This window comes from Equus caballus, chromosome 15, assembly GCF_041296265.1.
Source record: "Equus caballus isolate H_3958 breed thoroughbred chromosome 15, TB-T2T, whole genome shotgun sequence".
In the NCBI taxonomy this organism is placed as follows: Eukaryota; Metazoa; Chordata; class Mammalia; order Perissodactyla; family Equidae; genus Equus; species Equus caballus.
Window position 1 is genome coordinate 100,949,278 of NC_091698.1, and position 72,089 is coordinate 101,021,366.

Consider the following 72,089-nt stretch of genomic DNA (forward strand, 5'->3'; position numbering starts at 1 on the left):
AGCTGGGGCAGGGTATGACGAACCTCTGTCTTGATTTTGCTGCCTTTATCCAAACCTGCAAACTCTACATTGAAAGGGTGAATTTTGCTGTATGTAAATTATAGCTTAGTTATAAAAATAGAAATAAATATCTCGTGATTACTCCTTCTTGAGATACAAAACCAGAGCTGGCCATCACTGGCCTCATTATCGCGTAAAGTCCCTGTTGAGTTCCCATGAAGGGTGGAATCATCAGTTGTTCTGTGTCTCATGCCCCCGAACCTGGGCACCTTTGCAATCTCAGTCTTAACGGAAGAGAATAAGATTTAGAGTTGGTTAAAAACACCAAATCCTGTGATCTACAGTCTTAGTCCATCCTAGAAAGGAGAATTTTTTTTTTTTTGTCTAAACAAACTATTTGAGTTGCTTAGGATTAGTAGACTGGAAATGTTTTGCAGGACATTACTTCCCCATATTTAATCACATAATTATATGTATTTTAATGGAAAGCTAATTTGTAATTTCTAAACAGTCAACACCCTGCTGAGGAAGGGCTCTGGGAATACTGGAGCAGGTTTCCTTGACATAGTGCACTTCTCCCACGGTGTCTCAGAGCTCTTTCCAGAGCTGTCACAATCCCAATAGAGGAGCACAAAGCTGTGCGATGTTCATCCCTAACTTCTCACTCTTTTTAGAAAGATCAGAGTAAAGGAAGACCAACAATATCTGAACTTTTCAGACATGTTGGATCTTTATTGCTTACTAAAAGTGAAAGCTTGTGGAAAAAGAAAACGTGTGCACACAGCTTCCAAATGCTCCAGTGCTAGGAGACCCGATCTAACACTGGATGTTCCCAGCATCATTTTCCAAGGCAATATTGTTTTGCTTTCCATTGGCATTTGCTTCCTTGCCCGTGTTGAGGGCTTTCCTTCCTTAAGACCTTCTCACGTCATATCAGTGAGGCTTCAGATAGGAAAACAGACACACTGTAAATATTCCGGGAGTAAAGGGGCTTAACATGGGCTCACGTGAATATTGGGAGGACTGTGAGAGAGAGGATCAGGAGAGCTCCAGCCAGAAGATGAGAACAGACACTGAGACCTCAGCCGGAAGCATCGAAGGTGGAAAGACCTAACCGCTCACCGGGAAGTGCTGACTGCCAACAGCGCCTGAGAAAGCTCCCGCCAACTGCCTTAGTCTGCAGCAGCCGGGCAGGTGTCTCCTGAACGCCTGTGGGGAAGCCTCTGTGAATCCCGCCTCTGCTCCCAGGTGTGGTGGAGCCCCCTCCAGAGAACGGTGGAGCTGGTGCCTCTTCTGCTTCCAGATCTTTGTGGGTTTCTCTTGTTGGCAAACTCTATCCTGGACTGGTCAGGACAAGGGATGCTGGGAGACAGCATCATTCCTAACTTCTCCTCCCGTTGCAGAGTGGGTACGGTGGGCAATGCCTTGCAACACATCTGATCCATCACATACATGCTGGTCCGTCCTCCTGGAACACTGTTCCTCTCACTCCTATCCTTCAGATCTCAACATAAGTGTCACAGACTTAGTGCACCTTCCTGGACGACCCAGTCTCAAGCCTGTCCTTCCTAGTTAATCTCTCGTTAACCTCTTATTTTTTCCTCATAGAGCTTATTACAATTTGTGAGCATGCATTTACAGGTTTGATTGTTTATTGTCTGTCTCCACCCTAGAAGGTCCATTTCCATGAGGGCGGGTCCCAGATCTGCTCTGGCGGCTGCTGTGTGTCTCACTTCCAGTACAGCAGTTGTAAACAAACATGTGCTGATTACAATTCTGAATTTAAAATTTTTTTCTGAGATACTCTGGAGGCATTCTGCATTATTTACAAGATGTACGTACCCTCTAAAAAGTAAGGGATGATGAACTATAAACATCAGTTATTTGCAGGGCAGTTCTAGATACTGTGGGAGGGGAGCTGCAGACATTAAAAGAATGCCCTTCATGTCTGGCTTTTAAATGATTTAGTCTCGCACACGTTGGTTCCAACATGACCACAAACTTCACCCAAGAAAACCTTTTACTTGTTTCCTACTTAAGTTTGATATGGCCTCGCTGTCTCTCAGAAAAATATGATCCTTTTTATTTATGTAATTCATGCAATGGTCCAGAGTAGAAGAGCTTCTATTAGCTTCCAAGGTTGGAAACAGGATATATGAGCTGAGAAATTTGGAACTGGTCTGTGAAGCCAGGGTTTCTGACCAACACAAATACTATTGCCCAGAAAAAGAAAAATGCTTATAAAAAGCAGCCCCGTGGCGCCAGCTTGCTTGGTCTTGAAGCTACATATGACTATTTCAAACTTCATTTCAGTCAAGTTTAGTTAGTTCTTTTCTTGGGGAGAAAATAAAAGTGTGTGAATCTCCTCTTTGGTTTTGGATAACACAGAAACACTGAGACTTCAAGATTGTTTTTCCTGTTGGGGGTGGGGAGATTAAAAAAAAAATCGTCTTCATTTTGGATGTGGGATCGCAGCGTCTACCCACCAGGTTAGATGTGTATCTAGTTAAGAGGGGGATTTTAATTAAAGAACATAAAATTTAAATGGTTTGGAAAATGTCAACATGGTTTCCTATTTTGAGCCCAACACAGATGATAGAACAAGAGGGTATAAATGAAAATTAAAGAAAAACAAATTCAGAACAGATGTCAGGAAGTGTTTCTTTTTTTTTTTTTTTCCACGCAGAGAATCATAAATGTGTGGAATAGCTTACCAGGCAAGATAGTTAAGGCAAAAAGAGGGAGGTCATTAAATAAACAATTAGATTGCAAATAGATTGCAAAAAAATTAGAAGTGGTGAACCAAATGGTCTATCTCTTCGCTGGTGTTTGGATGTTTGTGGAGAAAATGAAATCTTTGGACATCCCCCAAGCTGGAAATGTGGAGACCCATGCAAAGGGAGCTCGCAGAGATTTCACTGTCTGTATTTCTATGCTTCACATGTGAGCTTGTTGAGTGTCATCTTGGAGATTTTCATGTTGGAATTCTTCCACTCAAACACATGTGCTTCAGGAGAAACACGAAGTGCAAAAACATTAAGTTCCAAGTAACAAGAGGCATGGCAACTAATGAATAGACCCTGAAATGGTGGATGGATGTGGACAAGGAGCTACCTCTCCTGCCTGTCTTAAATAATCAGGCTTAATCTTAACATTTCAGCTAATTACACTTGTGATAGTTCATGCTGAAGTGAGGAACAGATTGACAAATGTCCACTGTGGTAGATGCCTTACTGTAGGGTTAGCAGGCATCTGTCCATACAGCACTTGCCCTGTATTTAATGATTTTGTCTTGTGTCCGATACTGACTTTGTGGGGAAGTCCTAAATGTCCCATATCCAGCTTTTACCAATAAATTACAAAAATCAGCAATTATTTTTCCACCACAGTAATTGGGGCTTCGATCACATAAGTGGCAACCCTAGGTGACAGTCATACCCCCCCACGCAAAGTTCTGCACACTCCCCATCGTCTCTCCTACAGGTCTGGCTGAGGGAAAACCAAACGAAGGGACTGAGAAGAATTAAAAGTACCTTTTCTTTCATATTCAAGAGAGGACAAAATTGTTCTTTGGCTTAAATCCCAAGTTGTGAACAAGTGACCACTGTTAATTAGAGATAACCTCCCATCGCTACAAATGCTCTGAAAATCATCCAGCTTGTAACTGCCAAACTCCTGTGGTGGGTCACACTCCTAAAAATTGGCAAATCGGGGCTGGCCTGGTGGCACAGCGGTTAAGTTCGCACATTCTGCTTCTCGGCGGCCCTGGCTTCGCTGGTTCGAATCCCGGGTGTGGACATGGCACTGCATGGCAAACCATGCTGTGGTAGGCATCCCACATATAAAGCAGAGGAAGATGAGCACGGATGTTAGTTCAGGGCCAGTCTTCCTCAGCAAAAAGAGGAGGATTGGCAGTAGTTAGCTCAAGGCTAATCTTCCTCAAAAAAAAAAAAAAAAAAAAAATTGGCGAGTTGGCGACAGCCCTGAGCTTCGCAAAGTCAGCCAACCAAAGACAGCCCCGCAACTGCAGACAGCAGCCAGTCAGCAAATGCTTCACTCCAGGGAGCTTGCTTCTGAAAGTCTGCCTTACTCCAGGGACCACAGTGACACAGTTGAAAGTTCTCAATGGCTACACAGGTCCGCTTCTCAAAGTCCACCAACCCTCGTGGGCCAGGCTTCCCCAAACCTTCCATAAGACCAGCTCTGACTTTGTTTGGGAGGCTGTGCACGACTCTCCCTTACCAGCAAACTGGGAAGTTCACTGCTTTCACATCAGATACAGAGTTTAATTTATGGCTTAATGATTCCTTCAAGCCCTGTTTAGTTACTTATGAGAGACAGACACACTGATGTGGCACTGAGATGCTCAAATTCAATCTTTTCAATTCCTGTGGTGGTTGCTAATATCCTTCTTTTTTTTTTTCCATTAACACTTTCTTTTTTTGGAGCAGTTTTGTGTTCATAGCAAAATTGAGGGGAAGGTCCAGAGATCTCCATATATCCCCTGCCACCAGACATGCACAGCCTCGCCCATTATCCACATCCCTCGTCAGAGTGATGCATTTGTGACAACTGAGGAACCTACATCAACACACCAAAATCATCCAAAGTCCGTAGTTTACGTTCAAGTTCACTCTTGGTGCTGTGCCTTCTCTGGGTTTGGACAAATGGTTGATGACATGTATCTACCATTATGGTATCAAACAGAGTGTTTTCACTGCCCTGAAAGTTCTCCGTGTTCTGCCTGTTCATCCGTACACCAGGTCCCAACCCCAGGCAACCACTGATCTTTTTACTGCCTCCATAATTTTGCTTTTTCCAGAATGTCATAAAGTTGGAATCGTTCAGTGTGTAACCTTCTCAGATTGGCTTCTTTCACTTAGTAATATGCCTTTAAGTTTCCTCCATGTGTTTTCATGGTTTGATAGCTCATTTCCTTTTAGCACTGGGTGCTGTTCCATTGTCTGGATGCACCACGGTTGATTTATCCATTCACCCACTGAAAGACAACTTGGTTGCTTCCAAGTTTTGGCAATTTTGAATAAAGCTACTATAAACATCTGGGTGCAAATTTTTGTGTGGACATAAGTTTTCAACTCTTTTGGGTAAATACGAAAAAACACAACTGCTGGATTGTAGGGTAAGAGTGTTTAGTTTTGCAAGAAACCGCCATACTGTCTTCCAAAGTGGCTGTACCATTTTGCACTCCCGTCCACAATGAATAAGAGTTCCCCTTGCTTCGCATCCTTACTGGAATTTGGTGTTGTCAGTGTTCCGGATTTGGGCCATTCCAGTAGGTGTGTAGTAGTGTCTTATTGTTGTTTAATTTGCATTTCCTTGATGACATATGATGTGGAGCATCTTTCCATATACTTATTCGCCATCTGTGTATTATCTTTGGTGAAGTGTCTGTTCAGCCCTTGGAACATTTTTAAATTAGATTGTTTGTTTTCTTATTGTTGAGTTTTAAGTGTCTTTGTGTATTTTGGATAACAGTCCTTTATCAGATGTGTGTTTTTGAAATATTTTCTCCCAGTCTGTGGCTTTCTTTCTCATTCTTTTGATATTGTCTTTCACAGATCAGGAATTTTAAATTTTAATGAAGTCCAAATTATTGATTACTTCTTTCACGGATCATACTTTCGGTGTTGTATGTAAGAAGGCATCACCATACTCAAGGTCATCTTGGTTTACCCCTATGTTATTTTCTAGGAGTTTTATGGTTTTTCAATTTACATTTGGACCTGTGATCTATTTTGAGTCAATTTTTGTGACGATTGTTAGGTCTGTGTCTAGATTTTTTTTTTTTTGCATGTCGATGTCTAGTTGTCCCAGCACCATCTGTTGAAAAGGTTCTCTTTGCTCCATTGTATTGCCTTTGCTCCTTTGTCAAAGATCTGTTGACTATAGTTATGTGGGCCTATTTCTGGGCTCTCCATTTTGTTCCATTGATCCATTTGTCTATTTTTTCACCAATACAGCATTGTCTCAATTATTGTAGCTTTATAATTGGGATTGAAATCAAGTAGCATCAGTCTTCCAACTTTGTTCTTCTCCTTCAATACTGTCTTGATGATTACAGGTCTTTTGCATCTCTATATAAACTTTAAAATAAATTTGTTGATATTCACAAAATAACTTGCTGGGATTGTGATTGGAATTGCATTGACGCTATATATCAAATTGGGAAGAACTGACATCTTGACAATATTGAGTCTTTCTATCTACGAACATGGAATATCTCTCCATTTATATATTTCTTCTTTGATCTTGTTCATCAGAGTTTTGTAGTTTTCCTCACAAGTTTTAGATGCTTACAAGTTTTAGATCTTGTACATATCTCGTTGGACTTCTGCCTAAGTATTTCTTTTTTTTGGGAATGTTAACGGCATTATGTTTTTAATTTCAAATTCCACTTGTTCATTTTTGGTATTAAGGAAAGTGATTGACTTGTGTATGTTAACCATGTATTCTGCAATCTTTCTATAATGGCTCGTTAGTTCCAAGAATTTTTGTTGATTTTTTTGGATTTTCTGCATAAACAGTGGTGTCATCCATGAAAAATGATAGTTTTATTGCTTCCTTTCTAATCTGTATACTTTTTATTTCCACTTCTTTTCCTATTGCATTAGTAAGAATTTCCAGGACAATGTTGAAAAGGAGTAGTGAGGGGGGAAATCCTTGCCTTGTACCTGATGTTAGTGGGAAAGCTTCAAGTTTCTCAGCATTGAGTATGATATTAGATGTAGGTTTTTTGTAAATATTTTTTATAAAGTTCAGGAAATTTCCCTCTATTTCTAGTTTACCAAGAGCTTTTATTATGGAGTGTTGGATTTTAAACACTCATCAAATGTTTTTTCTGCATCTATTGACACCATGTGTTTTTCTCTTTTAGTCTGTTGATGTAATGAATCACATTGACTCTTGAATGTTGAACCAGGCTTGCATAACTGGAAGAAATCCCACTTGATTTTGGTGTAAAATTCTTTCTCTGCATTGTCAGGTTCAATTTATTAATATTTTGTTGAGTATTTTTGCATCTATATTCATGAGAGATATTGATTTATAGTTTTCTTGTAATGTCTTTGTCTGGTTTTGGCATCAGGGTAATGCTGGCCTCATAGAATGAGTTAGGAAGTCTATTATCTACCTTTTATTTGTGTATATCTGAACTCTAAAATGTCAAAGTGCAAATGCAAATTTCATGATGAATTTTCTGAACAGTGGATATTGTCAAACAAGAAAAATGTCCTTCTGCAGATCTTTATGCGGTATACCATTGTTCATTCAATATCAAAAATGGTGGAAAGTAAGATATAAGCCAGCAAGTACCAATAGCTAAGCATAGAGATGTCTGACTTCCTCAACTAGTATCAAAGAAAATGATGAATAACAAACTTTTTATTTAAGGAAAATTTGGATAAGCAAGATAAAAGAATGGCAGAAGAACTCTTAGTGGCTTTCCACACGGTATATCATCATCAATCTTTCAGCTTCAATGACTATTTGAATGTACTTCTACCACAAGTACTTCCTGATCCCCAAATTGCAAACAAAATGGTAAGTGCCAGGTCAAAATCTACTTCAATAATAAAACATATAATAGTTCCATTTACTATTACAGAGATTATCAAAGATCTAAATGCCTCATCTTTTTATGGCAAACCACAGGTGCAAGTAATCACAAAGCAGAAAAATTTTCCCTTGACTTATGCAACATTTTTTCTCATGTAAGAGTTCCTCATAAGGCTTCCAGATGAGACTTCAGAAACAATAGTAAACGTTTGCAGAGACTCATGCTTAGTGTTGAACAGGAAGGGAATACAAACTGATGATTTTGTTTTCTGGTCAATGAACAATATTTTAAAAAGTTAATCAAGAGATTCAGTATAATCCTGAAGAATAAAAAAAAGAGCAAACAAGTTATGCTGTGAAGGATGGTGTAATGTGCTTGAGCAAATCAGACTTGAAGAGCAATTCTCAGAGTGTCAGTATATGCTCAGCGTACTGGTTCATAATGCTGATGGCGAGCATGATTTTCAATGGACAAAACATGAAATAAGTTGGATGTGAACACTGTAGGAACTGTGTGCAATGTAAATGGACAGAGACTTTGACTGAAACGAATTGGATGTGGAAGCTCTTAGGTGCAAGTCATTGAGGCAGAGGAGGCAGGTGCTTGCGCAGGCAAGAGTGGGTGGTGGTATGGAATGCTCATCGTGGTTGACAGGTGACCCAGGGGTTCTACTGGCTGAGGAGTGCCTTTTGAGGTGGACAGTCTCAGCATTCTAGACTGAAACCCTAAGTCCAGAATTCTGAGGGTTCTATTTGAAACTTTTATCTAAGCAGCCTAATTAGGAGAGAACAGGCTACAGTTGGAGATATGTAGGCAGCAGGTTGAGTTACTACTATGAATCCTGCCCCTAGTGATGGTGGAAACAGCAAGTCCCATGCAGTTTGAGAAATAGGAGAAGAGCAGGGACAGCAGAGTCTCTACTAGGTACAATCTTGGAGACTTCTGTGAAGAAGTATAAGACAGAAATATTCTCCTAGTGCAATTCCGAGTGTGAGAATATTTTTTTCTGTACCCAAATCAGCACGTCCACCAACCCCTGAAGTGATACCAGACTTGGTGTGAGGCGAAGTAGAAAGGACTCCTTTGCATAAGCACAGATGCAGGAGAATCATCCATCTTCAGTAAATTGGTCTTATATTTCTATTCCACCATTTCCAGCATGAATTCAGCACCACCATTTGGGGCAGCTCCTGGTTTCAGGATCAGTATTATAGAATTACAGGCTTTCCAGGAAAATACAACACGTAAAAGAAAGTTGTAAAGGATCGAGCCTGCTACTCTGGTATTTAAAGACGATTAACTTCATCCAGAGATCTTTATAAGCCAGCCAGAAACAATTAGGGAGTGAAAGATCTAAATAAGACGAAGGTAATTGTTCTTCCTGCTCATACCTTCCAAGTATCTCAGGCATTTCTCAGAGGCTGCATTTTTAAGTTTCGAGACTTGGTTTTTAGGGGAATGTTTTAAACATTGATTCTCACGTTATCATTCTCCTAATGCAGTCTGCCAGGATGTTCCATTCAGCTGCCGCAATCTGCTCTTCCCAGTTTTGTAAAGGGAAACTATTCTCGAATGAAGCTCTCTCTCTTTCTCTCCCTCTCTTTTTTTTGCATCAATATATTTCACAAAGGAATAAAGGTGTCAAATTTCAGGGTTTTTTTAACCTAAAAAATATGGGCATTTCCTAAAACCTGTCTTTAGATGATCAAACTCAAGTTGCTTATTTATATATTTTCTCCTCTTCCTTGGGTATCATTTTGCCTCATCACATATTGTCTATTAATTTATTTAAATATATAAGGCACTTACTATGTGCAAGAAAATAGGCACTATGCCAAACACTGGGATCAGAGATCTCAAAGAGATATGTTCTCTGTTGTCATGGAGCTTGTGGTCAAGGGGAGAAATGTTTATTTTGTATATTCCTCTAAGAAAACTAGTTCAGTTAGAGAGGAATCCAAAAGAGCAATTTAAGTCAAGAGCGTGCACAAGTTCACTTTGAACTTCTTTCACCTGAATTCATCAAGATTGAGCAAGAGAAGCTTTTGAAACAGATCTGAACTCCGTCTGGCACTTATTAGCCACGTGCTCATAATCACTTATTTAAATTCTTACAGCCCAAGTGTTTGCAGCGAAAGGTTAGTCACCTTGCTATATTGTTGTAGGAGATAAGAGAGAGGGCCTATTGACGATTACCAGGGTAGGTGATTGATAAATGTTAGTGATCTTTTCTCCTCCCATCTTCCCCAAGAATGCCAATACACCCGACTTTATTTGTCCTGCCAGTACAACTATTTTACTTTGCTGCTAAATGGATAAATACCTTCAAAATATCAATAATTACTGAATCAAAATAGGAAGGCAGGAAATATGTCATTGGAATATTTTAGGAATTAGAGTATGAATTATTGTCAAGGTGCAGTTATATGATTAAGAAAATATTTGATCTATTGCCTTTTCTGCCATTAGCAAGCTTTGATCTAGTTTGTAACAGAGTATATGCACAGAAAGCTTTTCCTACCCATGAAGATTTCTCCGTTTACCAGTTTCTCCATTCAATACATTCACAGAATGACTATGTTGATTTATTTAACAACTATGTGCAACAGGATATGGAATAGGACTTTACTAGTCTAGACTTGACTGGTGCTCAAAGAGAGAAGAGGTAACTAATCTGCCACATTCAAAAGGGAGGTGCAGGGTTTCTCCTTGTTGGGCTGAATAACACAGACCAACTGTCAGGAAAGCTCATCCTTCCACTCCAAGTAGCCCGAGAAGTGAGAAGGCAGAGGAGGAAGCAGAGGGCAGCACAAGATGACCTGTCTCCCCAGGGGCACTGCAGTGGTGTGGGGTTCCCCTGGGCTCGGCGGGTGCTGAGGACAGTAGCCAACCTGGAGCTGCTTTGAGGACACTAAGACGAAGGGAGTGCCCAGCGTGATGAGGCTGCGGGATAGGCTGTGGGTGCAGGAGCCGGCCATGGGAGGGACGGCACTGGAAGCGAGTCGAAAAGCTCTCCGCACGTGTCTGGGAAGCATGCACTGTTCACGTTCCACAAGCCTTCTGAGGAGCCCACATATTTGCATCCAAGGAGAAGCCCAGCATCTGGACATCTATCACTCGAAGGGCCCAGGAATCGTATTATAACAAAACCGATCGAATAAGAGTTTTGTATATTTTCGCCAATCTCCCTCTCCCTCACTAGCCACTGCAGTGGGAGCAGGTAACTAAACGAGGCAGAACAGACGGCGTCTCTTCTGCACCGGAGGCCCCTGCGCCAGGGGTCAGGCCTGAGCTGGGAATGGGGAGGAGGTTTGAATCACACGGAAGGGGCTTTAACATGTCTTAAAGGAAGTCTTATTTTCTCAGTGAGAAGCTCATGGTAGAAACTAGTCAGAAATTAATGTTAAAGTGAAAAGAAGGATGATGCTTCACAGCATATTGGAAGGCAGTAATTGGAGAAAAATCAAGCTCTTTGCTTATTGCGCCCACCCAACTTCAAACCCCTCAATACAATACTAAGACCTTCACTGAATGCTGGTTATTGGCCCTGAGGGACCCACTCTGCAGATGCTCCCAGAGCTGAGAAAATGGGCCTGACTCAGGGGAGGAAACTCATGCTCCTAACGGAGTTCACATACGCATTCCCGTTATGCTTCCATCACTTAATATCTCTCACTCTACTGTAGCTTTCTGCAAACAGAGTCAGACTTTGTTTTATTTTCCTCATCCTTCCCAACAGCCCGGAACTACTCTTGTAAGATGTGAGTAATCAGAGCTACATAATTAGAGACACTTCTTACTCGAGGGATGAAGGAAAACCCCCAGGATGTCTCCCTACGTCTTCCAATCACCTTCCCCACGGAGGCTGGGGTGTTCACTGAAGGCGCTCTGGGGCTACCTGCTGATATTTGCAGTTCAAGAGACCCATTCCCGCCAGTGCAGTGACCGTACAGATGTACGCAGTATACTCAGTGATTTGCAAGTAAACAATAAGACAGAGGAAAGGATCGGCCCCAGAGGTGGTAGAATCCTGGCAGAAAGACCGACAAAACCACAGTTTCTACAACCTTACTGCCTTGGGCCTTCACTCAACCCTGAATTCTTTTGAGTGAGGGGCTCAGGGTACACCGAGAGGATACTAACAGCTTCAGGCTCTAGGAGCAAAAAATCTAGGCTAATGATCACGTATTTTTGTTAATGATTCACCAATATACTTTATAAGGGAGTAATAAGGAGGACAAAAATATATCTGATAATAAAATAGAAGAGAGAGAAGACAATTTCCCATTCCGCTTTCATCAGCACAGTAGTGAGTAGGTACAAACTGAATAAATATGTACCTTGGACTTTGCACGCCTGATTTCACTTAGTCATCATAACAGGCATTATCTCAAGAATGAGATGAAAATGTACTGTGGTTGGATAACTTTCCTAAGATCACACAGCTAGTTGGTGGCAAAGGCTGGATTCTATTCCAACTGTGGCTAATTTCAAAGGGAATGCTCTTAACCACTGCGTAATACTACTGTCCCATTGGGGTGGAGCTTGGGGGCAAGACCTTGTCAGTTAAACCTCAGAATGATGCCTTGTCATCATATCTTAAAACAGATTGGGCTCAACTACAAACATTTATTAAATGCCTACTTTTGGAATAATTCATCATTGCTTTCAATCCATTTCCTCAATGAGAAAAACAATCTCAATGGCTTTCGTCAATAGAGAATTTTGGCTGCTGGGTATTAGAGTTGTGAGCTGTTTCTATTGGGGGTAATTTCAAAACAAAGCGGAAGTGTGTCATCAATAAAAAAGAGAAATAGAGTGGGTGATAGAGAAAAGGTAATGTTTGCAATGATGTCTTGAGAGAGAGAAGGAGGAAAGATGAGGCAGAGGCCACCTGAATCTCACCACGGCATGGCTGAGTTACCTGGGAGGGAAGGAGGAACCGGGCTAACCCACAGGATCTGATGGCAGACGCTCTGACATGAGTTCATGTGGAGAAAGTAAGAAAAGATTGGGAAAAGGCTGAAAAATACTTAGAAACTTTTTTGTATCTGACAAATCCACAAAACTTAGCATATTGAAAATCATGGTGTAACCCAGGAGGCAAAAAGAAAAAATTCTTAGACATAAGACGAGAACTTTATTGAGCATTTCAATGGAAGACCAGATAAGGGCAAAATAAATGACCTCTAATCTGTTTATAATCCACAACTAAGCCAGATGATAACAAGTATCTCATTGACACTCCAAAAAAAGAAGATCTTAGGGGCTGGTCCCGTGGCTTATTAGTTAAGTTTGGCATACTCCGCTTTGGTGGCCCAGGTTTGGTTCCTGGGTGCTGACCTACACTACTTGTTGGTGACCATGCTGTGCTGGCAACCCACAGACAACATAGAGGAAGACTGGCACAGATGTTCGCTCAGGGCAAATCTTCCTCAGCAAGTAAAAAAGAAAAGATTTTTAAAACTCAGGGAATAAGAGAATGACATAAGGAAATTAATATACAGGACACATTATTATTCATTTAATGCTTTATTATTCATTTAATGCTTTATTATTCATTTAATGCTTAGCATGATGTTAATAGTGATTTGTTTGTTGTAGGTGACTTTAATAGTGTATTTTCGTTTTTACTGTGTTATTTTAATGTAATGTTATGTTAATGTAACATAAAATTTACTATCTTATGCATACAGTTCATTGGCATTAAGAACGTTCACATTGTTGTGCAACCATTATCACCATCCATCTCCAGAACTTTTTCATCTTCCCAAACTGAAACCCTGTACCTGTTAACGAATAACATCTCATTGTCCCCTCCCCCTAGCCCCTGGTAACCACCATTCTACTTTCTGTCTCTATGAATTTGACTACTCTGGAGACTCATATAAGTGGAATCATACAGTATTTATCCTTTTGTGCCTGGCTTATTTCACTTAGCGTAATGTCTTCAAGGTTCATCCACATTGTAGCACGTATCAAGATTTCACTCCTTTTTAAGGCTGAATAATTCTCTGTTGTATAGATAGACCACACTTCGTTTGTCTGTTCATCTGTCGATGGACATTAGGCTTGTTTACACCTTTTGGCCATTGTGAATAATGCTGCTAGGAACATGGATGTAGACATATCTGTTCAAGTCCTTGCTTTCAATTCTTTTGAGTATATACCCAGAGCAGGAATTGCTGGATCATACAGTAATTCTATTTACATTTTTCAGAAACAACCATACTGCTTTCCACAGGGGCTGAACCATTTTACATTCCTACCAGTAATGCACCATACTTTGTTTTATTGGTTGTAAGAACATTTATTTTCTAAGACTTTGCAAAATTTTGCACACCCCCTATTACTTTTTCCCCACACAGATTCAGTTCTGCCCCTTAAACCATGGATTCCTCTTGCCTGGTGGCAGAGTGCGGCGGATACTCTGGAATGGAATTTCCGTGGTAATATAGGAAACACTCTAACAGCAGAGTACTTACAGTTTTTCAAATGTTTTTCACAAATATTATTTCAGGTGGGCTTCACAACACTGTGAAACGATCATCATTATTATGATTCTCATCTTAGAGGTAAGTTATGTGAAGCTGATTGGCTTATGTGACTTGGACTGTGTGGTGGAAGGAGTGTGGATTTTGAAGCTGAACAGATGTACCTGGCTCTGCCACTCTGGCCTTCGACAAACACTGTGACATTTTGCTATGGTAAGCATCTATCTGTGCCCTGTGGCTGGGGTCTGGGATTCAGCCAACCTGATGTATATGCCCGTAGGCCCACTTCCGCATGGCTTGAATCATCTCTGTGCGCTGTTATATGCAGTAACTTATATCTGCTTATTACAAATTTAGTTTCTTTGTGAAATACTTGTCCACCTCCCCCCAAAAAATCCAACTGCTAGTGCTGATGATGAAAATGAAGAAAAAGTGGGACAAGCTAAGACACTTAAGATTCTTCGCCAGAATATAAAAATGAGTAAATTAAAGAGAGGAATGAATTCAGCAATGGCTCAGATCTGAGGAATGAACAAGTTCACCAATTTCTCCCTACAGAAATGAGAAAAAGGCATTTGTGAAACTGTTGTAAATGATCCAGCCAGTGAAAAAATTGCTCATCAAGTGAGAGATAAGACTTAAGTGAAAACTGAAAAGGGGGTTAATGTGTAGAGTGAGAATATGCACAGGAAACACAAGACTTATGATGGAAATGGGACTCGGCAGAAAGCCCAGATCCTGTACAAACATTTCCACGAAGCAACAGATGGGGAAGACTCCAGTGTGCTCCTCAACCAACCTTTGCTGTGAGTAAAGTTGATCAAAAGCTTGAAGAAGCATTTTTTTCTTGGATGGTATGAAGTAAGTAGGAGAGATGGCACCAATGAACCTCTTGATTGATGACCGGTTTTCTCCTACACCCAGACAGATCCTAAAAGGGAAGCATGGTAAACCAGAAAGACTCCAACACTAGTGTAAAAACCTCTGCCGGAGTAGGAATGTCTTCATGAACATAGAATCCATGAGCAGAGTGAATATTAAGATTAAAGGCAGCCAAAGATGGTTTTCCAGACTTTGGGAACGTGGTAAGCTTAATGGTTGAGCCCAGTTTGCTCTGCCATTCCACAAACCCTTTCCCTATCCTTCTGTTGGGGAGCAGCAGAGAGTTGGCAAAATGGCGCACCCACCTAGGCACATCATATATAACAGCAAATTCCCATAAAGCGATAAGCTCCATTTTGATTTTATATGTTTTAAAGATATTATTCTATCAATACTTTTCACAATTTAATTACAATAATTAACATAGTTTTCCAATATTATTTTTGCATTTGATTATATGCCTAAAAGTGTTGCAGCTGTGTTTACCTATATGCCTTTTGTCTTAGGCTCCATTTAAAATGAGAAGTAAATATCATTTTTATATATAGCTTTCCACTTGCTTTGTGAACTATTTTCATGATACCCCAATTTAGCCACATACATCCTCTGGTGTGCTCAGATCTCTCCAATTAGGGGAAGAGTGGGACAGAAATCAGGGGACAGCATCAGTTCCCTGGCCCCAGCAAGCGATGTTTCCAAGTGCTGGGAAAATAAATATATTTTTCTTCATAAAAACAATGTAGATAATTTGTAGTCATATTTGGCTACCCATAGCTTTGCAGGCAAAATGGAACAAAACAAAATCCTTTTTGGCTACTCTACCTCAGAGGAGGGAAAAAGAAAGCGAGTTGCTGACCAGAAGCCAATTTCATCTTGACTGTTCAAAAAAAAAGAAAAGAAACAGAAAAAAAAACCTTTCAAAGACCACATGGCACAATTAAACAGCAGAGTAGAGCATCAAGCTGCTTCTCAATTTAGACTCTGGGTTTGGGCTAAATTGCATTGGCGGTTGATACACAACAGGAAGGAAGGAAGCATCACACTTGTCAACTCAGCTTACTTCCTGGACATAGACTGCAGGTGTTAGTACCTGAAACCATTGATGGAATCCAGGATCCAGAATGCAGAGAAATACAAGTGACTAATTTGAACACATGTAGGGAACTTTGAACATGTTAATTGCTGACTGTGATCAATTATTTCATTGGAGGCTGAAGAGACTATTACAACATAAATGCACAAAAGTCAATCATATACTTGTGAAACCTAAACAATACATCTGCTGGGAAGTCTGGGCATTTGAGTATTTTTGTTCTGAATCTAGTTTGGTATTTCAAAAAGTATAATGTGTTTACCTCGGCGTGGGAAGGATGATTTTAGATACAACCGTGATAGAAGAGGAGACAGAAGCTAGGGCTGGGTTGGGCTGTAGAAGGTGTGCAGGTTGGGCTTGAGAGGAAAGAAGAAAGGGGCAGGAGAAGGACCCAGGAAGGTGAGAGAAGCAGCTTGTACACACACACACACGAACACACACACACGCACACACACACACACACACACACACACACACACAGAGATGGGCTCAGAGGCACCCTGCCAGCCAATGGCTTGCTCAAGGTGTTGACTGTGGCACCTTGTACCGGCAGTGTCAGGGATCCCCTTACATTACATTCTAGGGGCCCTGGTGCCTGAGTAGGGTCCCCCAAAGTTAAGGCACAGAGGAGGGTTCATGGCGCCAGCTGTTCTGAGGAGATTGGGGTGTAGCTGCACCCTCTGATTCCGTTTTGGAAGATAAGAGGATAGTTCTTGAATTCACCATTCTGAGGTTCGATTTTTGCTGCTGATAGATACACTGTAACTTCCTAGCCATGTGACCCCAGATAGGTCACTTCACCTCCTTGAATCTCAAATTCTCAACTGTATCATGAGGACCCAGTGGTGCAGGATGTGGTGGGAGTGAAATGCTATAGTGTGTGCAGACTGTTCAGTATGGCATCTCAAAGTCGGTAATTGGTGCCTATTTTAATTATAATTGTTCATCAGACAAATACATCCAGACTCTGGGAGTGAGTCCTCTGAGAAATTCACCCATTCAATCAAATATCTGAAACATTGTTGTTGACCAACCTGGTTATAAACTCATATAAAGTAGCGAGAACTATTTTGAACATCGTGGCAAGACAGTTGAAAAACTTAAAATGTGGCGTTGATGGGTATTTCCTCACGTCAGATGACAACACTGAGTTGGATTAGACATTGAGAGTCCTGCCTTTTTGCGTTAGTATTATGTAAACATGTCAGTGGACATGTTCAGGAGAAGACCTGATTTCATAGATGTGTGGAAGTCTCCTGAAGTAAAAGTTTATTGGACAGCTCACTTCTTTTGGAATAACAGTGAACCCTCAGTATTTAACAGTCTCGAGAGCTTTTACCCTTCCCTACCACACGTAAGTAAGGTAACTGGGGGCTGGTTAGCTGAAACTGAAAAAATTATTGTCTCACTGACAAGAGTGTACAGCTGCATAATCGTTTATCAAACTTATCAAAAACATCTGCCTCTTTCTCATTGAGTAACGTATTTTCATTCATTTAAAAAAATTTAGATTTACTATATTTGCACAATTTTCTTTTAAATTGAATACTTTTTTGCATTTATCTTTGTAGTTATCTCTCATTTGTGCAATGGCTTAAACTTTTAAAAGTAACTTTATTTGAGAATAAAAATGAGTTGATTTAAAGAAAAATAATATGTAAACATGAGTGCACAAATATTGCAAAACTGAGAAGTATGTATAACAATGACTAGATTTGGGAATAGTAATCAAGGACATACACATCTACTATTGATTCAATAGGAGGCTCTGCATATTAGTTTTTATTCAATTGATTTTTTTAACTAACACATTCTCTTTTTAATAAATTCAAGAATAAATATTACATAGAGTTTAAATAGGGTCTTCATATTTCCACAGATCACAAATAATGCATACAGGTGCCTCCAGTATTTCTTTTTATATAAAAGGGATTGAACTATGCTCATTGCTTGCAATTTGCATTTTTTATGCTAAATCTGAGACATTCTTCCATGTCAGTAAACGTCTTATTCATTTAATTTTTAAATACCTGCATAATATTCTTTAATATAGATACAATATAATTTGTTTCATTTCTCCTTTTTGATGTGCATTATATTTCCAACTTATAAATATTACAAATAATATTACAGTGAAAATTATAAATATTTGTGCATATGGTTAAATATTTCTTTGTGAGGGGTTCCTAGAAGTGGAATCAGTTTTTTAAAAATTGATAGATATAATTAAATTGTCCTCAGAAAGCTTTTTCTATTTACAGCATCCAATACTGCATGAAGGTTCTGATTCTTCACCTCTGTCTTTATTTATTATTATTCTTTGAACATTTTATCAGTTTAAAGAATGAAAATATTATATTCTCAATTTTTATTTTTCTAATTATAAGCAAGATGGACCTCTCCAGATATTCTTATTATCCATTGGGGTTTCTTCATCTGTAATGTATCTGTTCATATCCTTTATCCATTATTATTTTACATTTACTAGGTGTTTACTTATTCTTACTTGATATATAGAATTTCTTTTTAGGTATTTTGGCTATACATCATATTTGTGTATGTGTGTATGTGTGCATGTGTAGGTGTATAACAAGAATGTTTCTGCAACTAGAAAATTGTTTCCCAATCTTTAATATGTCTTTCTTCATAAGAAAATTTTACATTTTTAGGTAGCTATGTCTGTCTTTCTTTTTCTTTAATATCTGAATTTGGCACCTATAAAAATGTTTGTCTTACCAAAATATTATTAAAAAGTAGGCTCCTACATTTTCTTTTAATATTTTTCCTATAATTCCATCAGGGCTTTACTTTTGTATTATATGGAGGAAAGCTAACTTTATTTTTCTCTAAATTTTTCAGTACTTTCTTTTCCTTGCCTAGTTTATTCTTTCCCACCGATTTGAGGTTTAGTAAAGAATTGTTGGATTAGTCAGGATAGGTTCAGCTACACTTTGGCAATAACTAACTTCAAAATCTCAGTGACCACACACGGCAATGATTTTTTTCTTCTCTTACTTGTAGCAACATCCTTGGGAGGTGACTTGAGCTCAGCTGCCTGTAGTTGCTTGGCAGCCAGGCTGATGGGGGCTCTTCCATCTCGCATCTGTACAAAGTGGACATGTGACCTTCACGCTCACAGCACCACCATGTGGGGGAGACGGAAGGATCTGGGGCGCTCTTCCCTGCTCAGCCTGGGAGCCTCTTGGGTCCCTGAGTTTTAAAAACAAGTAGAGATTCAGATATCATGGAGTCATCCAAAAATTGATTGAATCTACTGAGTTTCCAAATTTAGAAACCAAGGGTTGGGAAGGCAGGGGTTATATTTGGTTAGTGTTGCTTTTTCTGCCACAGTTATGTATAAAAATAAGTAAATGCATGCGATGAAAACCAAATAAAGTGATTGGTAAATATAATGATTAGCTGTGTCTATGCTTTGGTAAACTCTTCTTATTTTGATTAAAAACAAATTTAATTGTTGCATTTTCAATTTCTAATAGTTTACTGTTACCTTATTTGCAAACTTTAAATTATATTTGAACCTTTACTTTTCATCCAACTAACAAATATCTTTAGCTATATGGCATCGTAGAGCTATTAGTCTTCTCTTTGCCTTGGTTTCTTTGTCTGGAAAATGAGGGTAATACTAAGGTATCTATACCAGAAGAACATTGTGCACATTAAATGAGCTAATGTATATAAGTGAATCATTAGAGGCTGAATCCTTACAGACATTCTCACCAAGGACAGAAGCAAAAACCAATGCTTACTCTCACAGAAACCAGAAGTTGTAAATCACAAATGAGATAAGAAAAGAAAAGTATGGAAGTGCATAAAGATTGTTTCCATCTTGTGCTGGTAGTTTCTAGAGAAGGTGTGTTCTCGGGTGAAGTCCATGGGAGAGGGAGGGAAGCAGGCCAGGGCAAGGAAAGACACTGAGCAAAGATGTGGGCTGAGCTGTGGCCCAGCCTCAGTCTGATCCCACAGGGTCTTCGGAACCTTGAACAGCATCATAGAGTCGTGTGACCTTGAAGCAAGGAGGCGTGGGTTTTATATTCCCCTGTCAGTCAGTCATTGGCTGCAGGCTGTCCCAGATATAAGGCAGTCTTCCAGGCATTTCTAAGTACGTTGATTTCTTTGCTGAGGACCATTCTCAGAAGACTGTTGGAAGCCAACACTCACAGTGGTTGGGGGTCAGAGTGCCCTGGCTGGACAGGAGACCCGGGTGGGACACCAACAGCATTGCTTACAGTAAGGTTCTCAAACTTTAGCACACTGAACTCCCTGAGGGCATGCTAAAACGCAGACTGCTGTTTCCTACTCTAAGAGTTTCTGATTCAGGAGGTCTGGCATGGGGCCCCATACTTTGCTCTCTGACAAGCTGACACTACTGTTCTATGAGCTTCCATACTTTTTTTTTCTTATCTCATGTATGATTTACAACTTCTAGTTTCTGTGATAGTGAGGGTCCATCATTTTTTGGCTTCCATCCCTGGTGGGAGCATCTCTAAAGATTCACCCTTCATATGGTGTTGGTGTGATTAACTGGCAGATACCTTTCAGCAGATTGAGAAAATTCCCTTCCATTTCCAGTGAAAGCTCCTTACCAGGAAGAGATGCTGAATTTTATCGTTTTTTCCAGTAACTATTGTGATAATCGTGTTTCTTTTTTTCTATTTATTCAGATTACCAAATATTGAAACTTCTTTGAAGTCCTGGTTTAAACCTTGCTTGTTTTATATGATGCTTAGTCTTTGAATAGACTGATTAATTTTATTTACTAATATATTTTTTAGGGATTTTGTGTGCAAGTCCATAACTGGCAATGACTTGTTTTGTTTTTATTGTTTCTCTTTCTTTCCTTTTTTCCTTCCTTCCTTCATCTTGCTATCCTTTTTGCTCTTTGTTTCAGAATTGTGCTAGCTTCATAGAATAACTTGAGAATTAGCCCACCATTCTCTATGCCATGGAATAGTTTGCATAATCTAAGAATGATCTGTTCCTTGAATGTTTAGTAGAATTTACTTGATAAAAAAGTGTAGGTTTGGTGCATCATTGAGATATAGATGTTATATGGTGCTTAGGATTTGCTTCTATATGCTTATGTCTTTTAATTTTAATTTTTTTAAAAATTTTTATTTTTTTTGCAGTAATATTGGATTATAACATTATACAGCTTTCAGATGTACATTGTAATATACTTTGAATTCTGTGTAGATTACATCATGGTCACCACCCAAAAACTAATTATAGTCCATCACCACACATATGCTTAATCACCCCTTTTGCCCTGCCCCCTTCCCCTATTATATACTTTTTAATACACTTTTTATTTTTGAATAATTATAATTTACAGAAAATTTACAAAGATAATAAGTTCCCGTATAGGCTTTAACTAGCTTCCTCTAATGTTAACATAACCATTGTACATTTGTCAAAACTAAGAAAGTATCATTGGTACAATACTGTTAACTAAACTACAGTCTCCATTAGAATCTTTCCACTAATTTTTCCACTAGTATTCTATTTCTGTGTCAGGTTCCAACATAGGTACCACATTACATTTAGCCACCATGTCTCCTAGTCTCCTCTGGTCTGTGACAATTGCTCATCCTTTCCTTATATTTTATGACCTTGAAACTTTTGAGGAATACTGGTCAGATATTTTGTAGAATGTCACTTAATTTGGGTTTGTCTAATGTTTTCTCATGATTAGATTGAGTTTATAGGTTGGGGAAGAATTCTGCAAAGATGAAGTATCTTTTTCATCTGGGGATACATGATATGATGACTCGTTCTTGGTGATGTTAATCTTGATCACTTGATTAAGGTAGTGTTTGACAGATTTTCCCACATAAATTTCTATTTTTTTCCTTTCTATATGCAATTCTTCGGAAGCTTGCTATTAAGCCTAACCTACACTCAAGGAGAGGGAAATTAAACTTAACTTCCTTGAGAGGGGATATTGATATTAAAAAAAATTCTTCTGTAAACAAGATTTTCTCGTGTCCCATTTTTAATTTATTATTTAATTTATATTAATATAAACTCATTAATACTTATCTTATTGGAATAATCTAATGTTATTATTTATTTTGTTGCCCAAACTGTTTCAGCATTGGCCTCTTTCCCTGTGTTCTTTTGACATGGCTTCATGTTTTTTTTGGTGAGCATTTTCTTATTTTTGTCACTACAAGATCCTCCATGTTTAGTTTCTATTTTCTGCACCCAAGCCCTAATATTAGTAGTTTCTCTAAGAAGTTTTGGATTCTTTTATTGGAGAATGGTATTTAGAAACCAAGATGTGGGACTAGGTGTGCTCAGTGCTACTGGGATGTCACTGCTTCTAGCCCCTCTCAGTGGGTAGACCTTGGAAACTAAGGTATGCAAATTAACTTGTGTATACCAACTCACTCTAATTAGTTCTATACGTTTTACTATTTAATTTTGAAATCTCCTTTTTTTGATTGACATTTGCAATTCATATTTTACTGAGTGATTATGTATTTAAATAGATTTTAAGATTTTGGTGATAATTTATAAAACATTGAGATTTTTTATTGAAATAACTCATAAAGTGTATCTTGTATCCTGCTACCTTGCTGAAAATCACCATTCGTTCTAGGAGTTTTTGGATTCCTTAAGATTTTCTATATATACAATCGTGCCATCTAAAGAAAAAGAGGATTGTTAACTTCTTCCTTTCCAATAATTATGTTTTTTCTTTCTTTCTCTTACATTATTGAATTGGCTAGGACCTCTAGTAAAATGTTGAAAAGAAGTTGTGAAAGTAAACATCCTTATCTTACTCCCACAATATTGTTTAATTTTTGAATATCACACCAGCTTTTTACTGCAGGAATAAACCCCACTTCATCACGACTAATTCTCCTTTATATGTATATATTGCTGGATTTAACTTTCTAATATTTGGTTTAGGATCTTTAACCAGTGTTTACCAGGGTTCTGTGTTTGTAATTTTCTTTTCTTTTAATGTCATTATCACATTTGTTATCATCCTTACTTTTCTCTTCAATTTGGTGTTTTGTTAGCCTGGATTCTAAAATGCTAATTGGCCTGAATTGGACACTGAACATATTTTTTTCTCTGTATGCCTACTCAGATGCAGACTTCCAGCCAACTCTGGCTCCAGTGTTCTACTTCATCATTTCACATGAATCTAAAACATTCACTGAGCTCCTACTATGCACCAGGCACTGTTCTTGGCACTTGTCAGAAGGAGCAGGGAAATTCGTCAAAATGAAAAATGAAAATCAAACCAAACTGGCACTCAAGAAGGTTATAACTCAATGATATTTTAAATGGCTCTTTGCCATAGTACTTGGTGGTCTCCTAACAGGGATTTGACATTCTGTAGAACATGTATAGTCCTTATTCATACAGTCTGTGCCATTTCACATCTCCAGTTCCATTTGAAGCACTAGCTTCGAGGCAAGGACTACTTTATGCCCATTCATCATTGTATGTATTCACTCCTTCTGCTCACTCTGCTTTCATATTCCTCTCATCCAAGTTCTTAGTGCTAAAAAGATACCCAAGCGCTGTACCCATAGAAAACAATTGCAAACACTCAAATAAATTAGGAGAAGATTTTCCCAACCCTGACAGCCAGGTAGTTCATAACCATTTACTTATTGATCTAACAAATATTTATTGAGTGCCAACTATATGCTAGATACAATGCTAGCATTTATTGTACTAGATCCTGGGAAACTGATTATACATAAGAGAGGGAATATTCATGGTTTCGTAGAGTTTAGATTCCATTGGGACAAGATAATAATCAAGAAACATGCAGCTTCTAGTACTGCCAAGTGACATTGAGAACATAACACAGGTTAATCATGATGGACAGTGGTAAGAACAAGGACCAACATTCATAAATTCTCATGTAAGGACTCCAAAAGGTGACATTTTATTTGGGACCTGAAAAATCAAAAGAATAACGTTAGTAAAGTACCTGGGGGAGATTCCAGATAGAGCAAGTGAGAAAGCCTTGATGTGAGAACAAGTATGGTATATTGCTTGTATGCAGGAAAAAGAAGAAGGCACGTGTACAGTGAGCAAGATGGGGAGTGTGTGAGATGAGGACAGAGCATAGGCAGAGCTTTGCAGTCATGATGAGGAGTTTGGAATTTATTCTGGGTATAACTGGAAACCATCGGAGGGCTTTGATCAAGGGCGTGAGCTGAGCTCCTCCATAGACATTTTAAGGGACTGCTGTGTAAAGAATGAATAAAGGGGAATTCTAGAAGTAGAATCAGAGAAACTGGTTAGTAGCAGCAACAGCAGTCCAAGTGAGGGAGAGCATATGGCTTGGTCTAGGGTGATTTCAGTAAACAGAAAGGTGGGCACGCTTGTGTTGTATATTTGGAAGTAGAACCAATAGAAACAGATGATGATTACACATGGGGTGCGGGGAATAGTAAAGAATTAAAAATGACTTCTAAATTGTTAGTTTGAGCAACTGGATCGATGGTGGTACCATTTATTGCAATGTAGAAGACACAGGAGGGAACAGCTTTGGTGGTGGTATGAGGTAGAAATTAGGAGCTCTATTTTGAAAATGTTAAGTTTGAAGACCTATGAGAGACTCAAGTTTATAGTGTATGTCAAGTAGGCAATTATATTTACTAATGTGGAATACAGGGGGCAAGTCAGAGCTGGGATGCAATGTCAAGTTATGAAGGAAGATGATATTAATTACTAGATTTACACTGCACTCCTTAAGTATAATCAAAATTGCTCTTGAAATTCTCTCTGGAAGATGCCTTGCTTGAGACTGACATACCACCTTTTACTAAGTCCAGCACAGCTGGAGTTTTCTATGCTGGAGAATTTACTGTTTTTAGCTAAAATTATACCTCTATCCACCTTGTGGCTCAAACAACCAATCTAAGAATAGTTGTCTCTATAAGATGTTTACAGAAATGTTCAGATTGAAGGAATGGAAGTTTTTATTTCCTATTCCATTTATTTTGGGCATAAACAAGCAAGTGTGGTAGCCAGCCTCCAATATGGCCCCAATGATCCCCACTTCCAGGTGTTCACACCATTGTGTAGTCCCTTCCTACACTGTACCAGGGTTGGTCTGTGTGACCAAATAGAATAGGGTAGAACTGATGGCATATCACTCCCAAGATGAGGTTATAAAAGACACCAGCTTCCATACAGAGCTCTCTCTCAGATAACCAACCTTGTCAACCAACCTTGGATCTCATCTTGCTCCGGGAGCAGCCATCTGCCTTCTTTTGAGGACACTCAGGTGGCGGCTCTGTGGACAGACCCAAGTGAAGAGGAACTGAGACTTCCAGCCAACGACCAATGAAAAACTGAGGATTTCAACCAATAACCAAATGCATGAGCCTACCTGGAAGTCACTCCTCCAGCCCTTTCAAGGCTTTATATCTTGCAGACCTGGCCAACAGCCTGACAGCAACTTCATGAGCCAGAAGGACCCGCTAAGCCACTCCCAGGTTTCTGACCCTTAGAAGTTGTGTAAGAGAAATGTCTGTTGTCTTAAACCATGGAGTTTGGGAATAATTTGTTATGAGCAATGGGTAGCTACTACAGCAAGGGAGTGTTCCTGTCTATACAGGTTATCTCTGGCTCTGTCTTCGACTTGGTTTCTCTCCATCCCATGGGCCACGTTTCCGCTTGTGTCGCTGCTCCACTATAACACTGCCTCCCTCCGCAGCCATCTTTTTAAATCTGAGAAAAGGCAAACATTTCACTTGGCTTCAGCTGAAGGACACGCACAGTCAGTTAGATAGTAAATCGCTGACCATCTTCCCTCACCTGGCTCAATGTCTTAGCTGCTTTTGTATCATGTTGATAAAAGAGAGAGTGATAAATAAATTCTCAAATTATCTTCACTTATAAAATTAAGGACCTTATGAGTTCCTCAAAACTTGGGGTTCTTTCTGAAAATTAGCCCTTTACTTCCAAATAAAGCATAGAATATGCCGGTTGGAAAGGAAATTAAAGATTATTCAATCTAGTTTGCTCATTTTTTCAGAGGGAGCCACTGATGTCCAAAGTAAGGGAGTAAACGACAAACACTTGCTCAACAATGTAGTAAGAGCTGGGCTGAGAACTCAGGTGTTCCAACTCAATGCTTCGACCACACCACCCTGAGTACTGACTTGGAAGGCAGAGAGTCATTATCATTAATGATGAGAGCTGACACTTATGAAGAGCTCACCATTTGCCAGCAATGCTCTAAGTGTGTTAAATTTATGAATTCACTCACTTGTCATAGTGACCCTGTTAGTTATTTTTATTTCTGTTTTGCAAATGAGAAAATCAGGTACGGTGAGGTTAGGTGACTTGCCAGAATTTGCACTTTAGTAGTCGATGAGTCTGAGATTTGAATACAGGCTGTCTGATTCCAATGTCTGTCTGTCTGTATTTACATTATTGTCCATGTGCTTTCAGAAAACTGCTTTATCTTCTCCACATTCATATGCAGCAATATATTACATTCTTTTTTCTAAAATGTCCATCGGCAGTGAAGTTTTGTGAGTTTGAGTTCAATCTCTTTCCATCATTAATGCGACTAAATTATTTGAAATTGGAAACTGCCAAATTTTTCCTCAAACTTTTTTTTCTAGTTAGAATGAGACATTTATATATTTCTTTATTGCAGGAAAAATAGTAAATGGTGTAGAAATGCTATTAAAATATCCTGTGAGAATTATTTTTAACTTATTTCATTTGGAGGGCAATAGCTTCCGTCTTTCGGTTGTCCTCATGAGTATATCCTAGAAGTGTGGCGAAATGCTTGTGAAGTGAGATGAAAGCCGATTAGCAGTCACCTCTCAGGGCTGGCTCCTAAGCCAAATTCTAGATGCGATTTCATGAATACACCTTCATCTCCACTCCCAACTCTGTGCTGGCCCCTCAAAATCCATTTTAGATAGCTGGTGCTAATTATCATATGGTGCTAATGGCCTTAAAAGAGGCTGAAGTGACATAAGTAAACTTGCTTTTACTTTCAATTCAGGTCCAGGGGTCTCTAAGGCTAGGCGACAAATTCGCCAGCCATCTGTCAATAGCGATCATTTTGTTTTTACCTTCAGCTTCTCCATTTCTAATTTAGTAATGAGCTTGGCGACTACTTTTTAATATTGGCTGAAGAACTGTCTAGTATGTAGTCTGAGGAGAATAAGGATGATTTCAAATTTGCCTGAAGAACAGCAGTTAGTGGAAAGAGAGGCAACTCTCTTTTATTTCTAAACACACTGAAAGGATTAAGTCCTCTTTTTCCTGGGCAGGGGAGGGGGGATATGGAGGTGGAGGAGTGGTCTGGCTGTCGTTCTGTGATTCTGTGATGCCGGCTGAGCCGGGCTCCCAGGGACTCCAGACCCTGATGCTCTGGACCTGCCTTTGACAGAAAGCACACTGGAGGTTTTCTTACCGAACTAAGGTTTGCTGAGAATGCATTCTGGGCCGGGCACTGTGCAAGGCACAGGGAAACAAAGAGGAAAGCGACACAGTTCCTGTGTGCTCACAGAGCTCACTGCCTAATACTCAGAAACTGGCTGGCGTGCCAATCTTTTCACAGACACATGTCCCAGCTGCATTTAACATGCATAGAACATGTGGCTCCTGAACTTGGGCAGTTTACAAAGTAGTGCAACAAAGTTAAACCCAATGAGGACTTGATGGTCTCCATAATATGAAAATAAGACTGGTGAGTCCCATCTCCACCCGTGGGTAGGTGTATTGGGGCCTATATGGTGGCCCCATGCAAGGTATCGCAGGAAGCCAGAGATGACAGGCTTGCCACATGGAGAACTTGTGTTAACAGAAGGCGCACTAGAACACAGGCGATAAGGTTGTCCAATAAAGAGGGGGCAAGGAAGGATGACGGTCTTTTTCTGGGAAATTGGAGGATTCACACCAGACTCAACAGTTCCCCTAAAGAGTAGGCACGACGAGCAGGATTTGGGGAAGGATCAGGCAGTGGGATAGTGAGCCATTTTTTTTTTAAATATTGACCATTCCTTTGATGTGAAGGTCACATATATATATTTTCTCAAATATATCACTTTAAAATTTCACGTTTATTTGAAAAATTGAAAACTTCTCTTCTTCTTATGCTCTTGATTGTCTTATACTTGAGGTTTTTGTATTTTGACATTCTGAAATTTTAATATTCTTGTGGATATATCTGTGTTAACTGTCATGAAAAATACTATACGAAGGTATCTTCTACTTATTATATGAGATCATAACTTCCTTGAAGTCAGAGCTCATACCTTACACGACACTGTGTTGCAATATATATTTATCAACTTGAAATCACCATGAAAATAATGCAAATAGTAGCTGCTGATACACGTTAGCTTGAAACAACTGCATGAAGTTATTTTCCCTAGAAACGGAGTCGATTTTAACCTAGTTACAGGTTTGACAGCCTCTACAATGAAATGTGAAGGTCGGGAGAGGTTTTCCAGAAGGACTGTCTTTGAAAATATTATGTTTTCCGCACTGATGTGAGAATCCACAAACAGAAGCAAAGATGAGGAAAGCGGGGAAGGAGAGGAGTGTGGACGGGGGAGGCTGGAGAAAGCGCACAGTGGGTGTGTTTCTCTCAGGAGCGCTGAGCCAAGCAGACACGACAGGATGAATTATCAGGCAGAAGCTGAGTGTGCCCCTGACAGGCTCTGTCAAAACGGCTGAGGTGGCCTGGAGCCGGGACCTCAGAATGAACGTTGCACACGCCCCAAGGGCGCCAAAGGAAACAGGGTTGAAAGTGCAGCCTCAGGACGTCACTTGCCTGGGACACGGATTACAGCCCCAAATGATTAGCATGATTAGTGCTCAACAGTTGGCAAAGGAAGAGAAAACATCAGGAAAGACTCAAAGGAGACAGGCAGAAGTTTAACTTCAGAACCAAACCACATTCTTTCTTTGAAATGTTTTTGGCTGGAACTGGATCTCTATACCATTAACTGGGGCAGGGGATATCCAGTTCTTTAACAATCACAGTCTTATTACTCTACTGACCAGTTTGAGGGGCTAAACAACCTGGGTACATTGTTCTTCTCCAAGCGGAGTGAACTGCTGTCTGTCTGAGCAAACGGACAGGAGAGTTAGTGTGATGTCTATACCGTCTTTCCTGAGCACCAGGCCATGCCGGCCCCTAGCTGGACTTGGTAGAAAGTAGATCCACAATACACATATTTTAAATTATACATGTACTTATGCTTATTGTAAAATATTTTGAAAATGAATAAAAGTAAAAAAAATAAAGAAAGAAAAAAGGGAAAGAAATGAAAATTATCTGTTATTCCATCAACCCAGTGATATCACTGCTCATCTGCAGACAATCTTTTGTAGGCACAGGTGCATCTGTTCTCTTTCTTTAAAAAAAAAGCAGTTTCAGGTCATATTATTTATTTATGTGGTTTCAAAATCCTCTTTCACCATCTTACATCATAAACTCCTGGGTTTTTGCTTCTTCTCAGATTCAGCAGAATACCTAGCATCTCAAGAGAAATGGAGAATTGCCCGATGAGTTCTGTCAAAGATGGACCTGGGCAAGTACAGGCCCAGAGGCACCTTTGTGAAGCTGGCATTGAGCCTGTCTTGCCCTGGAGTTAGTGTTGTCAGGATATAGTGTCCGAATGGCACTGCTCTGGTACCTGGAGATTTCGTTCTGTTTCCTCCCTGTGGCCGTCAGGAGAACGCGCCCCTCAGAGCTCCAGCTAAGGCAGCCAGCGTGATGGCCCAAGGGCCCCAGCTGTGCTCGGAATTCATGTAGCATTTACTTCCTGTGGGCTACTCCTGGCTGATGCGACAGCAGGGATAGGAAGGCAGGCCCATTCCGGGGGGACACATGACCCCTGGACATTCCCATCAGGGCCTGGTGGGCTCCAGCGGTCGGAGTGTTTGTATAATGGGGCCTTGCTCTTCTTTTCCCTCTTCGCCCTAATTTCCTCATCTCCAAATAGGGGCCTGGACTCAGGACCTGTGAGAAGACGCTGTCAGAGGAATGTCTTCCACTTTTTCTCAGACTCATCCTGGAGCTGACACAGATGCCGGTCCCTGAGGCAGGGAGGAAAGGGACCACAGTGCACTTCCTGAAGTCCAAACAAGCTTGCCGGTGCGTGCTGTTCTGACAGGCTGCTGGAGGGGCAGGCAAGGCTGACGCAGGAAAGGATAGAACATACTTACCTTCTGAGTCTGAATGCCGCCCCTCCCCCACCGTAGCCATGTTTCTAGAGTTTGCCCGAGGACTTCTTGTTGCACCTCACCTCCTTCTTCCTCACTGGAGTTCTGTGCATTCTGGGTTGCACTCACTGACATGGGAGTATCTTCTTGTTCAGAAGATTAAAACTGCAGGGCATCAAATTCTGTTTACTTGCATATTTGCCGCTTTCCCTTCCCTCCTGCCCTCATGGAAGGGTGCTCCCTCCTCCTGTCTCCATCCGAGCTCCGGGCCCTCACCTCACACCATCTCTGGGGGTTTGATTGACTGTGCTTTCCTCACCTGTGTGTGCATCCACCCTCTCTCCTGCCTCATTCTCAGCAGCACCTAAAAGCGGCCAATATGTCTCACACCTGATACACCCTGCCCGTTTCCACCCCCTATTCACTTCCCCTTCACACTCAGACCTCTGAAAGGGCTGCCTACCCTCCTCTCTCTCTTTCCACACAGACACACATACACGTGTGTGTACACATGAGTAGAAAGTTTAGAATGGTACAAATGAATCCAGCAAAAAGTGATTGTCTCTCCCAACACAGGCTCCTAGCCACTCAGGTCCCCTCCTAGATGAAATAGTTTGTGTGTTCTTCCTGAGCTATGACATGTACATGCAAGTATATATATATTTCCTCTGCACACACTGTGTTATGCATTGCTGTTTTTGTTTAAGCATGTGTCTAAGACTTTGCTTTATTTCTGTTTAGGTGGATCTTCCCCCATTCTTTTTCACGACTGTATAGTATTCCATTGTAGGTACGAATCACAGCATACAGGCATACCTCAGAGACATTGCAGGTTCCATTCCAGACCACCACAACAAAGCAAATATCACAACAGAGTGAGTCACACAAATTTTTTGGTTTTCCAGTGCATGTTAAAAGTTACGTTTACATTACACTGTAGTCTGTTAAGTGTGCAATAGCATTACGTCTAAAAAACAATGCACATACCTTAATTAAAAACTACCTCACTGCTAAAAAATGCTCACCATAATTTGAGCCTTTAGTGAGTTGTAATCTTTTCACTGGCGGAGGGTCTTGTGAAAACACAATATCTGCAAAACACAATAAAGGGAGGCACAATGAAGTGAGGCCTGCCTGAACTTCACCAGTCAAGTGTCGGGGAGATTTCATTTATTTCCAGTCTTCACTTATTACAAGAATGCTGCAATTTATATTCTTGTATAAATATATATATATATGATATATATTTATATAATTTCAAACATGTGCAATTATATCTGAAGGATAAATTCCCGAAAGTAAATTGCTAGATCAAAGAATCTGTGCATTGAAAGTCGGTAGTTATTAAATTACCAGTTTCTACTCTTAATGCAATAATGAAAGGGCTTTTTACCTATACCGTTACTAGCAGAATGTGTTACACTTTTTGAACTTCACTACTCTGATAAGCAAAATTGGTATCCTGTTAATTCGTCTTTGTTTTATTATAAATGAGGTTGAATATCTTTTAAAATGTTTAAGAACCATTTGTATACGTGTGTGTGTGTCTGTACACTTGTGTATCTAGTTCTTTGCTCATTTTTCTATTGGGTTATTTGTAATTTTTTTTTAAGGTTTATTTTAGGATGTCTTTATAGTTTAAGAAAGTTAGTACTTTGTCTGAATTTCCAAGTGTCTCTTTCATCTTTAACTTTGTTTAGGGCTGTTTTGTCATCAGAAGTATTTTATTTTTATATAGTCTACCTTATAAATCTTTTCTTTATGGTTTCTACTTTTGTTCCAAATTTAAAAAGGTCTTTCGCATTATTTTTAATGAGATTGATATCATCAGATCTGAATCTTGAAAAGATTACTCTGGCGACAGTTCAGAAAGCAGATGGTGGGGGCAACACTGAAATTGAGGATAACAATTAGAAGGCGATTGCACAAGTCCATGTGAATGATATTAATAGGCCTGTTATGATGATGGCAGTGGAAGTGGAAAACATGCACGGATTCAAGATATATTTAGGAGGCAAAATAGGTGGGCAATAGATTGGCTATGGGGGATGAGACAGGTTTTGGTGTGAACAAATGGACAGAGGATGTTATTCATTGAGCTAAGGGTCCCTGGGAAAGGACTAGTTTGGGTTTTTTCTTTTCTTTTTTTTTGGTGTGGGGGGAGGGAGGACATCATGAGTGTGGTCTCATACATATTAGTTTTAGGTGGTTTTGAGACTCCCTAAGGGAGTTGTTGAGTACACACCTCAAGCAGATTCTCAGAAAAGGGGTTTTTCTGGCTGGAGATGAAAACTGAGGAGCCATGAAATGGTCAACGGTACTTGAAGTCATGGGCATGGCTGAGACTGCTTATGAAGACAACATAAGTAAAGAGATGGAAGCCTAGAAAAAGCCAACATTTCATGGCTGGCTGCAACAGGATGGCCCTACTGAAAGCACTGGGTGATCGCCAGCCCTCCACGCTCTGTGCTAAGCAGGGAGTAAGAGATGGATGAATCGTGAGCCTCGAGGGGGCTGCGCTCCTCAGCCGGCTGGGCTTGGCCCCAGGGGGGAATCGGAGAGCGCCATTTTGGAGAACCCATTAGGGTGGGCAGCTACGTCTGTCAGGAAACCCTGGAGCATCTTGTATTTTGTTTTGTATGTTTTTCTTTCTGCCTTTGGTACCATTTCCACATTATGAGAGGAGATTCAAAAAAAGATTCCTCTCACTCTTCTTCAGAATTGACATCAAGTGTTTTCTCACCACCTCGACTAACAAGTCAAGGGGTTCGAAACGACTTCTTTGAGAGAAATATGCTTTGTTCTTTCCCGGCAAGATGGTAGAATAAATTAAGGACGCAGCATTTATACTTCCAAATCAGGGCATGATAACATGGGGAAAGGGTTTTTCAGCACTTCTACCTAAATGCCCGTTCCATTTTTCTTGCTGTTAGTGTGGTGTCATGGAAACAGCCTGGATGTTAAAAATACCTAGACCTGCGTTCAAACCCCAGCACTATCTCTTGGTGCAGCTGTGACTCAAGACAGGTCACAGAACCTTTTAAATTTCAGTTTTCTCCTCTGTAAGATGAGGATAATCACACTGATTTCCAGGGCGAATGTGAGAATTGAAAGAGGGAACAGGGACAAGACCCTGGTCGGGGCTTGGATGTTTGACGCCTCCACTTAGCTCCCTTCCTCTCTGCCATCTATGCTCTGGATCTCACACGCGTATGTTTTCTTCTTTCCTTCTCTCACAAAACCACCGAAATCCTTGTATTTCCCTCTAAGCAACGGAAGATTTCTCAGGCGAAGCAATACATTTGTATTATTAACTTTGCCACTGGTTTCTACATAACTGTAGTTGGCAAGTAAATATTCCAAGAGCAGAAAGGGACCAGGATCTAGGGTCTTGAACATCCACACACTCAGCATAAGAAGACAACCAGCAAAAAGTCCAGCGGGAAAGGGAAATAGGAAATAGGGAAAAGTATAGCCTGCATGTGAGCCTGGAGGCCGGAACTGGGGCTTCTTATGGCACTACAGTCAACCTATTAATCTTTTGAGAGGATGACACAATTCCTCTTTAACATCACCGAAGACACCCCCTAGAGGAAAGCTTGTGACATTTCTCCACGAAGTCTGATTCACATACATTTCATTGCAAAACATTTGGGCATAAGACCACATCTGATCCAAACATTCAAATTTTGCTATGTTTCAAGAGAGAAGAGCATCACCGTGTGGGTAGAAAAAGTCCTGGAATGGGGTCCATATTTATTCTGAGTCCCAAGCTCTGGCCCCTGCTTGCTGATGGGGTGGGTTGTGCTAGATACTTGCCTGCTCTCAGCCCACGAGTCTTTCTCTTTCAAATGACAATAGGATGTGCCCTTTCATCTCTAGGATCCCTTCTAGTCCTGATGAGCTAAGAAACTAAAGGCCTAGGGGTCTCTGTGACTTCACTGGCGCTGGAGCTGGTGTTCCCATTGCAATATGTATCCGGTGCTCATCCTAGCAAATTTCACATTTCTGTGATTTGCATCTCATTGTGCAGCAAAGCATGTATCATTGGTTAATTAATGCTGCCAGCACGGTACTCTGCTAAACGATTGTTTAGCCTAGAGTGGAATAAAATGCTACGATGACTGGTATAGTATCATTATGTAACAGAAAATTAAAAATCTGATAATTTGATTGGAAGTCTCAGGTGAGTTTTTTGTGTAAAAATGTTAACCTCAAGTAGCTATAAGCAGGTAAATGTTTTATTCATCCCACTGATATGAAATAAATGCTTATGATATAAATTATGTATAATTAATACTCCTGGGATAAAAAAAAGTACGCTAATAGGTTGTCAGTTAATTAAGAAAGGAATAGGAGGTAAACAAAGGTGATTATAATTTATCCTGGGACCATAAACAGAAATCGTGCCTTAAATAATCTCTGTAAAGAAAAAAATACGTTATACAGCAAATCCTTCGTTTTCATCCAGAGCAGCCGCCTAATGGTTTACAGCACCTGTTCAGTGGAGATGTTAAATGAGGAAGCAGCTTGTGATAGCTGGCCGGGCCTGGCGCTCCCAGCCACTGGGGCTCTGCTGAGATGGTCTTTTATGAACAGCCCTGGTCTCTTCAGGAACATTCTCTGAAATATAGCTTTTTTGGAAGCCAGAGGCTAAATTAAAAGGAAAAAAAATGACATCCAACTAATGAAAACTTGAAAAAGCATTACATAGACTAAATGATAGTCTTATGCTTCCTGGCTAATTTAATTCTCTTCTTTGAAACTGAGTGGCAGATACCTGGCACTTGCCCCTACGTGTGGCTGGATGAAGTCCCAGTGATGGGCAGTATGGACCAGAAAATGACATCGTCTGAGTGTCTCTGAACCCTCTTCGCTATTCATTCATTCAGTCAACAAACATTTATTGACAACCTACTCTGTGCTAGACACAGAGGATGGAAATGCACTCTGGATGTCGCCAGTCTTGTCTCTTCCCTTCTCAAGTGAGAATCTTCCCCAACTCATAGGGTCTTGATACTATGATGAAAATATCCAGAGAAGAACTGCATATGGAAATTTGAAGCTCTGGGCAAAATTCTGGGGTCAAAATAAAGGTTGAGGCCATCCGAGTGGTGTGAGCAGAGGACTGAGGGAAGGTACCCAGCGATCATGAGCATTCAGGCACAGGGAGAATCAGAGCCCAGCTGGAAAGAAGGACCAACCAGCAGGTCAGAAGGGTGCGTGGCAGCTGAGGTATGACAGAAACTAATGGACAGGGAGACTAAAAGAGATGAGGAATCATCGACACTGTTGGAATGGAGGGTCCAGGCAGTAAAGAGAGAGACATGTTTTCAGTGGATTTGAAATTACAAGGCTCAGCAGAAGCAGCCGCAGCAAAGCGGAGAGGCGCAAGTTGGAGTGCGCTGTGTTTGGATGGGTATCCAAAACTAGTGAAAATGATCATTGGATACATTGGAACAAGAAATGGGGGGGAGGTTTTGGATGGTGAAGCTGATTTAAGAGGGGGCATTTTAGAGGGTAACTCAGTTTCAAGAATGATACAGGAGGAAGTGACGTACATTTTGGGATTGGAGAGATGCACGTTTTTATAAACTGCTGGGAAGAGCCAGTGAAGGAAGATGGGAAGGTGCTGAGGGCACAGAGATAGGGCTTGTCCTTGGAGAGCTCAGGCCATCTTCTACCTCTAAGGCAGGAGAAAAAGCCATGAGGATGATGAGGGCTCCTCTGTAGGTAGGTGAGCAGAAGGGCCGGGGATGGCCAGTTGGCTTCAAATTTCTCTGAAGCAGGAGTTCAAGCTTAAATGCCAGAGTAGGGTGAAGGCGGTCGAGCAAGAAACTCGGATCATGGTGAATATTCAGAACTGTCCTTGAGAGGAAAAGGAGAGGACATTCACCAGGTCCTAGAAAAGCTTCATTGCCTCTCCCGACGTGCAGTGTCCTCGCGTCTGCAGCTCCCAGCCCTCTCTGGACTCTCAGGCTTCCTTTCTACTAGATGGAAGAGATGGGAGGTTTTGAAGGGGAGTTCCCTTATCTTGTGTTCTATGTGCTCCTTGTAGGGGGTGTTCAGAAGGCTTCTTTCACCAAGTCCTCTCCTGCAGCCCTATAAGGTCAGTATTAATAGTTCATTTTTTTTTTTCAAGTGAGAAAACAGTGTTTCCTCTGATTGCAGAGACTCACAATTTCCAGTTTTGCTGGATGATCAGAAGAGAAGACTTTTCTGGGTGATGAGACTCTTTTAGGCAGCCGTCAGCCCCAAAGGTTGTTCTTGTTCCTGTGTAGTCCCCAAAAATGTTTTTAGGTTCTTCCTAAGAAAGGAGATGGAGGAATTGCATAGGCTGGGTATATCCCGGATCTCTTGGGTTATGCACCTTGATGGAGGTTGTTACAAGGAACTAGAGAAAAGTAGTTGATGGATCCTACACGTTCCAGGCAGAAAGCCTGTAAGCACTGAACTTTGGCAACTTCAGACAGAAACTGAGAGTTCCCAGTTTCTTGCATGTCACTGTCGATACTAGCAACAGTTCTGTGAATCAGGATTTACAAATTCAGAAGAGTTTCTGAAATACAAATGGAAAATACCATTATTTTATAAAGTTAACCACGCTGAGGAGTGGGAAATCCCTGTTATGTGGAATCAAACAGTTCTAACTCTGACACGGGGTGGGTGACTCAGAACAAATTCCCAATCTGTGAAATGGGGATTACAATTCCTACCTCCTAGGATAGTGTAAGGTTAAAATGAGGTACATATCAAGGTGACAAGTTAGAAATGAGTTAAGTAAAGTCTCCAACACATTGTCTATCACCTAACGAATAGTAGATACTGTTTTCACGGTAGTTGAAAATATTTCTCATTGTTATCTTCGTCATCATCATCTCTGTAATCATCATCTTCATAACCATTGTCCTAAAACTTACTGTCTGTGGACTTTAAGTAATTTACTTTGTCAGTCAGGAAATTGCAAGTCACTCTATGTATCCCAAGTCAGAAGGTTTATTTTTCGCTCTGAGCTAACATCTATTGCCGATCTTCCTCTTCTTTTGTTTTCCTCCCCAAAGCCCCAGTGCCTGGTTGTATATCCTAGTTGTAAGTCCTTCTAGTTCTTCTGTGTGAGCCAGCGCCATAGCATGGCATCTGACAGACGGATGGTATGGTTCTATACCCAGAAACTGGACCCAGGCTGCCGAAGTGGAGTGCGCCAAACTTTAACCACTAGGCCATCAGAGCTGGCTCCAGAAGGGTTTTTTGTTTTTTTTTCCTGAGGAAGATTTTCCCTGAGCTAACATCTGTTGTTAAGCCTCTTTTTTTTTTTTTTTTTTTTTGCCTGAGGAAGATTAGCCCTGAGCTAACATGCCTGCCAATCTTCCTCTGTTTTGTATGTAGGTCACTACCACACCACCTACACAAGTGGTGTAGGTCCACCCCAGGGATACAAACCCAGGAACCCAGGCTGCCAAAGTGGAGTGCGCTGAACTTAACCATGGGCTGGCCCAGAAAGGTTTTTGTTTCAGTTTTTGTTTTGGTGAGGAAGATTGGCCCTGAGCTAACATCTCTATTTTGGATGTGGGATGCTGCCAAAGCATGGCTTGATGAGCGGTGCTAGGTCAGCGCCCGGGATCCGAACCTAGGAAACCCTGGGTCACTGAAGTGGAGTGCATGAACTGAACCACTATGCCACCGGGCTGGCCCCCTAGAAGGGTTTTTTAATGTGAACATTTCACTGAAGTTTAATGTTCATAGAGAAAAAATACCTGAATATTAAAAGTGGAGCTCAATGAATTTCACAAGCTGAATGTGCCTAGATTAAGAAGTTGGACGTTAACAAACAAGTTCCCCTCTGTGTCCCCTTCTAGTCATTATCACCTCACGAGTAACCACTGTCCTAACTCCTAAAACCATAGATTTTTTTCTGATTGTTAAAATTTATTCCGATGGAATTATCTACTACGTATTCTCTTACATCTGAGTTCTTTTGATTGTGATTCATCTATTTGTTGAAGGAAATTGTAGTTATTTCATGCTCATTGTTTTATGGTATTCCATTTATGAATATACCACCATTTATCTATTCTACTTTTGATTCAAAGATCAGTTTTTTATGGTATGAGCCTATTCAAGTATTACTGCTATGAATATGCTTGAATTTTTTTGTGAATATATGAGCACATTTCTATTGACACATATGTAGGGGTGGAATTGCTAGGATATAGAATATGTATATCTTCAGTTTTAGTGGATAATATCAGTTTTCCAACCACATGTAAACATAGTTGTCCCAATTTACTCTCCTATAAGTGTGTATATTCTAGTTTCTCCAAACACAGCACTTAGTTTTATCTGTCTGTCTTTTAAATCAGAAATTTTCTTTCATGTATATAGTCGTTTTAACTTACATTTATCTGATGATCAATGAAGTTGATTACCCTTTTAACATTTTTCGCTATTTAGATGTTCTTTGTTCAGGTGCCTGTTTAAATCTTTCTCCTGTTTTGGCATGTCTGCCTCTTTCTTACTGATGTGAAAAATTTCTTTATATGTTCTGGATAGCCTTTTGTCAGATATATGTCTTGTAAATACCTTTTTCTATTCTGTGGCTTGCCTTCTACTTTTCTTAATGGTGTCTTTTGATATTCAGAAGATCTTAGTTTAAATAGAGTCTTATTTATCAACTTTGTCTTTTATGACTAGCAATTTTTTTGTGTCTTATTTCAGGTTTGCTTACTCCAAGGTTATGAAAAAGTTCTTGTATGTTTTCTTTCAAACCTTTATGGTTTTACTTTTCCCATCTGGATCTACAATTGATTTTTATGTATAGTGTGAGGTACATATCTGCAATCTACAATTGATTTTTATGTATAGTGTGAGGTAGGGTGTCTTGGATATCCAATTGACCCAGCACCCTTCATTGAAAAGATGACTCTTTTCTCGTACGAAGATTTTAAGACAAGGAATTAAACCCCAACACAATATTTGGAAGGGCTAGGGAACAAATGACAGTGAAATCATTGCTTAAGTCCTCAGCCCGCAGCACTAAAGCAGGAGACGAGCAAGACCTTGCCTGGAAGCTGCTGAGAAAATCACACCCACTTTCACACTTTTCCCTGTGAGTCCAACTATACAGCTACTGTCTACCTGCAACTGCTAGTGGAGAACATGGACTTCCTCCCTTTCACTGGCCAACTCACCTGGAAACCTATGGGGAGAGGGATTCTGGGAAATGTCGTTCTAGGATTCTTCTCTGGGATGTAGGGAAGACTAGAGAAGGAGGTGGTGATGATGCCAAACTGAAACACAGTCCTGCATAGTCAGGTAATGTTTTTGTGCCTCTGAGGAGGAAATTAAATTTGGAGTTGGATCAGATGGTCTCTAAGGACTTCCTAGCTCTAGCATTTATTCAAAGTGTGGGATATTAGACAAGCTCTCTCAGTGGATTTTATTCATTCATTCAGGTATTGTACTTGGCCAAGAATATAAAAATAAAAAGAAGGGAAGCAGCTCTCACTAGGAGCCCTTTGAATACCACCGGAACAGGGGCATGCAAACAGATGATGCGGCACAGTAAAATAATGACTATGGCTGTAAATGTGCAAGGTGGCACAGGGCACAGGCAGAGGAGCAGCCAGACCAGCCTGCAGGGCTCCTGGAAGGCTGTGTGGGATCCTGCCTCCAGGAGCCTTGGAGGGATCGTGAGCTCTGTGGAAAGTACAGCAGGTGGATGAGGGATGCTGTTACGTTACCTGGGAAAGATGTAAACTCAGGCTTTGTTTCCTTTTATCTTGAATTTTTTGAGGAAAACTACAGGTGCCTTCAAGGAAACAGATGGAAGTTGTAATCTGTTTTGTGTAACAAAAGCATCAGGCAGTGTTTGTGTGGCTTTAGGCAAGTTACTTCCTCTATGTGTTGTGATCTTCTCTCTCACTAAAATCTCCAGGATTCTTCATTCCTCTTTTAGTTCAGGCTTTCCAGGGCTTTTGAGTTTGCTCTTCCTCTGAGCTCATTTGCAATCACAAAGATACAGGCACATCTGCTTATCAGGTAGATTTCAGTGGCAAGTAGATTGGCTTTATCTTCTTTGTAGGTTTCTCTCTAGAATCCTTGGGAAGTGGAGTGGAGTGGTCGCAGAAAGCGGAAGAGTGAACTCGGGGTGGGTGTCAGTCAATCAGAGCATATTTCAATGATTTCACATGGATTGCAAAGTGTTTAATCACGAGGAGGCTGGCAAAAGGGCCTGCTCCTCATGGGGTCTGGTTAATATTAGGAATTATTGCCTCACACGCTGCAGGTGTGGGTGGATCTCTTTCAGTCCCAGTAAATGGAGCTGCAACTGCCTTTGACAGCCTCAAAACCCCACAGTACTCATGTCCCAGGGCAGACAATGATGTGGGGGAGTTGCTGATTTTAGGATAGAAAATTACAATGCTTATATAGTAAACAGCACCTGGAAGTTTACTAATGATTTTTACAATTAACAGCAGCAGTGGGGTCTGATTATTCAGGCGCGCTTTCTATGAAAGAAAAGAAAGGAAGCAGATGTTGAAAAAAGTCACATGGCTTAGATTTCTTTGGGAGGGGGGACCTGGTGGTGAAAAAAGAAGGATGGAAGGGTAGGAGCAGAAGGAAGGAAAGAGTGTGAGGTAGAGACTGCTTCCTGTTATTTTCTGTAGGCTGTAATATGCAAATCACCCTCTTCTAAATCTGGGAATTAACCTTCAGATATGTGTAATATCATAATGACTCTTTTCTGCGTTATGCGTATTTAAAATCCCATATACTTTACAGTTTTTGGACAATTTTATAGGTGTATCAAGTAGTCAATGGAAACATATATGATTGGGCATTTTTCTATTTCCTTATTGAGGATTGGGTTGTTCTGATAAACGTGAATGATGCTGGATGAATTCTTCCAAATCCCACCAGATGGGCTCATGGTTAATTTCAGAGGACTCCTATTTTCAACCAGGAAAGCATCTGTATTATGTTTTAAAGCTTGATGACTGATTCCATTTTTCTTCATCCATCATTGATCAATCTTTTTTTAATCCCTTGCTCAGCCTATGGTAAATTCCATTTATTTTATCCATTCTTGCATCTATTTACTTTATATGTTGGAAAGAAAATGCAGCAATATGAAATAATGTTCTGCAGAATTAAATGTTCTCTTCTCTCTATACCCACGCTCAACAGATAATTCCATTTTCCGTATTGTATCCTGGTCTTTGTCTATAGGAAGACTTCTTGTATATAGTTGCAATCATGGGAAAAATGTTATTTTATATCTTGCCTTTTTAAAATTTAAAAATACATGGAAATGTTTCTATTTCTATGTAGAGAAAATATCTTGTTTTTCATATACAATAATTAACCAATTATTGATGGACAATTTTATTCTATTTTAGGCAGCACTGCAGTGAATGCACTTAAGTAGAATTTTGCTTCTGTTACATTGTTCCTTAGTTAAGATTCCAAATGAATCTGGTCATGGAGAAGGGGCACCCAGCAAGGGGGCTCTGACTTCTTGTTCCTCTGTTGGACTGGAAACTCTGCTCTGAGCGTGGGTGTGTGAGTTCATCACGGACTCATCAGTCCTGGAATGGCTGGCTGCGTGAGTGTGTGGTAATTTTTCTATCTATAAACTAGTATCACAAAGTGTTTTTTAAACTGAATATCTTTGATTATTGGCCAAGGAAAGTTTTTTTGTCATTTTTTATTTTCTTCTATGTAGCAAAAGACCTTTTATATATTCCCTTTTATCCACTACTGGAATCTTAACATTTTATTTAAAAATTTCTTACCCTCCATGAGGACAGGAATGTATATATATATTTCCCCCTTTCATTTTTGTTCCATAATGTTTAGAACTACATGTGACACAAAGAAAGTACCATATAATTACTCGTGGAATGACTGAGTAGGATGCACATATACAAAATCCTTATCAATTCTTAGATATTTGGGAAGAAAACAGTTAATTTTAAAAACAAACCATCTGCTCTAAGCTTGGAACTCGCTCAACTACTAATTTTTAAATACTAACTTTGATTATGCTTACATTTTTCACCAAATTAGTTTTCATAATCTTTTAACAATTACTTTCATTAGGTATACTAATGTACACTGCCAAAATTTCAAACATTTTTGATCCCTGCTCCCCTAAGATTTTGCTCATATGCCTAGGGAGGATCATAAAGTGTTGTTTGGACCTGCCCCTGGCTCTCCTTCCCTTCTGTCTGTCTGTCCTTCCTTCCTTCCTTCCTTGTGTCTTCGCTGCCCAGGACCCCATAGGGAGTACTGGTTGCAGTTAAGATTCCTAATTAACAAAACCATATGGTTTGATTTGTGTTTGGATCTGGGTCCAACTTGGATCGGGAGCTTAACTCAACACTGTACTTCGAAGGGATGACAAACAGTTGTGTGTTTCTGATCTTTTGTCTTTCGGCAGCTCTTTGCCATCGCCAATGGACGGTTTGGTTTATCATGTCACTTACAGCCTTTGGAATACTCTGTCATTGTCTTCTGCCACAGCTGTGGATGCACAATGAAGAGAAAATCATGTGTGAGAAATAGAGGCATTCAGAGCCTATCTAGCACGCAAAGTAGCAGCACAAGTGCAAATAGCATGGTGACCAATGGCTGATTTCTGTCATTTACCTTAATCTCTTCTTTCAAAGGTGGGACATGTTAGATTGATGTTCACCTAAATGCTGTATTTCAGATCTATCACAAAGAGAGTTCAGTGGAAATTTCATAGGTAAAGAAAGAGAAAAAATGACATCCTGCATGTCTATTGATGCTGGTCCGAAGCATCTTAATACTCACGGCCAGTTAACCATCGTCTTGGAGCCTCAGTTTCTTCACCTATAGATTGTGGGTGATATTAAATGCCTCACAACATTCTTGGGTAGTTAAATGTGGAAATGTAGACAAGGCACTTGGCACAATGCCTAGCACACAAAAATCTCAATAGCTGTTAGTTCTCTTTCCCTTTCTTGATAGACAGATGGAGAGCGCAGATAACTTCTTGTGAGTTCGGAAACCAACAGCTCTCAACGGTCTAATATATGCTCTGCTGAGATACACATGCTGATGGACCAGGCGGTTTTCTCACAGACAGGGGAAGGCCTTGCTCTGTGGTCGTTCAGAGAAGTTAACATCGGCATGCTCATATTCATATTCGTATCCCCAACAAAACGTCAAAGTTTACACAAATGTAAGGATGAGAATTAGAAACTGGCCTCCAGTCTTTTTGGACTTGGCTACTTATATGAGATAAAATCAGAAGAGTCTGGAGGCATTTTCTATTTGGCACGAAATTCCTTTGTCTTTTTCATTGTCTTTCCATCCCATGGGTTATAAATCTAGGCCCCTCCTGTTGAGAGATGCGCCAGCTTCTTCTGGCAGGCTTCCAAAGTGGGGATTCATTTCTGACCTCTCCATATATACTAAGTTTCATGGATTTCACCAAATTATCAGGACCTCCAGGGCAGGCTGGGCAAACAAAAAGACAGGAGGAATTGCATGGCAGAAAATTTTCTGTTTGGCTCAAATGGGCCCGCTAACCCCTGCTCCAGTCTCATCAGCTAATGGGCGGTGTTCTCTCTGTAGCTGATAAACAAAATATTTCTCCCTAATCGCTCAGGTTGGGGACAGTGGAGAGACACAACAGGATTAGGGGGATTGGCTGGGGGAAGGACAGGCTGAGTCTGCACATCCAACGTATTCCAAACACAGCTGTCTATTCCCTAGGTATCCTAACTCTGCGAGAAAAAATCTCACTGCTGTCTGTAAACGATTGCTCTATCTAGTTTCCATATTGAAGACAAGGTTTTACCTTAAACAGAGCCACTGAGGTGTGACCAGTGTGTAATCTGAAAAGGGAAGGCTACAAGTCTCCCATTCTCTGGAGCCTGAGGTGCACTGTACTATGTACGGCAAGAGAGTGGACCTGGGATTGACAAAATGGCTACCAGGTCACTCATGCCTCCAAACTATCTTCCCACTACTTTTCTCCAGAAATCGCCAATCCAGGCCCATTGTTCTTGCCATTGCCACCTGCGACTTGTATCCTGGACTCTTCTTTCCTGAGAATTTTTTTTTTTTGAGGGAGATTAGTCTTGAGCTAACATCCACTGCCAATCCTCCTCTTTTTTGCTGAGGAAGATTGGCCCTGAGCTAACAATTGTGCCTATCTTACTCTATTTTGTGTGTGGGATGCCTGCCCCAGCATGGGTTGACTCAAGATCCAAAGTCCATGCCTGAGATCCAAACTGGGGAACCCCGGGCCACTGAAGCAGAGTGCGCAAACTTAACTGCTCCTCCACTGGGCCAGCCCTCTCCTGAGAACTTTTAAATAGAGGATTAGGAGGTTCTAGAAAAGATATGAAGTACATGGTGTCTAAACTCTACCCTCGGGAGGCCACGGATGATATATGGAGGCTACGGATGATATATGGAGGCTAACGTATCTCAGAACTTTATAAAGCCTGACACAGAAATCATGAGATGTCCTTGGGGAGAAAGGTTGTCGAGTTCCCTTGGCAGCAGCAGAAGGTGGAAGAGGGAGGGTCCAGCAGCCCAGAGCAGAAGAGAAGCATTGCTCACAGACAGGTGGGAGGGGTGGACTGATTGGCTTTCATTTCTTTTAAAACTATCTCATGCTGCCCAGGATGGATGTCTGTCAGTCCATTAACATCAACAGAGTATGACAGTGTTGGTCAGCCCCCTCTCAGCCAGAGGCAAAAGGGCAACACGAATTCAGTGCTAAACCAGGGCATTGGCCAAGAGTCCACAGCAGGCAGTGCAGTGTAGCTAGGCAGCCTTGGCATAGCCCCCGAGCCCCACCTGCAGCCCATGAGACACGTAATTACAGAGAGGCTGTCAGCTGCAGAACAGCAGCAGTGCCTGGGGAGGAAATCCAGGAAGTTCCATGGTGGGGAGGGAGCCATAAGGAGAGAGTCCAGAGCCTAGAAGGTAGTACTGGAGACCTTATTCCTTGGGACATCCTAAAACTTACCTGAGACGAATTAACTAAAGGTATGTTTCACCCCATGACCCAGCAGACACTGCTAACAATGCAGCCAGTAGTCCCATGGGAATAAGATGAGCTCATGGGAACACTACCTGGCCAAAACAATGTGAGAAAGAGTTAATAAACAGAACAATCAATACCTGACGGGGCCAACCTAACAGGACAGTATAAAATAAGGGTTTAAAATCTATACAAGGTACCCTTGGGAAGAAACGGAAAGATATGGGAAGCAGGAGCAGGCATCCATGAAGAAGACTTTGGCTTTGGAAAATGAAAATGTTGGAATAAAGAACTCAATGCATGGAGTTTTACAGAAGAATAGGTATAGCTGAAGAATAAATTGATAAGTTGAATGTTACGTTCAAATAATTCTCTCAGAATGCATCTGAAAGCAATAAAGTAATAGGATGATTGAGAAAAAAGCTAAAAGACACGGAAGATAGAAGTGACAACACCAACTTAATAAAAGTTCCAAGGGTGAGAAATGAGTAAGTGGAAGGAAGGAAATACTGTCATTATATATTATTTTTCTTTATTTCTGATTTTTCATGGTGATTATTTATTTGAATCTTCTCCTCAGCATCCACTTTGTCTATACCTGATCTTCATACAAGAGTCAGATCCTTCCATCCCCTCTGTCTCCCTATCTCTCTGCTCCATTCTAGTTTCCCTAATATTCCATGTATTTTATTATAACAAAATTGATGTGAAAATTAACTTATTAATACCATATAAACTATAATCGATTAGGGCTAACCACCAAAGGAAGAGAAACAAAATGCATATTTTACACATCTGCAGTATAACATTCATTCTTTCCAATGGAATATAGGCAAGAGGAAAAGAAGCCTGCACATGCGCGCACACACACGATAATTAACAAATCCCTCAGCCTGCTCTTCGGAAATACTAATAAACTAGGTGGACCTCTGACAAGACTGACCTTCCAAATTAGAGAGAAGATGCAAATAAACAAATACACTATGAAAAATGGAAAGCAATGACATACTAAAATTCATGTATAATAATATTTTTAAAAAAATCTCTGCCAATAAATTTGAAGGTGTCGAAGACCTCTGTGGAAAGACAAAGTCCTCAGAGGCTTCCACGCCACACTAGAGGGCTCTAGACGCCTCTGGCCAGTGGAGTGGAGACGAAGCTATGATTCCCAGTTCCAGTCCCCACCCTTCACGCCTCCTGTGCCGCCTCTAGCCCTCTTTACTACCACTGAGCCCTTGGGTTCCACGTTCTCCAGAGGGCACAGCTACAGGAGCGGGGGGCCACCTGACCTGCAGGAACCTTTGTGTGAGAATAAACACACCTTAATTGTGCTAAGCCACGCAGATTTGGTGGTGGTTTGTTACAACACCTGGCTGGTGTTAATGACCCTCACTCTTAAAGGGCCAGGAGGCGTTGCTGCATTTCATCCTGCTGAAGAACAGCAGGCAACCGTCAGGCTCTTTCCTCTACTTCCCATAAGGAGAAAATAATCAACTCATGGTCATGAGAAGGGGTCCCTGACCAGTGTGTGAGCTCCTTGTGGGCTGGGATTTTGTTGTGTTCCCTTGCGGTTTGTGTCCTCCCTTCCTCCCAGAGTAATACCTGGCACCGAGAGGGTGCTCTGTAAATGTGTCTAGAGGAATTAAGGAATGACTAGATGAGTCATAATTTTAATATACTGTCATTAAATATTGCCTAAAATTTTTGAACATACATCTTTGGTAAATATGACTTAATTTGTTGATTGATCAAAAATGATAAGCAACTAAAAGGAGGGCAAAAATGTCATTTTTACAAATAAAATAAGCTTGATTTTTATTAATGTTAAGATTTCTACTTTTAATTAATAAATTGTTCTTTACCATTTGCATCAATCTAAGTTAATATGGTCTTCACCAATATAGAGTTTAATGACACATCACACTTCTGATAAATCTGAGATGTTCTATGCTCGACAGTCTTTTGAGGTTCCATCAGCCCTGATATCTCATTATCCTGCAGGACCAAAGGAAGCTAGGATGTTCTTGTTGTCTGTAGGACTACCTTTGAAATGGGTTAACTTTAATTAGTTTCACACGTGTATTTTGTCATTTATAATTTAACTAGTGTCTGGATTTAAAACCATTAGCTAACTACCTAAACTACTTTCTCCGCTGTGCATTTTTCTCCCTCTGATTTTGAACACCCCTGAAGATGGCCAGCACGCGCTATCTAGATGGCCCAATGTAAGTCAGAACAGCTGTGCCAAATGCAGCCGGAGCGGCCCAACCCCTCCTCTAAGGGACCCCTTGACGCTATTTAGAGGAGATGAAGAAACGATTTTAATTAACCAAGTAACTATTGCAAGGCCGCATATCCCAGCGCCTGCCAGAAACTGTCATAGCTAAACTATTTCAGGGTTTATTTCACGCAAATAAGACTGATTAAAAGTGACCAACATTGCATAATTGCCGTGGTCTTGTTTATAACCAGGAATGTTTTTGCAGAGAAGCCACTGAGCCCTCTCCGTTGTGTGGTTATTAGCCGCTTCTCCCCCGCTCTGGCAATCTGGTCTCTAGCTGGTGTCTGGAGGGAGACGTCAGGGAAGAGTACCTGTGTGCGCTCGCGATGCGCTGACCAGCAGGTTAGTGTCTGGAGAGGCCCGTGAGGGAGCTGAAGGAGGCTGCAGGAGGAACGGAAAGTGATGTATTTGTTAACTGCTTTTTTGGAGCAAATGTGATCTCTAACAAGGAATTAATAAGTAGCAGCCACTCAAAAATTTGACTCTCATTTGTATTCCTAATGACTTTTATGAAGAACAATAATAAAAAACATAATAAATTTAAGACTAGTGCTAACGACTGTCCACGAGATCTCATCCTTCTGGAAATTTGTCATGCCAATGACCTCCTACCTGACAGAGAAACAATAGAGCAATGAGGAAATGATTCCTCCACTCCACGTGTATCTGCTGAGCCCTCTAGGTGCCGAGGGCTGGGAAGGGCACTGATGACACAAAGCGGAGCCAGCCAATCCCCCGTTGATTGCTCACGTTTAACGCAGAAGCCATCTTGGGAACTCCCTGCTTCGGCAGGAGTCGTTTTCAGGTCTCACAGTGTTGCTCTCGCGCGAAATGCCTCAGCGCAGAATGAATATGTGTGCAGCTTTGAAGGATTTTCCTGTTGGAAATTCTATTAATTGTTTTCACTGATGCCCAAATGACCAAAAGTGAGTGTAAAGTTTGATTTTTATTAAATACAGGCTTGCCTTTACAACCAGATAGTAAAGTCTTGCAGCTAGTACAATGTTTAGGAGAATATAAGACATGGAACTGGAATAGACAACGGCATCTTCTCCTGTGGGTTTGTAGCCGTCAAAGTGATGAGCTCAAAAGAAATCACAAGCTTTCTACTGACGAACATCTGGTGATCTCCCTGGAAGCCTGCTGGCTCCCTGCTACACCTGCTCAGCTGGGAAGCCCTCTTTTCCTCGAGGAGGCTAGAGACCATTCTCCCTGTTTTGGGGAGGTCTCTCCCTAAATTTTCTGGCGTCTCTCCCAATCCCAACTAGAGAATGGTCTGCACATCTTTTGTGCTTTAAAGATGGAAGCACAGGATTTGGGACCAGTCAATCTAGATTTGGACCCTATCTCCATCATGCTAGCTGTGTGGCTTTCGGCAGGATATTTCTCTTCTTGTACACATTCAGCTTCAGCTCTCTTATCTTTAAAAGCAAAAATGAAAGAATGCATAGGAGAGCATCCAGCAACAACTATGGGGTAGAACATATGTTCAACAAAGTGACTGGACCTGTGCCCAAGCTATCTCTTTGATGATAAGAAGAGAGGCTGCTGTGGAGAAGGCACACTGTGCTGAGTGCTCTATATGAATTGTTCAACTTAATCTTCCCCACAAACTTAAGAGACAGGTGCTTTTATTATCCAGAATTCATGGATGAGAAAACTGAAGGTGAAGAAGCTTACTCAGTTTCACCCAGCTTGCAAGCTATAGTCAAGTTCAAACTCAGGCATTGTCAACCCAAAGCCCTTGCTCCTTTTAATCTTTCCAGATTGTCTTTGACATTTGTATCCCTCTATCCTTCCCGGTTACAATTATGGGACATTGAAGAGCAAGAGAGAGAGAAAAAAAACCACACAGCATGCTTGGTGGGAGAGCCGTGTTTCTGAGCATGATTTTTCCTCTCTATGGTGTTCCATTCTGTCTAGTGTCAATGCAAAAGTGGTAGCAATGGTCACAGGTGGCATGTACGCAGATCCCTACGTAATGCACATGTCAATTGATCTCATTCCATTTTCCTACTATCTCTGCAAGGAGATGTGCCCAGGTCTCACACCTTGTGAGTAACTGTGTAGAGCCTTACTCCAGGTCCTCACCAGATTTTGCGTTCTTTTCATGACATCTTGCTGTCTTCTTCTTAGATATAACCCAGTGTACTGCTGAAACACTAGTGACTTGGAGGGGAGTCTGACTGCACTGTGATTTCATGGTGATGTCTCTTCCTTGTGGCACCAAATCAGAGATCCAAACCAAAGGAACGAAGATAACAAATGGGGAGTCCTTAGGGCAGAGGTGGTGAACCATAGGCATGGGCCAAATCCACACACCGCCTCTTTAGGAGAATGAAGTGTATTAGAATACAGCCACACCCAACCATGTATGCTATTGCCTATGGCTGCTTCCATGACGTGATGGCAGGGCTGAGAGCTTGTGACCGAGACCACATGTCCCACAAAGTCAGAAAAAAAAGCAGCTCTTGAAGCTCTCAGTGACTGACTGGATTGTGCCATAAAGACACTGGAACTGGTGTGAAGAGCTCTGAGTTTCCCAATTTGGGACACCTGATAGTTAAAAAGAAAATTGATGATAATTGACACATTGAACAAATAAAAATCCATGAGTCTATAACAATATCCAAAATATTAATGAGAGAAAGAGAGAAGGTGGGGAAAAAAAAGAGGAGGGATTTTTCTTCTGGAAAAGAATGCCAGATAATGAAGCAAATGATAGAGTTAGGGAAAAAAAACCAAAACGCACAACTCTTATGGCACTGTTGCTATGCAAAAAATAAATAAATAAAAGATAAAAGTATCTTGAAGACTGTCACTACTGTATTAGCCTGTAATTATTTTATGCAAAAATATTATCCTGTGAAGAGCACGAAAGCCAGGTCAGGAATCAAGTTAAGAACCACAAAATCAGGCTTTCAGGCTGAAACAGTGGTATGAATGGCCTGCGACCGAGAGCGATTTTTCCCTGTAGTCGGGCTGTACAGGCCATGCACAGGCCTGGGGCCGGAAGTGAACAGCAGGGCTTCTGGTTCCCTGCCAGGGCTTGTTTGCTAGGCTGGGATGGGCTTTGCCGGGCCATGACTGAAAGGCCCCCATAGTAGGTGATCTGATCTGATCTGTCACCCTCTCTCTTTGCAAGATGTGACAGTGTTTCGTTTGTTAGCTTTATTGTCTCAATTTGTCACTTTTATTTCAAAGCGTAGTGATTCTGTAGCTTCCCTGATGCTGACGTTTGGCCATACCTATTGACTGAGTTTCTCCCTGACAGTCGATCTCATTCTGAGGTTTCTCATTGGGTCTCTTCTTCAGACCTCGTGCAAATTCACCTTAGTGCTCCAGATCTGTTTTTCAAGTCTCCATAATAATGAAGGGGCTGTGATGTGCGATGAACTCTAGAGCCAGTTTGATTAACTTTGGACTGGATTCTGCCATTGATTGGCTGTGATTTAGGATGAATTACTTAACCTTTTTGTATCTCAGTTTACTCGCCTGTAAAGTCGGGCTAGTCATCCTGTTTTAGCTTGCTCCAGCTGCTGTGACAAAGTATCACAGACTGGATGGTTAAACGACAGAAATGCATCATCTCACAGTTCTGGAGGCCAGAGGTCCAAGACCAAGTTGTCGGCAGGGTTGGTTTCTTCTGGGGACTGAGAGGGCGAATCTATTCCAGCTTCTCTCCTCCTCAGCTTGTAGGTGGCGGTCCTCTTCCTGTATCCTTTTCATTGTGCACCTGTGTGCATCTGTCTCCCAGTCTCCCCTTTTTATAAGGACATCAGCCATACTAGATTAAGGCCCACCCTAATACACTCATTTTAAATCGATTCCTCTGTAAAGACCCTGTCTCCAAATATGGTCACATTCTGAGATCTGGGAGTTAGAAATCCAGTGTATGAATTTTGGGAGGGTTCAATTCAACAGAACACATAGTGATCTCCATTATTACCATATTGGGACGTGAAATGAAGCGTGGATTTAGAGCAGAGCTTGGTCTGCTGTAAGCACTGAATAAGGTTATTTATTAGCCCTAAAGTGGCTCTCACAGCTCTCCTTTAGGAGAGATTTTTGTACCTTCCTTTGTTTCTTTGGGTCATTTCTGAATCTCTCATCATCTTTAGAGTTTTCCCCAGAAAGCTCTCAACTTTTTAGTTGCAAATTCCAGAAATGAGAGATGGAGGGCAAAGATCGTCTGAGAACCGCACTAGTGTCCACAGAGGGTCTGGTCATACTCATGGACTGGGCCCTTACGGCACTATTTGGGCTTTTCTGTCTGTTGGCCACACTGCTGTGCTTGTTCCCAACACTAACTTCCCACCTGCTCCTGCAGGCGGGTCACCTCCCCTCTCGTGGAGGACCCTTCATTCCCAGTTCACTCTTTAAGCGATACTTGCCCTCTGCAGCTTCCACATGGCAAGTGTAACTTTGCCTGTGAACTGTGTTCCTTATTTTCTAAGAAGAGGTTTCAGATCTGACCCTGGTGTGTGTAGCTCTCCCCTGTCCATCCCCTACCCAAAGCTCTCCTGTTAGGAGCCCTCTAGGCCAGGGATGTCCCAACAATGCCCACCGACCTTTCCTGTTTCTCCTTTATTCATGCAGCAGACGCTTTCTGGACACCTGCTGGCCAGGCCCTCCTAGCGCTGGTTCCAGGCACGGATGGGTCGGGTGTGGTCCCAGCACTCAGGTTGCTCACAATCTGATGGGGGAGACGCACTGATTTCTGGGGCTGGCACCGTCCACCCTGGACACCAAGGCGGCCCTCCAGCTCCCAGCTTTAGCCTTCTCCTCTGGGAAGCCTTGCCTGACCTGGGAGTTAGGCAGACTCCTTCCCATTCTTAAATTCCTCTTGCACTTGTCTGTACCATTCAGAGTACTAGTCCTCATCTGCCTTTCATGCCCAACACACTGGACTCTGAGATTCACCCAGCAGTCCCAGCCTCACTCCAGACTGTACGTGCACAAGGAGCTGCAGAATCGCTCACTCGTGTAACAGACACTGGCAAGGCTTTGCTCACTGCTTGGTATCAGGATGGCTCCCAGGGCCCTGACCTGTAGGTCCACTTTCTTTGTGACCACCACTCACAGTAAGGAGGGAGTCCCGCCACCAGTGGCATTAAATGTTTCTTTCTGACAAGGGCTCCTGAACCTGGGCATGAATCATGGAGAGAGAGACCTTCAAGAATAAATGCAGAACCACTGCTTTGCCTTAATTTTTAGGGCTATCCTTCCATTTCAGCCCAGGAGCCATCCTGGTGTCCCATTGCCCCCAAGAGCGTAGAGACCTGCGTTGGTCTTACCATCTCCTCAGTCTTGTAGAATGCTCAAAGAGAGACTGAAGTCCTTTAAACGTTATGGAGGAAAGGCAGCCTGGCCTCTGCCCTGCCGCTCAGCAGGCAGGTGGGCACCAGCCTGCGGATTCCCTTGTGTTCTGATATTCACTCCCAGCGCAACTGGATCCTTTGGGCTGGACATACTAGTGACATGTAACCCATGCAAGTAGCTGACTGGAAGGGAACCTTTTGGAAGTTGCAGCTCATTGGAGGCCGTGATTTCAGAAGAAACAGCACTCAGCAGAAAGTCAGAAATTCTGTGTCACCATCTTGATTTGATTCTGCTTCCTTAAATAAGGCCTGCCTCTCTGTGCAGTGCTGACGCACCTAACCCAAGGACCCACGACATAGACCTTCTCACGTAACACAACCGGGAAAAAGAGCTAGAGTTCATAAATTATTTGTTTCATTATCAAGTTTCTAGCTTGACACTGGGATACGGATTCCCAACCACGCTCTTCGTGTGACCAGTCTATGGGCAAGATGTTATCAAGCTATGTTATTGTCCTTTGGTCTTTGTACGAGCTAGAATGGAAAAAGCAGAAAGGCTGAGGGGCCCGTGCAAACGTTCAGAAGAAAAGGAACTTCTTAGAGCTTAAAATTCCATCCTTAACCACAGTGCCACAAACATGCTTTTTCCTTATCTGCTATTCAAAGTAGAGAGTATTGGAGAATAATAAGCCACAGAATGCGCGTGTATTCTGTTTGGGAATGGAATTTTCAAATTCTGTCCTTGCGAAGGAGCGTGTTGTCAACACCGCTTGCCCTCTTATGGAAGTTTTATTGTCTTATTAAACTAATCATTCTGCTGCATCAGGGAGACCAAACCCTTCTTAAACAGAAGCCTAAAATCTCTTTTATTGACATTTAACAGAATAGTACTTGATATCAATTAAATACTGTTCTAACAGCCTGCGTCCTCCTTTGAGTGAGTTTCTTCCACCTTCTTCAAAACTTCTGTTACTATTCTTAAACATGTACATGAGCAAGCACGCACACATGCAAGTACACACGTTCACACACTTTCACATGCATACACACCCAGGAAAAGAAAACAAAGAATCCGCCTCTGCTTTTCCATTCCCCAAGGATCCACACCAGTGATTCTTAATTCTCACATTCAGTGTGTATAAAATACCCAGGAGTCTTTTAAAATGCATATTTTGGGCTCAAATTCCCTGGAGACTTTGATTTAGCTATAATGTGGAGAAGAGCTCTGGAATCTGCATTTCACCGGCATCCTGGGTGACTAGCACCGATGGCCCGTGTACTACGCTTTGACAAGTGCCACTCTACACCAACAGTTTCAGTGCTGACTGAATCTAAGGTTACCCTGCCCAAAGCCCCGTATTTGGCAGGCGCTTCCATTGCACCAGTGGGCAGTGCCTTCCACCAGCTGAGCTCTCAGGGCTTTGGTCAAATGTCTTAGCTCTCCAGTCATCACCCACCCTCTTCTGGTCCGTCTCTTCTCCACTCCTGCAGGATTGTATTGAGAGCGCATTCTCCATACCTCTGTCTCTTCCTCTCCACTCTTGACTCAGTATTACATGAGTTGTTATGAAGACCTGACAACCTCTAACGCAGACATAACAGGATACTTACCAAGGAGAGAGTCTCAGTCAGAATCGCGCACTGTCCGAGGAGAGCTGACCTGCTTTCTACTTTAAGGCCTGGACAGGATTGGTGACTTGCCTAATGAGATCTATCGGGTCTGTAGATTTTTACACGTCCTCCTGCTGTGGCCCCTATCACTCGACCTTGCACTGTGATCTATTTAGTTCACGCTCGCAGGGCGTGCATGAGATTTAGTTTGCACCTGACTTAGCACCACACCTGACATCATCACTTGAATCAATAACTGAATCAATGAATTAATTCAAATAAACAGCGACCATGCTTTCAACCTCTCTGTTCCCTAAGACAGAATGAGCATAATGACTTATGCTCCCACTTAACCCAAGCTAAGTCTTAATTAAGTGACTTTCTCATTACTCAAGTGTTTAGGTATCCTTCAAGGCCAATTGATTAGTCAACGCATTGATTTGCTTGGAGAGACAGCAGATTTCTGCCCTCTTGTCCTAAGCCGAGTGGGTTCCACTCCTAAAAGCCTTGAACTCTTCCAGCTGGAGGATCATTCACTCATTTACTCACATGACAAATGTTTGTTGAGCCGTTACTCTGTGATGGGCAGTAGCCTAACCATGAAAGATACCAAGAAGAAAATAGGTTGTCTGTCTTGAAGGAATTTACCATCTTGGGAAGGAGGAAAAACAGACATCAAATGATTACCTGCAGCTGTGTACAAGCAGCATATGATCAACTCTTTCTAGGGGGCAAAGGGAGGAATCGAGAAGACCTTGGAAGAAAAAGCGTGGATAAGTGGGAGAAGGGCATTAGGCTAAATACCATCTACGAACCTGGAAGTGAGAACGTGTATAATATAATATAGCAATCATGAGTGACTTTGGCTAGGTTTCCAGGAGACAGATCTTTGAAATGCAGACGTGCATGTGGTGCATCTTGGGGATTTCCTCCAGGATCATCTATGGGGCTGTGAGGAAGTAGGGTTGGTCAGAGGGGGCCAGTGAACTGTGATGCAGTTGCAATCCAAGCCAATTCCCAAAGAGAACTCTGAGACCGGAATTGCCCTTCAGAGTTACCCTCCTTAGAGCTAGGGGCCAGGGTTTCAGGCCCCGACATTGAGCACTCTCAGGGGTCACTGCCCCTACCTCTAAATGGCACTACTTTAATCTAGGTGGCTCTCTTTGGCTGGGCACAGTTGTTGGAGAGGGATTTAGCTGAAAGCTGTCAGTTACCAACATTCCAAGTATCTGGGGAAATGAGCACCTCAGTGCCTACAGGAGGTCCAGGCCACATGGCAGTGTCTGCTTCCACTAGCCCAGTATGAAATGGCAGGAGTGCAGCTGTCTGTGCAGAAGTGGAGGAAAATGAAGGGGTCGGCCTGGTGGCGCAGAGATTAAGTTCGCACCTTCTGCTTCTGTGGCCTGGGGTTCACGGGTTCGGATCCCAGGTAGGGACGTGGCACCGCTTGGCAAGCCATCCTGTGGCAGATGTCCCACATATAAAGTAGAGGAAGATGGGCACGGATGTGAGCTCAGGGCCAGTCTTCCTCAGCAAAAAGAGGAGGATTGGCGGCAGATGTTAGCTCAGGGCTAATCTTCCTCAAAAAGAAAAAAAGAAAAGAAAATGGAGTGAGGAAAGTGTTAGGAGTCAGATCAAAACGGACTCTGTTCGTCAGAGGCTTGGGCCCGTCTTGAGAACCATGGCAGCCATTCAGAGGTTTGAGGAAAATGAACAAACGGGCAAACAAAACCCTGACCATGTTTGCATTTTAGAAAGACCTCTAGGTGGCATGTTATGAAGATGGTTTGGAAATCGGTCAGGACAGTCTTGAACAACTTGAGGAATGGGAAGAAGAGAGGCAAGGATATGAGAGTCGTTTAGAAGGTGAAAGAATTAAAAATGAGTGGCTGATTTTAGTGATCAGTGAGGGAGAGGTACAGAGCTATGGAAACTGGTGGACAAAAAGAACGTTGGCGTACACAGAGATGAAATACGGCATCTTACGCAGTGCCTCTCGGTATTTGGTGAGTTCACTCAGAAGGCCAGGCAGGAGAGGAGATACGCCGTGCACGTGATGCTCCATCACCCAGTAACAAGAGGATGAAGAAGAGAGGCCGTTAAAGGGAGATTTGGCTCCTTCTTTAGTCCTAATGATTCACATATGACGGGAAAACCACTGGAGGAGGTTGGTGGGTTCTTGCTGAACAAACTGCATATTTTTCAAGATGGCCGACTCAAACTAAATTAGAATTATTACTAATTAAGGTCATGTGAATAAATTTGAATACTTAAGTGTTTGTGAGGCTCTGTGTTTACTATCCTCGTGATCCCAGACTAATAGTTTCCTCAATTCTACGGCGATTCTGTTCGGGGCTTATCTAGTGGAGGAAGAAGCAGCAGAGGGATTGCGGAGAGAAGATGTGCAATTAATTAAAAGGGTATTAGTTTTTGCTCTTAATTAAAATCAAGTAAAAATAGGAATTTGACAGGTGTTTGGCCAGAAAGAGCATATTAAACAATTTTCCATCTTTAGGGAGAGAGCAGGGAAAACGCACAGAAAGCGTTGAGGACCTTTCCTCTTCTCTTGTGATAGAATGCCTTCAAGACTTTGTAGAACCCCCTCCTTTTTTTTCCAGAACCAGTGGACACCTGTTCCACTCTACAGACCTAGATCAAACCTTTCCATAAATCGTCAGAAAATTTGTTAAGCTGATTAGAGTTCCACATCAAAATTGAATAAAAAAGAAATTGGGCAAAGCACTTGAGCTGTCAATTTGATTATGCCTAAAAACCAAAGTTTCTCATCAACCACCACTAGCATGTAAACTTCGTGAGGCAGGGGTGTTCCTTCTCACTTGTTTATTGTTTATTGATGTATCTTCAGTGCTTGGAACAGTGGTGGAATAAAGTATGCACTCAGTGAATACTTGTTGAATGAATGAGTCAGAGTGAATGCATTTCTCTTAAAAAAAAAGGGGGATTATTTAAAGGGTCTGACTGCTGATGGGGTGAAAACGTAGTTTTCTGTGTGATCAGATGCTTTTTCTTTGTGACACCAACCGTGATACTAGTAATGGCACAATAGCGTGGGCCCTTTTCAGTGAACGGGGATCTGAGCACACTCAGGTTATGTGTTTGACAGTTGATGTTTGTATTGGTTTCCTAGAGCCACCGTAACAAATTACCAGATGCTAGATGGCTTAAAACAATAGAAATGTATTTTCTCACAGTTTTGGAGGCCAGAAGTCTCAAATCGAGTTGTTGGCAGGGCCACGCTCTCTGTCAAGGCTCTGGGGGAGGACCCTTCCTGGCCTCTTCCAGCTTCTGGTGGTTTTCTGCAAATCTTGGCATTCTTTGGCCTGTAGACGTGTCACACCAATCTCTCCTCCATCTTCAATGACTTCTCCCGGAGTCTGTGTCTGTGTCTGTGTCTCTTGTCTTCTTCATATAAGGACACCGGCCACACTGGATTTAGGGCCCATCCCAATCCAGTGTGACCTCATCTGAATGAACCACATCAACAAAGACTGTATTTCCAAATGATGTCATGTTCACAGATGCTGGGGTTAGGGCTTGAACATGTCTTTTCAGAGGACACAATTTAACCCACAAAAATGTGCTTCCAGGATGGATGATACTCAGCATTTATACTCTTGGGGTGAATCTTCGAGGAAACCAAATGTCTGTTGATTCCTCCGAATACTTCTCCAGCTCCGTGCTGGATTTCTTCTCACCCATTTTCCTGAGGTCAAATATACGTAAAATATCTCCACTCTCCTGAGACATGACATATACGAGGATATTTTTTGAAAGTAGTTTCGGCATGGAAGGGGCAAGAGGAAAGCTACTTAAAGCACGGTCGTTGTATAAGGAAGGAGGACAAGTTGAAAAGAGTACATTAATGAAGGACAAAAGGGTTTAGTAAGAGAAGCTTCCGGATGAATTTTACCACTTTTCCCTGTAGCCAGCTGTGTTTCAGAGGATAACTGAACTGTCACTTTATTTGCGTTTTACTGTATTCCTTATTTCTGGGAAAAAATATACAAGATACCTCACAGTGGAATTCATAGTGAAATTTTATAATGTCAGCTTTTCATTCAACAGATCCTGATGAAATATTATTTGCCATGCACTGTGTTAGGTACTGGAGGAGCAAAGAAGATATAAATGACTAAGTTATACTTCAAAGGAACTAAAGTATACTCATGATGTAAGTTTAAAAGTTCAAAACATGATATCTCTTTATTATTATTATTCTGACATAAAAGTACTTATACAATTAATTCTAGTAAATTTAATAAAGCAAATTCATCTGTGATCTTCTCTCACTCCAAGACCTGATTAAGTACCTACTTCTCCAACCCCGCATTTCTCTGTGCGTATCCTTGTATAATGTTTGGCACAATGCTTTGTAAATATTATTACTTATTTGCTCCCTCCAGTAGTCTGGAAGGCCCTGGCACATAATCATTTCTCTACAACGATTAGTGGAATGAGTAACTGACAGATATAATTTGCTACAAAATGGTGGCAAGTAAAAAATGATTGACACCCATCAGGTGCTTTGGTATTTAAAGAAGAGCCTCAACTATCGTTCCTGTGTTCAGCAGTGGGGTTTCTCAGAGGAGGTGGAAACTAAGGCTCAAAGGATAGAGGAAAATAAATAAGAGGAAAGGACGTTCCAGAAGTCATACTGTATGCAGATAACTGTGATAGTTGACACATGCATGCCCTTGATTTTTGTTTTTTATTTTTTGGTGAGGAAGATTGGCCCTGGACTAACATTTGCTGCCAGTTTTCCTCCTTTTTTTTTTAATTGAGGAATATTAGTCCTGAGCTAATATCTGTGCCAATCTTCCTCTATTTTGTATGTGGGATGCCTCCACGGCATGGCTGATGAGTGGTGTAGGTCCCTGCCCTGGATCCAAACCTGCAAACCTGGGCCACCAAAGCAGAGCACATGGAACTTTAACCACTCAGCCATGGGGCTGGCCCCTGCATGCCTTTGCTTTTTGTCTGCTAAAAAGTCTAGTTTATATGGCTCAGCAAACGATTGACTCAAAGAATAAGGATTTGTGTTTAACTTAATCTCCTTTTACTTGGAAAAGACGACTATAGTCTACGACATCAAATTGATTCGAGCTTAAAGCCATTTAGATTCTATTATGTAGAGAGTGTTGCGTTATAGTAAATAGATGATGTTGGGTTCTAGTGTCAGGGAGGACACTGGTGTTTTTTTAAAAAAATACCCAAGTAAAATAAGACTAAAACAACTTTGCTCTCCCTAAGAGAGTGGGTGCACTAGGCTTGCAGCAACAACCCACCGGAGAAACGATACCATATTGTTTCATTTTTTCAACTAACACCTATAGAGCACCAATTTTATGCCAAGGACTGAACTGAGTGCTGTGGAGCCCTGAGTTTAAGGATCCCATAGTCTAATAAACACAATATGTAAATAACTACAATATAATTTAGAAGTGGTAAAATATCATGGATTTTCAGAGAAATGGCTTCTGGCCTTGTGCGTTTGGGAAGTTTTCTTGGAGGAGTCATCTGTATTTTCCTTTGAACAACAGGTAAGTTTTGGTCATGGAGAAATATTGATATCAAGGGTTCTAGGCAAAAGTCACACTGAGTTCAATTTGAGCACAACAGGCTTCCTATAGGGCTGTCCTTGGAAGAGAGGCTGGAAATATAGGTTGAGACAAGTCATGCCACCTCAGGAACTGTGGCATACTGAGTAGAAAATAGGGAATGTCAAAGGTTACTGAACTGACTGGCATGACTATGGCTGCACTGAGAGAATGTGAAGTGGGGCGCTGTGTGGGGAAGAGGATGGAGAGGAGGCAGGCAGAGTGGGTGAGGAGCTGGTTCAGCTGCTCTTACGGTGGCTCAGATGAGAGTCAATGAGGGACTGGACAGAGATGGGAAGCAGGGGCCAAGTCAAGATGTTGTACAAAACTAGATATACACATGACTCATTGGGCATAAGAGGTTGAGAAACAAATGTGACTCACATGACCCTTGGCATTTATTTGTTCCAGAAAGATATGGCCATCTTGACCTAATATTCCCAATTCCAAAACCTGGTTATGTTCAATACCCTCCCCGTAACACCTGTCAATCATCTACCTTACTTCCTCATGGCTACCTCTCTCTACCTTTTTCTGTGTCAGCTTCTGCTGTTTAGACTTCTCATCTTCCAACTGACCTAGAGACCATAATTTTCCTCTTGATGGATTCCACCATTAATGCATTCACAGCAAGATCTGTGTATCTTCCTGGATGACTTTTGGGGTCACAGCAAAAGGCCATCTTATTAGAGCACACATGGCTGAACATGCTTTTGTGGGGATGCTCCAACGTCTCTCCCTTAATGACGCTTCTCAAGCTCTCAACATCCCATACATGTGGAATTCTCCAGACACGTAATTGTTTAAAGTTTGGAGAAGCAGAATCACTACGAGTGATACAGATAAAGGACTTCTTATATCTTACATAGGTATAACTACAGGATTTGCAACTGAGCTCATGCGATTGTTGGAGCTCGTGAAGCAGTCTGCTTCTGTGTCTGGTGTTGGGTATGAAGTCAGCAGGGCTGGCGGTTGAGAAGGAAAGATGGACGTGAAGTGAGAGAGAGCAAGGACAAACGGACCCACGTCTCCCACCCCCTCCAATCTCGTGATGGGGATGCAGATCCGCTGGGCCCTTCACCTTGGAGCTGCATGTGCTCCTGGCCCAGGACTCAGAGAAGCTGGAGGGAAGATGGGACAGGAGTTGGAAGAGCCTGGGGCCTGGCTGCTGCCCCAAGCCCACAAGGCGAATCCACAGATGAGCGACAATGGACAGGAGCTACAACAGAACCTGGCCCCACACCAACCCCTCGGGTGGAACCGTGGCTGCTGCTTCCCTTCTGGCTCTGAGTCACACACTCTTCTTGTAGCAAAACTTGAACTTGAATTCAGCTCCAGCTTACTAAGTCCATCCAGGACGAAGCCATATGCTCCCCTGGTCGCAGTCTCCAGGCAGTGGTGTTCAGTTTGCAGACCCAGCAGACGGCTACTGGAAGAGGGTAAGGCTACCAGAAGAGGGTGCAGCCCCACTGTCTTCAGGAAAGAGGAAAAGGCTTCCAGGCCTGCCCGACGCTCAGGGATGGCTGGGAACAGGAATGTGGAACAGGCGAGGCCACAGGGTGTTTAGTTCAGGAAATGTTAGGATTGAAGGGTAGAAATTAAGTGTGGGAGTGACTGCATTTGAGAGATCTGTGCACCAACACATCCCATTTAGAAATTTCATCAGCGCTGTCTCTGCTGCTCTCCACTGATATGCATCCGGAGATGATCGTTGTTGAAAAGCAGTATCAATTTAGAGCAGAGATCTGGAGAGCGCAGAAGAGGGGATGTGCAGATCACAGGGCAAACTCCTCTGAATTTCTGAAGTTTGATTTTAGTTCACTTTCAAATATCAATAAAAAGAAATGAAGTTTTTATGTTTATAAAAGAGAACTGAGTTTTAAGAAGTTTTTATATATAGGTTAAAAAAGAATTCTGAAAGGAAGGATGAGCTCCACGAATGTGAATATTTGATTTCATCTGGTCCCTTGGAGGCTGCTTGTTACTGTCCACTTTTGATTTTTGGTTCTGGACTGCTATGCAAATTAACCTACCAACGGACTAATTTGCGTAATTAAAACAGGCACAATTTATTAAAGATTTGCTTTATAAGTTTCATCGGAGAGTGCTTTACACATATAATTTCAGGTCCCCACAACCACACTGGAGTGTGGAGTTATAATCCCTATTTTATAGGTGAGAAACTGATTCTCACCAAAGTTAAGCAACTCACCTCAAATCACACAACCTGTAAATGGCTAAATGAGGAGCCACATCAATGATCTGCCTCTGAAACATACATTTAAAAAAAAATTTCCCTCTGCTGCTTCTCTTGCCTGAGTTTCTGGGGCTGACCTGAAGCTCACCCGAGGAAGGTGTATGAGCTCTGTGCAAGAGAGTGAGGAACTCACTGTGATTTATTATGTGGATATGTATGCGTGTGTGTGTGGAAACACACATGTACACACGCGAGGCACAGGGACAATGTCTAGCCGAGGCATTGATGTATTCTAATGCCTAATGCAAAAAATGTTTGCTTACTCATTCATATGCCAAGTACTGCGTCGTGTGCTGGGTAAACGATGCGGAAGCATGATCAGAGGTGGCCCCCACTATATGGAGCTAGTAATCAAATGGTGGAGGGAAAATAATCAAATGTTTATACTAATACATAGGTAATTTGTCGTTGTTAGTGCCCACGAGTTGATTCTGACTCCTGGCGCTCCAGTGCACAGCAGAGTGGAGCGCTGCCTGGTCTTTTGTGTCATCCTCTCATCATCCAGCGCTTTATCAGACAAAGCTCTGCTGCTATTCACAGGATTTTCATGGCCAGTTTTATTGGAAGTGGGTAGCCAGGTCCTTCTTTCTAGTCTCTCTTAGTCTGGAAGCTCCACTGAAACCTGTCCATCATGGGTGACCCTGCTGGTATTTGAAATACTGATGGCATAGCTTTCAGCATCACAACAACACGCAGCTGTCACATGAGTATGACAACTGACATATGGGTGGTGTGGTCCCCTGACCAGGACACAAATCCAGGCAGTGGTGGTGAGAGCGCTGAATCTTAACTGCTGGCCCACCAGGCCTGGCTACACATGTAGTTACCACTTATTGTAATCTCAATGCAAAGAGATCTATGAGAATTTGTGACAAAGGAATCTGAGTGGACTGGGAAAGTCAAGTAAGGTTTCCTTAAAGGGAGAGGGTCAAGTTCATCTGAAGGAAGAGTGAGAGGAGGAGGGTTCTGTAGTAGAATATTGGAGACAGAGGAAACAGCACGTGAAAAATCCCTGTGGCTGGCAGAATGAACGGATGTTTGGTTAATTATTAATATAACACTTGGAAAGATGGGTACCAGATGTTTTATCAGCAGGGTTTTGGGGGCACTTAACATCTCCTGCAGTTCACCGGACAGCCCCCACCTGGGATTTTATGGATGTTAGGCACCAATGGATGTAAAATAAAATTTACTGCTCACATAGTCTACAGGAAAAGGTTTCCCCCAGAAGAAGGTCAAGAGCGAAAAAAGAGCAAGGGAGCAGGAGAGAGGCTTTGGGTTTTTACAGGGGATGAGGGTTAGAGGCAGGAGATTGCCCTCCCAGGCAGGTGCTTTTACATCATTTGACATGTCCACTGGCCAAGTGGTGGTCAGTACAGGTTCTTAGCAGGTTGCCCAGATGCGAGGCAAAGAGGAAAGGGGAGGGGCGAGACCGGAAAGCTGTCAGCTGTCATAAAAAATAGAGTCTTTCTCTTTATTACATCAGTGGAAGTTACTAAAGAGTGATTTTTCATAATTTCAGTGTAACACATTAAAATACCAGGAAGTTATCAGCCAGGGTTGAATGCTTCCAGAACTCAAAGTCACATGGTCAAAGAGAAAACAAAAGTTTTTCCTTCTGTCAAAACAATTATCTGAAAAGCAAGGGCAATGCCTTGGTGCTTTAGGGTGTGTGTGTGTATCTTTCGCTGTGTGGGAAACATGAAGATGAAATCGATTCTCAGAAGGAGACGGATGACAACATTGTCTATTTACATCAACACTTCTCCTGGTGGTGGGATTATAGAGGTAAGAAAAAAAAAACAAAGTAAATAAAAGAAAGATAAATAAAAGAGGAAGCAGCTTTTGAGTCCCTACAATATATCGCAGTCTGCCAGGTGCTTTGCATAGGTGAATTCTTTAAATTTTCACAAAAATCGATTATGTTAATATTTATCCCGTTTTGCAAATCTGTAACCTGAAGTTCACAGTTATGATCGATCACTCAACTAATAAATGATAGAGTTGGGATTTGAATTTATATTTGGGTAATTACGACTAGATTCCCACTGTAATCAACCAGTTGTTTCAAGTGTATTATGTTGAGTTTATCCAGATTCTTTTTCCTCCAAAAATTCATTGAAAGTTTGAGAAATTCCCTTCAGCTTACTCTTGCTATTGGTTCATTGAAAGGAATTTTCCTGCACAAAACTTCATATTTCCCAACTTGTCCACGAACTCGAAGTTATTTTGAAACACAAATCTCCTTAAAACTCAATAAACATTTTTTAATTTATTCCACAAAACCATACAGCATAATTTTTCTCACTCTCGGAAATAATCATAAAATGCTAATTTGGTCAATTTTACTCTAGAATTTTTTTCAAAGCTCTATTTAGGAAATGTATTGGCACTACATCTAGTTGTGGAATATTCCACTGAGAATAACAATAAAAAAAATTACCTAGCCCTGAAGTCTCAGCACATTTTTCTTTTCTTTCGGAGTTTTATTTTGTTTACAATTCCATTCCAGTCACCTTTCTTCTCCTTCACACCTATATCTTTACACCTCCTGTCAGAGGAGATGAAGTGGAGACCTCAGGAAACAGAATATTTGTCTGTTTTAGAAATACCTTAAAAGATTTAAGTCAGAAGATTCTTCTTTCAAAACTTCTTTGTTTGAAAATGTGGTTTGATAATTTGGGGGCTCATAACATGGTGGAGTCATTTGCTTCACTGAGACAAATTATAGAATGCACCATTTTTTTGAGAGTTAGAAAATATAGCAGTATCCACCCATCCATTCACCCATCCATCTGTCCATCATCCACCTCCCCATCACTAGGCAATATCTAATATGCCATCCCAACATCAAATGCATGAATCTACTTGCATCCACCTCTAGGTACTCTCCTGTTACAGCGAATGAGCAGACCTTGCTCCTGTGCGTTAGATCTCATCCTCTTCTGCTGATTCAAAGACTTTGCTCTGAAATCATGCCCTCTCCTTTGCATCATCATTACTACATTTTCTACTGGATCACTCCCATCAGTAGAAAACATTTTTAATATTTTTTATTAATAAGAAAAACACTTAGATCTCGCATATCCCTCTGAGCACCACTTTCTTTCTTTTCTCTCCTTGATGGCGTAATTCCTTGAGAACATTGTCTACACTTGCTTCTCTACTGCCTGGCCTTTCATGCACATCTGAACCATTTCCTATCGGGCTTTGGTCCCCATCCCTCCACGAAGGTACTTTTGTCAAGGAATCAATGATCAATTCTCAATCCTCATCTATTCGACCTGACAAAGGGATTTCGTTCTTTATTCCTGAAGCACTTTCTTCACTGGCCTTCCAGGACGCTGAACTCACTTGTTTTCTTTTATCTCACTGATTTTTCCTTTATTAGCTGCTTATTCTCTCCTAGACAACTGAAGGTTAGTGTTCCCGAGGACTCCCCTCATCCTTCTTCTCTTTTCTAATCATCCTAACTCCTTAGGTGACCTCATCCTGTCCCATGTCATCATGGGCTGATGAATCCTCAAATTCCATCTCCAGCCCTGAACTGTCCCCTGTGTTCTAACTTGTTACCTGACATCTCTATTTGAATACCTAATTGGTATCTCACATTCAGCATATCCAAATAACTTTTGATGCCTTCAATTCTTTCTCATCTTAGAAAACATTACCAACATTCTCACAAGAGATAGGGCCAAAATCTGGGAGTCACCTCTGATGACTCTTTTTCCTTGAACCCCAAATTTGTAAGTCTTATGGGTTCTACCTCCATAAGACAGCTCTAATAGGACCACTTTCCACCATTGCTATCATCTCTTGTCTAGACAAGTTGAATGGCCACTGGACTCGTCTCCTGCTTTCAATGTTGCCTCCCCCCACAACCAGTTCTCCAGAGAGCAGAATAATCATTGGAAAAGGTAAATCAAATCATTAAACACAGCCCATCACAACCCGCCCCCTGCTCCTGTCTTCTAATTACTTGTAGAAGCTAATCCCTGATGGAATCTGTGGTCCCACTGTCTGCATCCCCTGATCCTGGCCTTTCTTTCTGGCGGCATCTTCCACCACTCTCTCTCTCTCATGCTTTGCTGTCCAGACTCGCTGGCCTTCTTGCTCTTCCCGGAACAGATTCTTGCCTCAAGCCAATTGTATTTGCTGTTCCTGATGAGAGACAGAGCTCATTCTCTGACTTCACATGTCACTTCTTCAGAATGTCCTTTCTGTGTCCCCTGCCTCCCCAGGTGAATCCACCTTCTATCTCCTGTCACTCTCCGTTGCCTTATCCTGCTTATTCATAGGACTTGTGATTACTTGACGTGAAGTTTTATTGTGATACATTTACTCACACGGTGGTTCACTGTCTGTCTCCCCTACTTGGATGTAAACCCCCTGAAGGTAGCTACTTGGTCTTGTTTTCTGCCCCCAGAATCACAGATGCTTAATCTATTGCTGTTGAATGAGTGACCACACAAAGCATTTCTTCAGTAAAAGGTACTGACCGTTGTATCAGTTGGGAAAGTATTTGACTGCAAATACCTAAAACTTCAACTAGTACTCTTTAAATATACAGTGGGATATTTTATCAAGTCAGCAGTTTGGAGGGCAGAGCCAAGCCTGGTGTAACTGCTCAGGCGTCTGGTCGGGGGCCCCGCTCCTCGTCTTCCTGCACTCAGCCCCTGCCTGTGGCTTCTGTCCTGTGACGGCAGGCTGAGTGCAGCACGGCCAGGCAGAGCACCCACATTCCTGACTAAAGGGCAAAGGGCTTTCTCCTAAGAAGGCTTAGCCTTTAGACAAAGTGTTCTGTCTGCGATTCTTCGGTCAGGACGCTAGTTGGCCACATTGGCAGCTGAGCGCACATCTGCTCTGAATAGAACTGAGCTCTGTGAGGCGGGAGCAAAGGGGAAATGGAGAGCTGGTGGGCAACGAGCTGCGTCTGCCACAAGCACTGTGGGCGCCAGGCCCTTTGCTACAAGATGCTGCAGAGATATCTTCTCTCAAGAAACATGGACTATGAAGAGGATGAAAAGTAAAAATAGCCGTAATGTGAGAAAACAAAGGCTCTTCTGAGAAGTCAGAGGACAAAGCCTTTGGCTTCTTGGTCCATCAAGCAGGAAACACTTTGCAATGCTTATGATCGTAGCTTGAGGGAGGCTTGTTAACCGGGAAAGTCTGAGAAGGGCACTCCAAGCAGAGGAAGGGCTGTTTGCAAAGGTGTGGGGTTATGGATGCTGAGGGCATGTTTGGATTTGCAAAGTTGTTCGGTGTGGCCGAAGCATGGACTAGCAGGGCATGGGGGGGAGCAGGGAGCCTGGAACTGTGCATGATACAGAACTTTTGCAGGACTTTAAGTAGAGAAGTGATACAATCAATAAATCTCTTTCTGAAGCATCAACCACTTTCACTGGGGAGGAGGCATTAAAGAGAGAGAGACATGGGGTAAGGAGATTAATTTGGAGACTGTTGCCTTTGCACTAAATTGATCCTCTCCCAAACCCGATAGGCAGCCTCCTGTATTACCAGACTAGATGTGGGCATCGTTTAAAGTAGTGGTCACAAGCTCAGATGGCCTACAGGAGCCAGCAGGTGACATCCCATGTGAACCAAACTCCATCTGAGGCACAGAAGGTAAGAAGCCTATGGCAAAGTGAAGAGGGCCCCACCCCTGCCACAAGGACGTGCACATTTGATTTTAAACAAAACACAAAATGCTGGGCCTGCCAAAAAAATCCTCAGGACAAATTTTGCCCAGGGGTTGCTAGCTCACAAGCCCTCATTTAAAGCATCTTCTGCTTAAACGGACACAGTGACACTCACACATCAGGCAGTGACACGGAGGTTTCTATCCCACGGGTTGGATTAGAATCAGAGAGAATTAGACGTTCCTGACTCATTTACAAGCTCTCATGATGGAGGTCATTGAGGTCACTGGATTGGGCCAACTGGAGGAGGAAATACTCTCAATTAAGGGATTTAAGGTGTGGATGCCTGAGTTTCTTCACTGAAGACAATTTTTTTGCAGCACCCACACAGCTTATCTCCCAGATACGGAAGAAAATGAATGGAAAAGCCAAGTTCTATTTAACACAAACCTGATTTTTAAACCACAATAGCAATGTGAGACTTCAAAAAGGAAATCGCTATTGAAAAATTACCTTATGCTGGACGTTCTTCCACATGCTATTTAATTTTCATAACATCCCTGTAAATGAGGCACTGTTCCACCCATTTTATAGATAGCAACCCTCAGGCTGAGAGGGGTGTGCAGTGTACCCAAGGTCACACAGCTAGTTGACGTAGGGTGTCGGGTTCCAGTTAGCTCCAGGCCACATGATTCCAAATATGTCCGTTTTCTATTTACTTCCCAGGCAATTACAACAGTGTTCACCTAAGTCTCTGGGAGTTTGGCCTAAATTATTAATAATTCTGAGTTTGAACTTGCTTCTCTTTTGCAAACACTGATGAGCACCTCTCAGCTGGTGAGGCACGCTGCCCATTGCTTCCCATATAGTGAACATGATGGGTGAATGGGGAGGCAGGATGAGGCCCATTCCCTGTTTCATCACATGGTGAAGATTGCGGCAGGCATCTAGGTCAGACTCAAAGTCAATTCATATCGATCTGGAACCCGCTATCCGCCAGGTGTGATGCCAGCAGAAGGAACTCAATAGCTATTTCTTGACTGATGATTGACATCTCTACCAAAATTCAGACATCATTACCAACTAACCTCTCTCTTCTGTGCTCCCGGGGTACTGTTTATTTCACTACTCTGGCATTCACCTTATTTCGGTTTAATTCAGGTGCGTAGATGGCTGGGAACTCTTCTAAAGGAAGCTCCAAGGACTCTATAATTTTTACTCCCCATCTTGCTTAGCACAGGTTCTGGCCCAGAGTAGATGCTCCATTTTAAAAGAAAGTAAAAATAAAACAAAGAAGCTTTCCACTGGACACGGATCTCCATCTTTATGCTCTGTCCAAGCCACCTTCTCATAGCGGAATCATTTCATTTTCACATGGAAGGAGCAACCACTCATGGGTTTTTTCTTCTCCTCCAAGGGTAGGGGAGAAAAGGAGAAATAAATAATATACTTCCACAGACTTCTCATTATTATTTCTGGGAAAACATAATAAAGCTACAGCTGGCAGGCACTTATTTTTTTCTTAGCATTTAATAATAGAATTAATTGCTAAGTGGAGAGCTTGCAACCCCCTTTCTGTTATGTGTTGCCCTCTGCTATCATTATGAATAGATGTAGAAATCAAAGCTAATTATCATTCAGAATGTTTGAAGAAATAGACTCAACCACACACACAAAACTCATTTTACCCCTACCCCAGCTCCAGGTTAGGAAGTTGAAACACACACACACACACATATGCACACACGCACACTATAGGGTAGGGGCGGTTCCCACGGATATCCAACTGTTCCATGGCTGTAGATGCTTTGCAGCCACTGCCTGTGGTTTGGCAATTTCACATAGCCATAGAGCTTTCCATTATTTCCTAGAAGCTGGATCCGTGTCACCTGGAGGTCAAGGACTTAGGTTATCCTGACTTTTATTTTTAATTGCAGTAAAATATACATAACATAACTGAACTGTACACTTAAATATGGTTAAGATGGTAAGTTTTATGTTATGTATATTTTGCTGCAATTAAAAACAAAAATAAATAATTTTTTTTAAACTGAAAAAAAAGGAGAGCTCTATAAAGAGCAAGTGTGTGGATTATTTGCCTTGAACCTGAAGTGAGTGACTTCCTGAGCTACCAGTGCTGACTGGCAATGTGTAATGTCAAATAGAAGAGTGGAGGCTACAAAAATGAGAGAGGGGAGTGGAAGCGCAACCTCTCAGTTGAGGAAGGGAGGGACCATGAGCAGGGAATAAGTACAGGGAACAAGGGGGCTTAGGAAGGGAAGACCCGTTAACGTCACAGGATACTCACCCACGACCAAGAAAACAGTGAGACCGTGATAAGGAGAACACTTCTCCCCCTTGCTGCGGAAGCACTGAAGACCCCCAAAGAGAGCCGGCGTCAGCAAGGGCTGTTTTTAAAACCAAAAGTGGTTGAGGAGCTGCTTTTTAGGAATGGAGGTGGAAAGGCTAATTTCAAGGGTTTTTGCTTTTTAATTTATGTTAAGTAAGGGATATTAGAATACAATTTTCTAAGAGTTGAAGTCACTATTCTCAAGTAAATATAAAATAAGCACAGGTCAAAGGTTTTATTAACCCTTTAATTAATGGGTGAGCCAATCAGACGTTACAGCAGATTCAAGGAGCGTTGAAGAAGCTAACTACGGATATGGGCGTGGCTGGAGCACAAAAGCGGCTCAAGTCCAACAGGGCCACAGTGTTTGGAATTTATGTTCCAGCAGAGAGAAATTACTAACATCTCTAACAGGCAAACATTTACAAGTTAATAGGCAGCTTCCCACATGTGAGACATTTAATTGACGAGAAACAGTTAAACACAGTACATTTTTCTAGATTATTTTTGAGTGGCCTCTGCCCCCATATGACATTGAGAGATCACGGTGCCTACCTCTTTGCCTTATTTCCGTGTTTTGGATCATTCTTTCTGACCATCCACGGGGTATGCAGCCAGCAGTGTGTGGGGGCAGGGACGGGAGAGGGGCTTTGAGGAGGAAGCTGCTGGCCACTGGAAAGCTATTTGGGGTGGAGACTTACGTGATGGGGACATAGACGTTTTGCTGCATGTGGTATTATCCTCCTTTTTAAAAAACCTGTCTTTGTCATCTTCAACAAATCTACATGACTTGCTAATGTTTTGTAGTGTTGGGTGGAATACAATAAAGTCAGACCTCAAGGTGGGCACCCAGGACCAGCTGGGGGGCTGCATTTGGGAGGCATCCCTGCCCCGTGTCCCCCACACTGGAGGGACCAAGTGGTTTACCCCGTACTTTAGATCATCGGTCATGGTAAGAGGTCTCAGAGGTGGATTTCATTGCCACCGTTTTAGAGATGAAGTTACTGAGATACAGAGAGGCCATCACCAAGCTGGGACCAAAATCAGGTCTGCTAACCTCCGTAGCAGGTGCTGCCTTCTTTCCATGGACGTTGCAGATGACAAGAGTCAGGGAAATGAGGGCAAACTCAGCTTGGAAGTCAGGCAGACTGATGGCATTTGGTAGAACATGTTCCAGAAAGCAAGTGTAGTAGTGTGGTCATTTGAAACATGACTTCACACATTTTCCCTCCTCCGTTTTGTCACGAGAGCTCAACCAAAAGTCTCGGCTTGCTGCCCCGATCAGGAAGACCACCTAGAGCATGGAGCCTTTGCTCAGCTTCGAATTTCATACCAGACTTTGAAAATTCTACGGTAAAACAATAGCATTTCAAGAGAGAAAAGGGTTTCACTAGGAACTCTCAAGGCTGGAATTTTGCTTATCAGGAATCAAATCTGGAAAAATAAGCCATGGAATAAGCTGCAGGGTTGGACGTGACAGAGAAAGGAGGAGAAAGTTGGTAGGAGTTAGCCGGGCTTGCAATGGGTTCCAGGGTGAGAAGAAGACAGGTTGACCAGAAGAGTCTGAAAAAGAAGTTTCCAGAGCATGGCAGACATGTAACCAGAAGCAACAGAACTTTAAAATCACCATCAGTAGGTGCTCGCACAATACTAAACAGAGCAAGTGGCACCAGCCGTGGCCATCAGTCCTTCCACCATCTTGTCTTCCATCTTCTCCTTGATCTGTGAGAGCTCTCACTG